Consider the following 59,132-nt stretch of genomic DNA (forward strand, 5'->3'; position numbering starts at 1 on the left):
CTACAGATCTCTGTGACGCTGATGACTGCTTCTGTGCTGTAAGGTTACAAATGATAAAAACTAAAAGTTACATTTGACTCCAGGTTAACACTAAAGCTGCGTCCCAGATGACACACTACACACTGTGCTCAAGCGTGTAGAGTATGAATTACATCACTCATAAGTGTAGTCTGATAGCTCCTCCCCTTCGTGACGTAGTCAAAGCTGCATGAAGTGTCCAGTTTTTCCAGTTATTTAGGTGCATCATCTGGGTATTTAAAGTGCGATTCTTTTCTCTCGCTTCTGTCTCTAGTTCGGAGGGAAGCTGGTGACGTTCGAGAACCCTAGTGTGGCCCGCAGCAGCAGCAGCCAATCAGGCGACAGGTGCAGGTGAGTCAGGTGACCACAGAGACGGAGTTCCTCCATCGTTCGTCCGAGCTGCAGGCCGCTCTACAGTCTGGATCCTTCACCAGCTACTGCCAGGACAAGATCAGGAGCGCCCCGTCTGACGCCGAGCAGGACATCTGGAGGTTCCTCATGGTACAGACATCCACATTCACACGCAACACAACTCCACATGTGTCCTGGATGCATGACTTCTCAGCCGTTGTAAATATCTCAGTGGTTGTTCTGTGGTGTTTTAACAGGTGAACTTTGAAGAGGAAGCGCGTGTGAAGTTTCTGCGGCTGCTGGGCTTCAGTAAAGACGAGCTGCAGAGGAAGGTATCATCACATCAGACCAACAGCACGGACGACATTCAGATGCAGTCACTAGTCGTTATATTAGGAGGAGCGGGGTAAACTGGGCCACCCATGCACTGAAGTTTGTCCTATAAAATGAGACATTTGTTTTAAATGCAAAACAAAATGACATTTCTAGATTAATATCTTATCCCAAACTTTATTAATTTTCAGATGTTTTGCCATGAAAATCATTGGAATAATGCATTTCTAAAAATATCCATACTATATTCCACCAACATCCACATTTTACTAAAGACAATAATAATAATAATATAACAAAAATAATTCAAATTAGACAACTAATAATAACGGTAATGAGATAAGATACTACTACTACTACTTGTAAATAATAATAATGATACAAACGACAACGGTAATAATAATGAAAATAACATAATGCTAATAAGAATAATACAAATAATGCTTATATATAACCTAATAATATAATTTTTTTAGTAATAATTCTAATTCGAATATTTGGTTAGTGTTAATTATTTGAATGTTTATTCTTTATTATGTTTATTATTTTTAATGTTAATAATGTTTATTATTTTTAATATCATTTTAATATAATTATTAAATATAAAATTTATTTAAAAAAATAATTCTTTTTTATATGAGTCTGTATTATCAGCAAATATTATTATTATTATTATTATTATTATTAATATCATTTATTATTAGTTGCAGTGTTCTTTAAATTATTATTGTTGTTATTATTATTATTATTACATTTAGACTTTGTCTCTTTTATTTCCTGATGATGCTTTGTGAGAGAAACAGCCCCATCATTTGTGAATGGATCTCTAATTTGTTACGCCTGTGTTTCTGCAGATCTCAGCGTGTTTTGGGGAGGAAGCTTCATCCGAACGGTTTAGACGTGAATGATCTGACGGAGAAGATGCAGACGCTCTCTGATCCAGGTGTGCATCAGCTGTGCTTTAAATCATGGCATGCGTGCTGGAGATCTCATGTTTTACTGTACCTTGATGTTGAATCGTCCAATCAGAGAGCAGAGGAGTCGGGGCGGAGCTGCAGACGGTTCGTCGGGGCGTGAGTCTCCGGCTGATTTCTTCAGTCAGCTACCAAAGAAAGAGACAAGACCGAGCTCCGTTCCCAGATCCCGGTGTCCTCAGGTGAGCGTCTCTGAGTGACACGCATGTTAATAACGTTCTGATGTTGATGTTTGGGTGTGAATGTGCTGCTGTGTGGAGGCAGATACGGACGGTCTGATCAGTCCAGGCTCTGCTGGTGGGGAACTTCGAGGCGCCCGTGGATCTGTGCTTGAACGACGGCCGTTTCGCCGAGGCCATCCTCCTGTCAATCAGCGGAGGGGAGGAGCTACTGAAGAAGACCCAGCAACACTACCTCCACCGACAGACCAACAGCGTCTCCATGGTAACCGCTTACTCTCATTAGCATCTGTACATGGTGTCACCTTCGTTACGAATTCATTCATCAGTATTCACTTTCAATCTCCACTTTAAGTGTTATTGAATTGTTTTCTATTGATTTATTTGTATTATTATTATTGGTTGTAGTTGTAGTTGTTGTCTTATTACAATATTATTAATCATAATATAAAAAATATAACTTTTTGTAACAATAATAATAAGTATTATAAAAGTGTCTTTGTTGTTAGTTTTATTGAATATATTAAAATGACTAATAATAATAACAATTAGAATACCACTACTGCTACAAATATTAATACTAACAAAAATTATTTTGTTGTATATTATAATACTTGTTATAAAATATTATAAAGTTACTGTTGTTGTTAGTGTGGTTATTTAGTCGTTATTCTTACTATATGATTATTATTGATTAATAAGATGACTGATAACACAAATAATTAAAATTAGAATGACTAATAACAACCTTATTGTTATTATTAGTCTTGGTTACTTCCTTATTATTAATGGTATTGGATATTATTTATGCCAATTTTCTTATTAGTCATTATTATTGTTGTTTTTATTAGTCACAATATTCTTTAAATTACTAGTATTGATTATTAGTCACAATGTTTTTTATTAGTATTATTATTAGTCACTGTATTTTATAGTATTATAATTAGCATTATTATTAGTAACAGTATTATTATTATTATTATTATTATTATTATTATTACTATTATTATAGGTCCACAGTATTAGTATTATTATTAGTCACAGTATTATTATTACTTATTATTATTAGTCACCGTATTAGTATTATTATTAGTCACAGTATTATTATTATTACTATTATTATTAGTAACAGTATTATTATTATTATTAGTCACAGTATTAGTGCTACTATTATTATTATTGCTACTATATTATTAGTCACAGTATTAGTATTATTATTAGTCACAGTATTATTATTACTATTATTATTAGTAACAGTATTAGTAGTATTATTAGTCACAGTATTATTATTATTACTATTATTATAAGTGACAGTATTATTAGTATTATTATGAGTCACAGTATTATAATTATGATGTATTAATGAGTTGTTCTTCCCGGTCAGCTGATCTCGTCCGTGGTCACTCAGAACTGGCGTGATATCGTCCAGAGCTGTGAGCTGGATAACTGGAAGGAGGCGCTAGCGGCCCTGCTGACCTACGCTAACCCCGAGGAGTTCGCTTCTCTCTGCAGTGAGAACATCAGGAGTCTAACATCAGTTTCTTAATTAGTCTGATTAGTCTTGATGAGCTCTGAATGCAGCTCGTCCAATCAGAGCTCAGAGTCTGGAGTGATTGACAGCTCTCTCTCTCTCTGTGTGTAGATACTCTGGGCTCTCGTCTGCAGGCTGAAGGCACAGAGAAGCGCTGTCTGCAGGCCTGTCTGTGCTTCATCTGCTCGGGGAACATCGAGCGTCTGGTGGAGTGCTGGACGTCGCAGAGAGACTGTTCTTCTCCGCTGGCGCTGGAGGTCACACACACACACACACACACTGATTCACACTTATATTGAGTGAAAGCTGTCCTGCGCTGACGTCTGTGTTCATGTGCGTCTGCAGGATCTGGTGGAGAAGGTGATGATCCTGCGCAAGTCAATCGAGCGTCTGCGTAACGGTGAGGTTTGTGTTCAGAGCTCAGCGCTGACTGAGAGACTCGTCCAGTACTCCAGCATCCTGGCATCACAGGGCAGCCTGACCTCAGCACTCCGCTACCTGCCCGACAGCCCAGACCAGGTGCACACACGAATACACAGTCATATCTGTGTCCCTGCAGCACAGAAGCAGTCATCAGCAGCACACAGATATTTGAAGCAATAGACAACAATACATTATATCAATTTTTCTTTTATTCCAAAAATCATTAGGATATTAAGTAAAGATCATGTTCCATGAAGATATTTAGTACATTTCCTACTGTAAATATATAAAAACTTCATTTTTTGATTCGTAATATGCATTGCTAAGAACTTCATTTGGACAACTTTAAAGATGATTTTCTCAATATTTAGATTTTTGTGCTCCCTCTGATTCCAGATTTTCAAATAGTTGTCTGTCAAATATCGTCCTGTCATAAGTTGGAGTTCATCTTAAAGGGGGGGTGAAATGCTCGTTTTCACTCAATATCCTGTTAATCTTGAGTACCTATAGAGTAGTACTGCATCCTTCATAACTCCAAAAAGTCTTTAGTTTTATTATATTCATAAGAGAAAGATAGTCTGTACCGATTTTTCCCGGAAAAACACGACCGGCTGGAGGCGTGACGTGTGGGCGGAGCTAAAGAATCACGAGCGCGAGTAGGCTTTAGCGTTGAGAGCGTTTGGAAGCTGTGACATTACCGTGAGGAAAAAACATCATCCAAAACAAACCATGGCTAACAGTCAGATTCAGCGTATATTTATGATCCAGAATCAGATCCAGAGGCTGAAATTTAACAAGAGCAGCATCAGCAACGACGTCTCTATGTGGTATGTACTGAAACTGTATATATTTGCTTACCGTTTTTGGAAAAGGACTAAGTTCCACTTTGTCGTCTTTTTTTTTTTTTAAGCTGTACATGTGGAAAGTGCAGTTTGATGACAACATCGCATGTTGTTTACTTGATGTGCTTACGCGCCGATAGCTAAGTTAACAACACAGAGATATTTGAAGCAGTTTTACTCACCGCCTGCGGTTCCAACACACGATCGTGACCCTTTTTCGTTGGGATTGCATCATCCTTAAGAAATAAATGATACGCAAATCCGTTGTCAAACTGGGCCTTGTTTGTAAAACAAGCATCTTCGAAATGCAGGGAACAAACACAAACACTTGCACAACTCCGCTGATGCTCTGTAAAAATAAACTCCATCCACTGGTCCCTTAATGCTGTTTCTCTTTTGGTAATCTGTGCAGGGTTGTCTTGCCCTGGCAACCAAAAACACACTCCTTTTGTGACATTTGGCGACGCTCTCGCTCTGATCAGTGAAGTCTGTTGTGCTCTCAGTGCTCTGCTATACGGGAGCGCGCTCTTCCGGCAGAAGTGTCTCAGGACACATATAAGGAAATTCCGCTCCATCTAACGTCACACAGAGCCATACTCGAAAAAAACTTTCCCAAACTTGTGACAAACCGGAAGGAGTATTTTTGGAACAGAAATACTCCTTCAAACGTACAACTTAATTTTTGAAACTTTGTCCATGTTTAGCATGGGAATCCAACTCTTTAACAGTGTAAAAAACTCAGTATGCATGAAATAGCATTTCACCCCCCCTTTAACGTGCATTTAGGAAAGCAACATGCATCATCCATCTTTAGAAACATGTAATGGAAGGAAGCAACTTAAAGCAAGTGTTGTTGTTTTTTTTCACCAGAATTGTTATTATTGTTTTTTTATTGTTCAATAAAATTATTATTCATTTAAATTAAAATTGTATTGTAATTAGAAGCAATTCAATATAAAAAATATTTACATTTTTTTTTACAGTGCAGTACTATTATTGCAATAGTAATATTTCTTTATTGATTAAATTGTTTTAATTTAATTAAACTATAATTTTATTATAATTATAAATATTTATTGATATTTTAAAATGTATAATTTAATAAAATGGCAATATTGAGAGTGTTGTGGGTGTTAAGTGTGTTCTGTGTGTTTTTGTGTGATGTAGCCTGGTGTTCAGATGTTAAGAGAGCGACTGTCCCATGCGAAGGGTGAGGTCCTTCAGAGACCACAGCCGTCTGCACCAGCAGGAGGCGCTAAAGCACCGGCAAACACACACACTCCTGCAGCACACACACAGGTGAGACGCAGCTCCTCACAGATACACACACACTGCTGCAGCGCACACACACACACAGGTGAAACACAGCTCACACACACACACACACTCCTGCAGCACACACACAGGTGAGACGCAGCTCCTCACACACACACACACACACACTCCTGCAGCACACACACAGGTGAGACACAGCTCTCACACACACACACTCCTGCAGCACACACACAGGTGAGAAGCAGCTCCTCGATACACACACACACTGCTGCAGCGCACACACAGGTGAGACACAGCTCACACACACACACACTCCTGCAGCACACACACAGGTGAGAAGCAGCTCCTCGATACACACACACACTGCTGCAGCGCACACACAGGTGAGACACAGCTCTCACACACACACACTCCTGCAGCACACACACAGGTGAGACACAGCTCACACACACACACACTCCTGCAGCACACACACAGGTGAGACACAGCTCACACACACTCCTGCAGTACACACACCGGTGAGACACAGCTCACACACACACACTCCTGCAGCACACACACAGGTGAGACGCAGCTCACACACACACACTCCTGCAGCACACACACAGGTGAGACACTGCTCACACACACATGCTCCTGCAGCACACACACAGGTGAGATGCAGCTCCTCACACACACACACTCCTGCAGCACACACACAGGTGAGACACAGCTCACACACACTCCTGCAGCACACACACAGGTGAGACACAGCTCACACACACACACTCCTGCAGCACACACACAGGTGAGACGCAGCTCCTCCCACACACACACACACACACTCCTGCAGCACACACACAGGTGAGACGCAGCTTCCTCACAGATACACACACACTGCTGCAGCGCACACACACACACACAGGTGAAACACACTGCTGCAGTACACACACCGGTGAGACACAGCTCACACACACACACTCCTGCAGCACACACACAGGTGAGATGCAGCTCCTCACACACTCCTGCAGCACACACACAGGTGAGACACAGCTCACACACACACACTCCTGCAGCACACACACAGGTGAGACGCAGCTCCTCCCACACACACACACACACTCCTGCAGCACACACACCGGTGAGACACAGCTCACACACACACACTCCTGCAGCACACACACAGGTGAGACGCAGCTCCTCAATGATACACACACACACTCCTGCAGCACACACACAGGTGAGACGCAGCTCCTCACACACACACACACACACACACACACTCCTGCAGCACACACACAGGTGAGACGCAGCTCCTCACACACACACACACACACACACTCCTGCAGCACACACACAGGTGAGACGCAGCTCCTCACAGATACACACACACTGCTGCAGCACACACACAGGTGAGACACAGCTCACACACACACACACTCCTGCAGCACACACACAGGTGAGATGCAGCTCCTCACACACACAGGTGAGATGCAGCGCACACACGCTCCTGCAGCACACACACAGGTGAGACGCAGCGCACACACACACGCTCCTGCAGCACACACACAGGTGAGACACAGCTCACACACACACACACACTCCTGCAGCGCACACACAGGTGAGACACAGCTCACACACACACACACTCCTGCAGCACACACACAGGTGAGACACAGCTCACACACACACACACTCCTGCAGCACACACACAGGTGAGACACAGCTCACACACACTCCTGCAGTACACACACCGGTGAGACACAGCTCACACACACACACTCCTGCAGCACACACACAGGTGAGACGCAGCTCACACACACTCCTGCAGCACACACACAGGTGAGACACAGCTCACACACACACACTCCTGCAGCACACACACAGGTGAGACGCAGCTCCTCACACACACACACACACACACACACTCCTGCAGCACACACACAGGTGAGACGCAGCTCCTCACACACACACACACACACACACTCCTGCAGCACACACACAGGTGAGACGCAGCTCCTCAATGATACACACACACACTGCTGCAGCACACACACAGGTGAGACACAGCTCACACACACACACACTCCTGCAGTACACACACAGGTGAGATGCAGCTCCTCACACACACAGGTGAGATGCAGCGCACACACGCTCCTGCAGCACACACACAGGTGAGACGCAGCGCACACACACACACGCTCCTGCAGCACACACACAGGTGAGACGCAGCGCACACACACACCCTCCTGCAGCACACACACAGGTGAGACGCAGCGCACACACACTCCTGCAGTACACACACCGGTGAGACGCAGCTCCTCACACACACAGGTGAGACGCAGCGCACACACACTCCTGCAGTACACACACAGGTGAGACGCAGCTCCTCACACACACACACTCCTGCAGTACACACACAGGTGAGACGCAGCTCCTCACACACACACGCTCCTGCAGCGCACACACAGGTGAGACGCAGCTCCTCACACACACACACTCCTGCAGCACACACACAGGTGAGACGCAGCTCACACACACACACACTCCTGCAGCACACACACAGGTGAGACGCAGCTCCTCACACACACAGGTGAGACGCAGCTCACACACACTCCTGCGTATATGTTTAATGATGCTTGAACTCCAGTGCCCTCTGTCATCATCCCTGTGTGTCTGTGATGAAGATGTGCACGCTGTCCGCTGATGATCAGCAGATATTATTTGCTTTCTGATGTCCTTGATGAAATTGCGCGTCTGCTGTTGGATGTTGTGTAAGTGGAGGCTGGCTTACAGTGTGTTTGCACAGGGCGTCTCGTCTGATGTACAGTGCGTTCTCATGCCACATCTGCATGTTTCCAAAAGTGTGTGTTGTCTAGGGAGTTTGTGTTGAAACAGAATAAGGTTATGATTTGATTGCGAATGATTAACCAGTGACATTACAAAAACAAGCATCTCTTTTTAGAATAATGTCTTAACCAGTGTTATTTTGGTTTATATATTATTATAGGATATTTTCAGTTTTCATTTGAACTTAATTAAACATTTATTTTTAGTTTGTGTGTGTGTGTGTGTGTGTGTGTATCATATCAGGACAGAACTTTGTATAATGACATGGGTATGACACATGTATTACAAGGAGAGGGTGACTTATGAGGACATAACCCATGTCCCAGTTTTTCAAAACACTTATAAATCATTCAGAATGAGTTTTTTTGAGAAAGTAAAAATGCACAAAGTTTCCTGTGAGGGTTAGGGTTAGGTGTAGGGTTGGTGTAGGGCCGTGTGTGTGTGTGAGTGAGTGTAATAGTGTGTGTGAGGGAGTGAGTGTAATAGTGTGAGGGAGTCCGAGTGTAATAGTGTGTGAGTGAGGGAGTGTGAGTGTAATAGTGTGTGTAAGGGAGTGTAATAGTGTGTGTGAGTGAGGGAGTCCAAGTGTAATAGTGTGTGTGAGTGAGGGAGTGTGAGTGTAATACAGTGAGTGTATTAGTGTGTGTGAGTGTAATAGTGTGAGTGAGGGAGTGTGAGTGTAATAGTGAGTGTGAGTTTAATAGAGTGAGTGTAATAGTGTGTGTGAGTGAGGGAGTGTGAGTGTAATAGTGTGAGTGAGGGAGTGTGAGTGTAATAGTGTGAGTGAGGGAGTGTAATAGTGAGTGTGAGTGTAATAGAGTGAGTGAGGGTGTCTGAGTGTAATGGTGTGAGTGTAATGGTGTGAGTGAGTGAGGGAATGTGAGTGTAATAGTGTGAGTGAGGGAGTGTAATAGTGAGTGTGAGTGTAATAGAGTGAGTGAGGGTGTCTGAGTGTAATGGTGTGAGTGTAATGGTGTGAGTGTAATGGTGTGAGTGAGTGAGGGAATGTGAGTGTAATAGTGTGAGTGTAATAGTGAGTGTGAGTGTAATAGAGTGAGTGTAATAGTGTGTGTGTGAGTGAGGGGGTGTGAGTGTAATAGTGAGTGTGAGTGAGGGAGTGTGAGTGTAATAGTGAGTGTGAGTGAGGGAGTGTGAGTATAATAGTGTGTGTGAGTGAGGGAGTGTGAGTGTAATAGTGTGAGTGAGGGAGTGTAATAGTGTGTGTGAGTGAGGGAATGTGAGTGTAATAGTGTGAGTGTAAAAGTGAGTGTGAGTGAGGGAGTCCGAGTGTAATAGTGTGAGTGAAGGAGTGTGAGTGTAATAGTGGGAGTGAGGGAGTGTGAGTGTAAAAGTGAGTGTGAGTGAGGGAGTCCGAGTGTAATAGTGTGAGTGAGGGAGTGTGAGTGTAATAGTGGGAGTGTAATAGTGTGAGTGAGGGAGTGTGAGTGTAATAGTGGGAGTGTAATAGTGTGAGTGAAGGAGTGTGAGTGTAATAGTGGGAGTGAGGGAGTGTGAGTGTAAAAGTGAGTGTGAGTGAGGGAGTCCGAGTGTAATAGTGTGAGTGAGGGAGTGTGAGTGTAAAAGTGAGTGTGAGTGAGGGAGTCCGAGTGTAATAGAGTGAGTGAGGGAGTGTGAGTGTAATAGTGTGAGTGAGGGAGTGTGAGTGTAAAAGTGTGAGTGAGGGAGTGTGAGTGTAATAGTGTGAGGGAGGGAGTCCGCGTGTAATAGTGTGAGTATAATAGTGTGAGTGAGGGAGTGTGAGTGTAATAGTGGGAGTGTAATAGTGTGAGTGAAGGAGTGTGAGTGTAATAGTGGGAGTGAGGGAGTGTGAGTGTAAAAGTGAGTGTGAGTGAGGGAGTCCGAGTGTAATAGTGTGAGTGAGGGAGTGTGAGTGTAATAGTGGGAGTGTAATAGTGTGAGTAAGGGAGTGTGAGTGTAATAGTGTGAGTGAGGGAGTGTGAGTGTAATAGTGTGAGTGAGGGAGTGTGAGTGTAAAAGTGAGTGTGAGTGAGGGAGTCCGAGTGTAATAGTGTGAGTGAGGGAGTGTGAGTGTAAAAGTGAGTGTGAGTGAGGGAGTCCGAGTGTAATAGAGTGAGTGAGGGAGTGTGAGTGTAATAGTGTGAGTGAGGGAGTGTGAGTGTAAAAGTGTGAGTGAGGGAGTGTGAGTGTAATAGTGTGAGGGAGGGAGTCCGCGTGTAATAGTGTGAGTATAATAGTGTGAGTGAGGGAGTGTGAGTGTAAAAGTGAGTGTGAGTGAGGGAGTCCGAGTGTAATAGAGTGAGTGAGGGAGTGTGAGTGTAATAGTGTGAGTGAGGGAGTGTGAGTGTAATAGTGTGAGTGAGGGAGTGTGAGTGTAATAGTGTGAGGGAGGGAGTCCGCGTGTAATAGTGTGAGTATAATAGTGTGAGTGAGGGAGTGTGAGTGTAATAGTGTGAGTGTAAAAGTGAGTGTGAGTGAGGGAGTCCGAGTGTAATAGTGTGAGTGTAATAGTGTGAGTGAGGGAGTGTGAGTGTAAAAGTGAGTGTGAGTGAGGGAGTGTGAGTGTAATAGTGTGTGTGAGTGAGGGAATGTGAGTGTAAAAGTGAGTGTGAGTGAGGGAGTGTGAGTGTAATAGTGTGTGTGAGTAAGGGAATGTGAGTGTAATAGTGTGAGTGTAATAGTGTGAGTGAGGGAGTGTGGGTGTAATAGTGTGAGTGTAATAGTGTGTGTGAGTGAGGGAATGTGAGTGTAATAGTGTGAGTGAGTGAGTGAGGGAGTGTGATAGTGTGTGTGTGAGGGAGTGTGAGTGTAATAGTGTGAGTGAGGGAGTGTGAGTGTAATAGTGTGAGTGAGTGAGTGAGGGAGTGTGATAGTGTGTGTGTGAGGGAGTTTAACCACTAATCCAGCAGATCTTTAGGTGCTGTGTGTGTTGTGTGTTCAGGGGCCTCCTCAAATGCAGCAGATGATGCCCCGTCTCTTCACTCCTCAGCCGCGACCCGATCCTTCTCCTGCTAGAGCTCCACATCCGAGCCTGAGACCCTCTGTCTACCCACAACACCCTGCCACAGCTCCGGGTACCTGTCAATCAAATATCATTCATGAAATACACCAATCATTCAAACACTGATGTGCACACTACTGTTCAAACTTATGCCAGCAGTGAGGCTCCTCGGCTCACCAAAGCTGCGTTTATTTGATCTGAAATACAGTACAAAATTGTGATTATATCTTTACAATTTAAAACCGCTGTTTTGTGTGCGTGTGTGTGTGTGATTGTCTGTTTAAATTTTATTTATTGCTGTGATCAAAGCTGATTTTTTTTTTTGGAGTCGCACATCCAATCAAAATATTCAAGAGTTATATGTCACCTTATATGGATAGAAAAGAAATATAATTGATGAATATAAGGTGTATAAGGTGTTGACTATAAGACTATAATGTGTAAGAACTGTCTAGACACATTGGTTTCAGTTCCTCAGCAGAAATAGCATCAGCCCTGTGTGCAAAAGGGAAAGTACATGAAGTGCATCTGTTTGAGAGAGAAAAGGACAGAGAGAAGCCTTGAAATAATATTAACACAGATGCAACTACAAAATGTAATCTAAATATTTAAAAAGTGTAACTGTAACCTGGAAAATTATTCTAAAAATCAATGTTTTAATGCCAAATTCATCTTGTTGAGCATAATGTCAAATGACTTGAAGAAATAAACACTTAATCAAACACATGTTCAGGTCAAAGTAATAATTTTATATTTAATTTTTTTATTATTAAATATAACAATTTTTGATCCCAAAATTTCCTGGTAGTTCACTGTTTGAAGAATTATTGGGTATAATATGTCACAGATCAATTTATTTTCCTATCCTCTCTTACATAAGTGAACTATAGTGTCCTGCAAAATGTGTAAAAAATATATCTGGTGTCTGATTAATGTTGGTTTAAAAGTATGTAACAAAAATGATTGTGCTTGTAATATTTTTAACACATCATATCACCCAGCTCTACTTCGTCTTTTGAACACAAGTGTATTATTTGCAAACACATGTATTTGATCAAAACTGTCTGTCTGTGATGCTTGGATCCTGCAGGTTTTGCTCCGTCTCAGCCGTTTGCTCAGTCTGGTTCCCTCGGAGCTCCGGGGGGTTTCATGTCTGGCCCCTCGATGTCTGGCCCCTCGATGTCAGGCCCCTCGATGTCAGGCCCCTCGATGTCAGGCCCCTCGATGTCTGGGCCCTCAGGGCCGCCCTCCTCTCCCCCGGGCCCCATGATGCCCGCTCCGCCCGGCCCAGGGTTCATCTCGCCCACGTCTCTGCCAGGTGGCCCGGTGCCCTTTCCAGCGGCTCCTCCCAGCGGGGCCTATCTTCCTCTCGGAGCCGGGTATCCTCCGGGTGGCCCCGGAGCCCCAGGGGCCAAGAGCTTCAGCAGCGCCGGTGTCCCGCCTCCACCGACAGGTACCTGCAGACGTCTGGAGGAACCGCTGAACACAGCCATGTCTCATCTGTGTATTTATATTCATCCTGCTGTTTGATTTCAGGATATTTCCCATGGCTGATGTGCCACACAGAAGAGGAAGGTGACAGGGAGAGAGATGTGTGTGTGTGTGTGTGTGTGTGTGTGTGTGTGTGTGTGTGTGTGTGTGTGTTTATTAGGGCTGCCCTCGACTTAAGATTTTTCTGATCAACTAGTAGTCGTTCATTTTAAGCATTAGTCAACTAATCGCATGTTCATTAATAAACCATATAAATCATAGCATATAGCCTAATAAGCGCTCAAGCGCATGTATAAAGCTTGCCACAGCGAATGATTATGAATGTGTCAGGGTAAAACAGGGAGGAGGCTGCATTAACATATTAATAATTTATTGATAAACAAGTGCATTCTTTGTTTTCAGCTTTAGAGATGACACTGACTCAACGACACTGACTGAATGCAGGTTTCATACGGATTACATAATCAGAGAATGTTTGGTTTGGTTTCGTCTGAAAGTAGACATTTCACTCTCTATAGATACGTTTTCACGTCTGTAAGGCAAGCAAACACAGGGTTCAGCGCTTGAGTTCATCGAGACCGAGACGGCAGAAAGCGCATCCTGTTTGCTTTCAATATTTTACAAAAGCACAACGTTTAGTTTCAGATTTATTAAAGATTTTGAATGATGCAGTATTTTAAGAGCATTTCTGCTATAGCGTTTATACTTTTCAATGCAGTGATATTGTGTGTGTGTGTGTGTGTGTGTGTAAGAGGGACAGCAACAGCCCAAATTCAGCTCTTCTAATATTTAATGCTGACTGATTACAAGTCATTTGCATATTCGCACACTCGTCATGTCGTGCTTCCTGTGTGTTTCTCTGAGCTTCATCTTTATTGTTTGTGTGATTGCTCAGTGCTGATTAGAACTATGCTGTGTAAGTTTTGCATTATAGCATATATATAACCGACTAAGAAATGTCTACACTAATGTTCAAAAGTTTGGGGTCGGTAAGATAAAAAAAAAAAATCGTCTTTTTTTTTTTTAATCAAGGCTGCATTTATTTGCTCAAAAATACAGCAAAATAAAAATTCTTGAAGATTTTTAAATGTATTTTTTATATATTTATTTATATTTAGAAAAATAAGTATTTAAAATCATAAATAATAAATATAAAAAAATATATAAATATTTTATTTAAAAATATGGAAATTCTTACATTTTCAAATAGCTTTTGGTTTGTGAATATATTGTAAGATGTAATTTATTTCTGTGATGCACCGCTGTATTTTCAGCATCATTCCTCCAGTCTTCAGTGTGACATGATCTTCAGAAATCATTCTGATATGTCTTTTGTATTACAAATCTTGCTGAATCTAACTGACCTAAACTTTTGAATGCTAGTGTAAGTCAGACAGAAAGAAACGCTACAGAGACACTTAAATCACCTTCACACACATCTGTAAAAATGCAGTGACATTCAGACATCTCTGACCCAGATATGTTTATCTGCTGCTGTATTGATGCATGCATTTATATTTAAATGTAGATATATGTTTTGGTGATTAATCTGCTGTGATTGTGTGAATATTGTCTCTTCAGTTCAGGACGGGTGGAATGACCCTCCAGCTGTACGCTCAGCACACCGCAAGAAAAAGGTAATTAGAACTTGCTTAACGATGTTACTTATAATAATGCATTCACCGGGAAACAATATGACCTGCTTTCCACTGACATGATGCTGGAGCTGCTTCTCAATCTGGCTTCGTTCTGCATGTTTCTACCAAATAAACATTCACATTTGTGCATTTGGTAGATGCTTTTAATCTAAAGCAACACGCTCTCCATTTAAGATTTACTCATGAGTTCATGCATTCCCTGGGAATTGAACCCATGACTTCAGTTTTGCAAGCACCATGATCTACTGTCTAAGCTTCAATAAGAAACATGATGCTACTTGATTTCTGCAATAAAAATAATTTTATGCAGTTGCATGCATCATGTTGAATGTCATATCAAATCCAATGATTGTATAAAAAAAAGTTCTTTAAAGGTTGAAATACGTTTTTTTTTAAGTATAAAACAATAAATAAGTGATTTACAAATGTTGCATGCATTTACATGAAATATTAATTTTCATTGACTGCGGTTCGTTATATCAAATTCAGTGATTGGATATAAACCTTAAATTAAAATGTTCTCAAAGATATAAAATAATAAATGATTCCAGTAATCTTTTTTATAAATATTGCATGCACTTGCATTTTTTTATTGTTTATGTGTTAAAATAACTGGTGTTTTTTTATTTAATTAAGGGTTTTCATTCATTATTAATTGGATTTCATTACTTTTTTTAATGCATTTGCGTGTGTGTGTGTGTGTGTGTGTGTGTGTGTGTGTGTGTGTGGTTCAGCTGCCAGAGAACTACACTCCCCCTGCTCCGATCACAGCACCGGTGATGGGTTTCCCGGTGGAGGCTCCTGTTCCTCAGGATCGGATCCAGGTGCCGCCCGGAGCCCCTCAGGAGCCCAGCAAGCAGGTCAGAGGTCATCATGCTAAAGCCCATCAGATGAGCTAGTGTGTTTTATCATATTAACTGTGTGTGTGTGTGTGTGTTGTAGTCCTTACAGCAGCTTCCTGCCGAGCGTGTGGGGCAGAAGGAAATCCCCGCCGAACATATGATCCTCAAGACCACCTTCAGCAGCCTTGTGCAGCGCTGTCAGCTGGCCGCCGCTGACCCGGTAACACACACACACACAGGCAAAACACATTGCATACACGGCTGCCAAGATCTTTCTCAATCTGGCAAGCTGTAATCTGATTGCCTTTCTTTATGTAACCATCTGGAATTGTTGCACAGCTTCAAATCTTTCCACAGAGACAGGGTCATGTTTACAAAGTACAGTCTAATGCTCTAAAATTTGCCAAAGTTTACCAAGTTAGTTGCATCATGTAGAGTACATATTGCCAAGTAGGCAGCATCACCCTTTTGCCGGTGTCAGTGTTGCCAGGTCACAGTAACATTTCAAAAGAGCAATGATCTGCAAGTGCTATAACAAGCCTCAGTTACCCTAACCAACGACACATAGCAAGGTTTATGTTTAAAATTTTTATTATATAATAAAAAGAAATTAGGATTTACTAGAAAAAGAATAGAGCAAGCTAGTGTTAGAGGCCTTTATTTGCTTTTTGTTAATTATATAATTAATAAAAAGAAAACAAATAGAATACACTATTAAAAGAATAAGCAGTTAAGAAAAATAAAAATAAACAGTTGGTAAGTAAATAAGAGTGTGAGTCTAAAAGAGTCTAAAAGCAAATTTCTATTTTTTTTTTTTTTTTTTAAGAATAGAATTAGAATAGTGCTAGAGTTAGAGCGTCTTCTTGATGTTGAATAAAGCAAATCTGCAGGATCGGACCGTTTTAGCAGTGTGGTCTGAGAAAGTCAGCTGATCATCAATCATAACTCCAAGATCTCTAGCTGTTTTTGAAGGAGTTATGGTTGATGTGCCTAAATTGATGGTGAAATTGTGATGAGACGATGGGTTTGCTGGAACCACAAGCAGTTCTGTCTTGGCAAGGTTGAGTTGAAAGTGATGGTCCATCATCCAGGAAGAAATGTGTGTTAGACAAGCTGAGATGTGAGTAGCTACCATTGGATCATCAGGATGGAATGAGAGCGATATGAAAAGCCATGTATCTGAATGACAGAACCTAATGATGCCATGTAGACAGAGAAGAGAAGCGGTCCAAGAACTGAGCCCTGAGGCACCCCAGTAGTTAGATGTTGTGACTTGGACACCTCACCTCTCCAAGATACTATGGAGGACCTATCTGATAGATAAGACTCAAACCACTGGAGTGTGGTTCCTGAGACGCTCTTTTCCAGTAGAATTGACCGGAGGATGTGGAGGTTAACCGTGTCAGAAGCATCAGACAGATCCAGTAGGATCAGTATAGAAGATTTGGAAGATGCTCTTTTCAGTCTTAGAGCTTCAACAACTGAGAGCAAGTCAGTCTCGCTCGAACATCCACTTCTGAAACTGTCCAGGAGGTTGTTCTTTGTGAGAAAGGCAGAGACTTGGTTGATCACAGCTCGTTCAAGTGTTTGTTTTCACTGAAAGGAATAAGGGAAAACCAGTCTATAGTTTTCTAAAAGAGAAAAATTTTAGAGGGGAAAAATTCTAAACTTAAAGTTTCTGCCTCAATAAAAGAAAGAAAAGTTATCTTCACATAATGTTGTTGTTTTATATATTTGTTTTATTCTTTTGATAACAATAAATAAAAAACTTTTTTTTTTAAATCAAATCATCATAGGTGATGTCCAGAACATGTATCTGATTTAAAACCACATTTGGAAAAGTTTCATAATGGTTGCAAAAAATCAGGACTTTGTTTTTACACATGTGCGAGCAATCTGCATCGGAAAAATCTGATGCCAATGTAAATAAAGCCGCAAACAGTCTCTTCTTATGTAAGTAGGGAGATTTCTGACCAGCATAAGCTGCGAAGTGAACTGGACTTATCAATTTCATATATGATTTCCCTTGCAGCAAACAAAGCGCAAACTGGACGATGCTTCCAAGCGTCTGGAGAGTCTGTACGACAAGCTGCGAGACCAAGCGGTGAGTTAAAGACTTTTATTCCCTTCTCTTCAGTCTCTAAGATGTCCTAATAAACCTCTCATGTGTCCTCAGCTGTCTCCCAGCATCCTCGGCGGCCTGCACGAGATCAGCCGCTGCGTCAGCGTCCGTAACTATCATCAGGGTCTGGAGGTTCACACGCAGGTGGTGAGCAGCAGCAACTTCAGCGAGATCTCTGCCTTCATGCCTGTCCTCAAGATGCTCATGACCATCGCCAACAAGCTGGCCGTGTGACTCCAGCGCTCCACAGCAGATCCGGGTTCCTCTTGTGTTTCGATCTGTCGCTGAACTGTGCTTTAAGAATGAATGTACCGTTAATATCCCACTGCTTTCTTCTTCACGTGTTTGGGATTCTCTTTCCATTGCAGCCGGCCTTATTCATCCCACAACAAGCAGAACGACTTTCTGTGCAGAATTGCTCATAAAACCATTATTGTATACATTGCTAAGAATTAAATTCAGTGGATTGTCTAAAACAGGCCTTAAGACAAGCAGAACTTTAATTCAGTGTGCTAATGCGGGAACTTTATCATGAAATGCTAGCAGAACAACTTTGCATAATTTTTCGTAACCATTGTTGCATAAATTGCGTTGAATTGAATGCAGTGGTTTACGTAATAATACGCTTTGAAACAAGCAGAACCAATTTTATAAATGATTGCATTCAGTTCAAAGTAAGATCAATGAATGCAACTGTTCGTCCAAGAATATGAGCGTGACAAATTTATGTAAATTATTTGTTAAACAATTTTTTCATAAATTGCTGCCTTTAATTAAGTGTGAGAATCTACACAAGCAAAATAACTTTGTGCGTAATTGTTCATAAAGGAATAATGCATAAATTGTTGCATTGAATGCAACAGTCTAAGCACAATTTCTGCATTCAGTTCAATGTAAGAATGCAATGCATAATTAGTTGAATGCAACGGATTGAACCAAAAGGCATTAAAACAAGAAACACCAATGAGCAAATCGTTTATAATATAATTCTTATGTAAATTGTTGACTTCAACTCAATGTGAGAATCTACATGAGCAGAACGACTTTCTTTGCATAATTTATTTAAAAAAAAAATGATTGCATTGAACTGAATGCCATATTTTGCCTAAAATGGCCATTAAAATGAGCAGAACCAATTCATGTAAATTAGCAGCTGATTGATCGCAATTGGTTCGTTCTACACAAGCAGAACGGTTTTCTGTGCATAGTTGCTCGTTGGGTTAATTGCTTTGAAATGAATGCATCAGTTTACCTGAAAACAAGCAGAAACAATTTGTGTAAATTGTTGCATTCAGATCAATGTAAGAATGTGATTTAGTCGTGAATTATTTCCCCACAGATTAGTTCTGAGTGCATTTCATCAATTTGGTCCAGTTTTTTTTTTTTTTGTTATATTACAAGAGCAGAGAGTTTTGACACTGTCTGTAGTTTATTGATCGTGATGATTGGTTGGTTGGGTTTGGTTTGTGTGAAGGCTTGTTTTCATAGAGAGGCACTGCTGTTTCTCCTCCAAACACTGCTGTAGAAAAACCAGAGCTTCATTAGATGTTCTTCAAACCATTGCAACAAAGATGAATGGCACGGTGTGTGTGTGTGGAGAAGTCAAGAAAGTGTCCAGGTGTTATTTCATTCCAAAGTCAATGAATAAAATCAACTATAAAATAAAATTACATTAACATTAATGGTCCTAAAAAAATCTTATTTATTTCAAATGTAATTTTGATTGATTTTTAAAGTGGAATATGACCTGGACATGTCTTGACCGAATTCTTCAGTACTTTAACAGAGCAAAGAAACTGAATACAACGTAACAGTTAACATGATAAAATAGTTTCATCTTTTAACATGTTTATGTTCTGGTAATAAACATGTCCTCATCGCAGTCGTGCTGTTTTGTGTCTGTGTGCATCGAAACCAGTTCATTCTGAAGGTTGTGAGTGAAACTCTTACATGCTTGAAAACACTTGAAGTAAAATATACAACTTTCATAAATGCTCAGTGTGTCAAAGCGATTTATTTCAACATGCAACTTTTTGACTTTCAGTATTCAAGTACATTGTTACTGATCTATATATATATGTGTGTGTGTGTACATATTGTATATGTATGAATGTAGCCTAAATTCTTAAGAATAATGCTTAGTTATTTTGTGTACCATTATTATTAATATTTATATATTTTACAAATCTAAAATTTAGCTAATGTGTTATTTATTAACGTAAATATTAATGCACGCCATCAAATTCAGTAGTAGCTAGTTTTTGCGTTAGCATGTGGCGCTTTGATTTAAAAAACAGGGATAAAATGTGCTTTCATTCATCCATGGTTAACTAGTAAAATAAAAGTCTTATTTTGCGGATTTCCCTGCTCGGTTTAGAACCACAGACAGTTTTTGTCATCGCTGCTTTTGAGAGGCGTTCGCTGATTGGTACAGAGGGATCATACGGCGCTGCTGATTGGCTCACGCTGACCTGTTGATGTTGTGAACTCATGTAACCGTTTTCCATTACGACGTCACACCACAATGTGAGTCACGCTAAACACGAGGTAGAAATGACACTGAAACGCAACATATTTAGTGTTGTGTTTATTGCTGGAGCTTTTAACACCATCATAACGTTTATTGTCCACACTTTCGTATTTGAAATACCTGTGAAATCTGAAATGATTTAACTGGCATTATTATAATTAGAGTTATTCGTTAAAATATCGTTTCTGCAATAACTAATGCTGATTCTGCACAGTATGAGTCAAATGAGTGTACTGCACAAATACCATTACAAACACAACCTTCCTGAGAGAATGAGAGACAAGTACAGACATGGAGTTTAATTATGAGCTGTCAAAATAATGCTCTGTCATTTAACAGCAGGAATTAAGGCTTCTCCTGAACCTCTTTAGGAGATCAGAAACGGTGTTTAAATCAAAAGGCCAATAAGCTCCTAGCATTGTGTGTTTATTAAATCAGCATAACACAAACAATCCGATCATTATGATTGACGAATGTTAATAAACCATGAAAGTTCGATCACCGTATTTTCATAAATTGACGCGGACTGAATCGATTCGAATCTTTCTAGAATCAACTGAAAGAATCATTTGTTCGACTCTTTCTTGCTGTCTTTATTTTGGAATTGAATGTTCGTCCAAATCAGGTCCATGATCGAAGAAAATAGCCCTTTCTCAAAACGAAGCTTGTAAATATGAAGATAGGCCTACGTTTGTAAAAGAACCGATTAAACCGATGAGTTAAACCGAACGATGTTCGCGATGATTCGCGAACAAAAGAGAATTAGAAATAATTAACCCTCAAGCATGCATGCATTAATTGATTCGATGAATTATGTTTTGTAGTGCAATGTTGTTTGGTTTGTCTAACTCGGTCCTGTATAAACAAATGGCATAAATCAGTAGACAAAAATACAAAACGGAACAAATTTTTTGCTGATTAGTAACTTTAGTGAATTTCCCTCTAGTTAACTTCGCTTTATTTGCACTTTTCCTTGAAATTTTGTAAATAATCAAAGTTTTAACCAGATGATATAACGAAAAGTCTGATTTCGAGGCTTCAAAAGATTCAAGAGCTTTTAAAATGATTAATAAAATGCCACAAAACTGAGAAAATTGGCAGAACCGTATAAATGAAATGCAGAATTCGTACAAGTGTCAGAAAGTGTAGAAGCTTGTTGCTTCAGACTTTATTTCCAGTGAATGATCATCAATCAAGAGTCAATTGATTATTACAGGCTGTTATCGCAAACAGGAACATCACGTTAGTTTTAAGAGCCGAAGGCATGAGAAATATCACAACCGTTTTTTGGCATCTCGAGTCAAAGTCAAGTGTCAAGAGTAAAAATAAGGCGATCTGTCCAGTGTGTACAGTATAAAGTCTTTAAAGAACTACAATCCAAATGGTTTTAAAGTTGCCAAACAAATTAATGACAAGTAACTAAGCAAAAATAGCACTGAAAAAAAAAATGCATTATGTTTGATTAAACATAAAGGTAAACTAGATTCAGATCGCATGCAACACCGATGGGTTTTGGCATCGTAACACACATTAATTATCAGAATTACTGCAAATCCACAGAGACATCCGTCTGTATTCTTTTGCGATAGAAAAGAGTTCTGTAGTAATACAGCATGCTTACACGAACAAGACGTATGAAAAAGCAGGACTCAGCATGGCATTGCACAATTAATTATACAAAACCAAGCTAAACATCGTACAGTACTAAACCATCAAGAATCAATGCAACCTCAAACAATCAATCCAGCGACAGATTCCTTCTGGATTCCTAAGTGACTTTTAATTATTAATTAGAAGTCAACGTTTCAAAGTGGGTTTACGGATTAGACATTAATCTCAATCCGCATTTGTGCTGTGTTCAGAAATGCACAAAAATATAATAAATCACAAACCATTAAAACGGATTGCAAGTGAATAATCTGTGCAAGCATGGCAACAAAACCAATTGGCAATATTAACCCATGAAACACTCTAGAATATTAAATCGATGTGCATCTTGGTTCATTTCTAGCGAGATGCACAGCTAAGTTTGGCAGGGTTTGGGCTCCGTGATTAGCTCCTGCATTGAGTCAGTGACAAGAGCTCAGAACAGATCTACAGCCGGAAAGAAAATCTGAATAAGCGCTACACAAACAGGCCGGATCCCCGTATTAAAGCTTCACAGGCTAGACTGAGGGGAAAAAAAAAACATTTGTCATCTGACACAGAGTTAGAGCGGAAGCTTCAACAGCGTCGCTGGAAGGACTGATTGTCCTCCTGTTTTCCGGTGTGCCGTTCGTTGGGATGAACGGACGGCGGTCGTTAGCCGCTCCAGTGGCTGCCGTCTCCGGTGCGCTGGGCTCGAGCGAGCACGGCCTCTCGGGACACACGCTTGGGCTCTCGGGCCAGACCCAGGAAACACATGAGGTCTATGAAGCAGGTGGTCAGGTTGAGCTTGCAGCCGAACTCACTGGTGGCATAGTCGAAGGGAAACGTGTGGTGATAGTTATGAAAGCCTTCACCTGAGAAATCAAAGCAGGAGATGATTCATCAATCCACAATCTAAGAGAAGCCTGAAGGGTTTTTAACGATTAGATTCTATTTTTAATAACATTTCTTGATGTCATTATACGTGACGCTGTGATACGTGTCACAGAGTTACTTGTAGCAATAGGCAATGATACATTGTATCCATTTCTCTTTTATACCAAAAATCTTTAGGATATTAAGTAAAGATCAGGTTCCATGAAGATATTTTGTAAACTTCCTACCGTAAACCTAATATGCATTGCTAAGAACATCAGACGTACCGATAGCGCTGAAGGTGACGAATCGGTTCTCCCGGGGGTTGATTTTGGCGTCGTAGGGCCGGTTCCCCCACATGTGCGCGGCGCTGTTGACCAGCCAGGTGGCGTTAAGCACAAGAGCGTATCTGAGGAGGGCAGGGACGAAATACGCCACCCACAGAGACTCGCCCCAGAAGAACCACGGCACGACCGTCGGCACGAAGAAGCACATCAGCAGAACAGACGGCTTGTAGAACCTGAGACAGTGCAATCAAACTCCGTTAAAACACCATTCTGACTGACACACGTCATCTGTAGAAATAGACAACATATTGCATACATTTTATTTATTTTTTTGATGCCAAAAATCATTAGGATATTAAGTAAAGATCATGTTCCATGAAGATATTTAGTAGATATATCAAACTTAATTTTGCATTGCTAAGAACTTAAGTTGATCAAGTTTAAAGATGATTTTCTCAATATTTAGATGTTTTTGCTCCCTCAGATTCCAGATTTTCAAATAGTTGCATCTCAGACAGATATTGTCCTCCGAACAAACCACACATCACTGGAGAGATCATTTATTCAGCTTCAGATGATGTATAGATCTCAATTTCATAAAATCGACTCTTATGACTGGTTTTGTGCTCCAGGTCTCATCTGCAGTGATTTGTGACTTGCCTTCTCTGGAACATGACGACTTTATCTGCCTTCAGGTCGCTGAGCTCCAGCTTGCGTCCCTTCTCGATGACGTCCGGATGCTTGCGCACCAGCAGCCAGCCGACGTGAGAGAAGAAGAAGCCTCGCACAGCGTTGTGAGGGTCGGCGTCCGTCTCGGAGTATTTGTGGTGAACGCGGTGATCTCGAGACCATTCGTAGATGTCATTCTACAGCAGGAGATCAAGAAGCGGCTCGTTTCTACACTACTAATGAAAAAGATTGCAACTCTGCTCTGTGCTACAAATCACACACTGCATCTTTAAAACAGAAATACATGGGAGACCATTTCTGCCACTAAATAAAACAATTCTGACTTCATTTTAGCAATGACTTTATAACGTGTAATTGTGAAGAAAGTCAGGATTGTGAGATGCAATTACTTTTTTTATTTTTTTTAAACAGGCTTCCATAAAAGTCTTTCAACCTGAGGTCAAACTACGTTTTTTTTTTTTTGGCGAGACTGAGATCAAATACACAAATAATAAACTTTATAGAAAGGGATTAACCACTTTCTTTTTTTTTTACAAGTTCACTAGCAGTCACATGTTTAAACCAGGGTTATTCTAGACAACTAAAACCATAAATGTATAGTTACTTGGTCAATAAAATAAATGTTAAAATAAATATAAAAAATAAAATACATTTTAATTTAAAGGTAGTGCGAGGGAAACATTTCTAATTTCTGTTAAGTTTAAATTATCAAATTGACTTCAAAACAATAAATAAAAATTAATAAATACTAAATATACATAAACTAATACAAATGGCAAAAAAATTGCAATAAAAAAAAATCTCATTCAAAATACAAGTATAATAGATTGATACTAATCTAAAATTTAGATGATTTTCTAGATAACGGTCTTAAATATAATAGAGATTTCACTTGCATTATGCTTTAACCAGTCCCAGACTTCCATGTGTGTGAGTTTGTGAGTTAGTGTGCATCACTCGACCTCTATTCTACTAAAGAGTGACGTCTGCAATCCTGACAAATGAAGTCTGTTACCTGGAAGGCCATGGAGTTTCCGACGGCGAGAAAGATCTGGAGAGGTAATGATGCTTTATATGATCGGTGACTCCAGAGTCTGTGAGCGCCGGCGGTGATGCCCAGAGCACTGAACAACAAACACCCAAAAACTGGAGGAAAGGACAGACGCCAAGTGACTTTAAAATCTACTACTTCAGACACAAAACTTTAGTTTTTAATGCACATACATGAAGTCTCAGTCACTCACAGTTCAACACACCTGGAGTTTAGCATCCTTTAATGCATTTTGAGCAAATATATGATAAAACACTTTTTTCAATGAGTGTTTTGTTTTAACTCACTCTAAAACTGTGAAATTATTATTTGTATTTTTTTTATGATTTAATTAATTATTAGCATTTAACTCTTAAAACAACCCATCTGGGAAACTTTGACACAGTGTAACGTTTAATGCACACATTACCTAAATGTGTAATGCACTGGATTACCTTACTACATTTGTTTGTCATGTAATTTGGAATCAGTAACCGATTACAACTAGCTGATCATCTACCCAGCTCTGCCAGCCATTGAGATTATAAAAATTTCATTTGCACATGATCTTTAACATATTATGAGCTTTTGCATGTCATCAGGACTAACTGAGTGTATTAGAACATTTCGAAAATTAGATTTAAGAAGATTACGTTTATATTTAAACCTATATGGAGTTTGACTGCCCGGTTTTATTGTTTGGAAAAGTGCAGTGGGAACATTCTTCTAAACATCTCCTTCTGTGTTCTACGTTAGTATGGAGTATATTATAATCAAATGATGACGGAATGTTCATGTATGCATGCTGTATAGAGGGTTTATGGTTGTATATATGCGTGAAACTTACACCAGATCCATGTGAGAGCGCGTGCAGAAGGAAGCAGGAGCAGTCCGTACATAGCTCCGATGTGCAGGAGACTCATCAGAATCACATTTCTCCACACTATGACGATGGGAGGCTTGGGCCCTTCTTTCTCTTTATACGTGTGATCAAACACGTCCTCCACTGCCCCCGGTTCTGGATGCCAAACTGGAGATGTGATGTCCCTGTCAGGCATGATGACCACTGCCTACACACACACACACACACGCACTTCTGTTGTTATAACACACACAACAGCAACACCGGATGCAGCCGAAGAAAAGCGAGAATAAAGAACAAAGTGGGTCAGATGAAACACTCACCGATCTGATGTTGCGAGCGAATGTAGCGCACGCGGAACGATGAAAGACGCCGCTCCGGTGAAACCGTGATGATCAAACGCGTGACGTTCAACGCAAACAGCTGCCGGTGATGCGCCGCTCCGTCGCGAGCTGAAGAAATACTGCGCGGTGATTGGTCAGGGAGTTTGAGGCCACCTTAGCGATCGCTCCGATTGGCTGAGGTTCATCTGATGTTCGCCTTCTCGATTTCACACCAGCATCATTCCAGAACAACCAAACCTTACCGGAGCCGGTGCATTTATACGGTAAACCCGCTCAGCCCACCGACGAGGAGTCCTCTCACGCAGCCAATCACCGGCGAGGAGTCGTCTGCCGCAGCCAATCACCGACGAGGAGTCGTCTCCCGCAGCCAATCACCGGCGAGCCCCTGCTGGCTCTGCTGTCACTGCAGGCATCGCTGTTTTCAAATATGATGTCTTCTTTGATTATCACTTTATATTGCACCTAAATTATGCTAAATATTGATATATATACTGATAACAGGACAGGAAATAGATTAATTATAGTGACCTGTCAGCTGAACTACAGTTACCTCATTGCTTCACAGTGTCAGAAATGTACTTTAAAGCCTATAGTGTACAGCATTATCTATATGGGCCCCTAAAAAAATAAGGGCATGTGAATCAGTTCATTAAAATAAGTTTTCTGGGCAATCATAGATGTTATCAAACAAAGTTCTAAGCAAAAACTACTTCGTATAAGTTCTTTAAAACTAACACGCTTGAAATTGATTCGCTCATTTATTTTGTACCAAGTTATTTAGATCAATATATACAGTTAGACGGCGGGCCGAGGGGAGATTTCGTGTTTTCAAACGATCTGTGGCGAGGGATAACCCAGTTTATTATATGTAACCGCTACGCTTTTCAACAAAGCAAATAAAAATTGTTGCCACTCAAACACTTTGCACATTACTATAATATCGGTAATTTTCTCCAGGTTATTTTACCGGCGAATAGAGCAAGCAGCTACATGCGGGGTCCGACCTGCATGACGTATTTGTTGCCTTCAGCCAATAGCGTGCGTGGAAAGTGTCGGTGATGCGTTTGTGAATGCACTGGCGCGCTTCGCGCCCAGGATTTAAGATTGTACTATTTTACCTAATTTTGCTACATATTCAGTTTGACACAAAATTATAATGTAGAGGTTACGTTATACGATATCCTGTCATTTCTTTGTAATCTTTAATAAATACACCCTTCTGATTTAACACATTTGACATAAATGGTATTGCTTGGAAACAGCGTCATGAAAAAATGAGACAGACAATACTTTTTTTCCTGCCCATGTTTACTTGGATGAAATGAAAAAACATGAAGTGCTGTATGCATATATTTGAGGGAAGTGGTGGACCCACCATTCCCTTCACAGACATAAGTTGGGAGAAATTTATTAAATCAGTATTTCTGTGGAAAGACCTTGAGGGCATAGAAGGTATCATTGCAGAAGAGGCAGTACGGGCATACAAGTTACAAAGCCAAGAACCTACAAACCAGTTAGTCAAACCAGCTAACACTGGCTACCACAGGGAGTGCTACAGTCATTTGACAAATATTACGAAGATAAAACGAGCACAAAGGAGAAGAGAGAAACTGCAAAGGAAGGTTGGCATTATATTGTAGACAGGCAGTGCATCATTGGACATACAGTACAGGTCAAAAAGTTTGGAAACAGTACTATTTTTAATGTTTTTTTTTTTTTTAATGAGTTTCTTCCGCTCATCAAGCCTGCATTTATTTTATCTAAAATACAGGGGGGGGGGGGGGGTGTAATATTGTGATTATATTATTACAATTAAAATAATTAAATAATTCATTAAATAATTGATTTTCAATTTATTATACTTTAAATTATCATTTATTTTTGTGATGCAAAGCTGAATTTTTAGGATCATTATCACACAATCCTTTAGAAATTATTCTAATATGATGATTCATTATCAAAGTTGGAAACAGTTCTGCTGCTTAATATTTTTTCAGAACATGTGTTACTTTTTTAGGATACTTTGATGAATAAAAAGTAAAACAGAACAAAAAAAGCAGCAGCAGCTATGTTTTTAAAATACAAATATTTTGTAACAACAATATACACTACTGGACAGTCTTTTTTTTTTTTTTTTTTTTAAATTAAATCAATACTTTTATTCAGCAAGGATATGTTAAATTGATAAAAAGTGTTAGTAAATAAGATTTATATTATTAGATTTTTTTTTCTTTTTAGTCTTTTATTCATCAAATATATTAGACAGCCTGAATAAATGTGTGTATATATATATATATATATATATATATATATATATATATATACTCATTTATTCAGGCTTGAGTAGAAGAGACTTATTTCAAAAACATAAAAAATTGTAATGTTTTCTAAACTTTTGACCTGTACAGTGCAGAATGGACAGTAATACAGTTAAGAAAGTAGTATTTACAGTAATATAAATTAAATATAAGAGCAGAATAGATATACAGTATGAACAACACATACAGATATGTGCAGTGTAGTTGCAGTAACAACATGAGATTAGTACAAAAAACTACATGAAATGTTTTGGCAAACTTTTAAGTTGGCTTAAAGCCTAGCCCGAAAGTTAAGGCAATAAAGTTCAATAGACAGGTAGAAAGAAAAAAATAAATAGATAAGAAAAAAAAAAAAAAAAAAGAAAAGGTTAGAAAGAAATCTAGAAAGAAGGATAGATAGAAAAAAGACATGACTTCAGGGAGTTTAGATTTGAGTTAAACTTAATATTGCTACACAATGAATTAACTAATATAATAAAAACATGCAAAAATTAACTCTTCCTATTACGGCCTCATTAACATCAAGGACGGAAACACTCCATGCCGGGAAATTGCTACTCGCCGCCAAAGGGAAAAGGGACGAGTCTCTCCTTCTCCATATCCAAGACAGGGACTTGGTGGCTAGAGAAGCACGGTATCACTTCACTTGCTATCGAGATTATACCTGGTATCTGACCACACACAAAATTGAGAGAACAGAAACAAACCTATATGAAAATGGATAGAAGCACTTCTGCAAAACAATCATTGAGGAGAGGCTGTTAAAACAACGCGAGGTACTTCGACTGTCAAAAAGCTGAATTTGCTTTTAAAAAAAATCTGTGGAAGAAACAGAGGGAGTGAACATTACAGCTTATATGGCACACTCACTCAAGTCAAGACTTCACAAGTCTTATCCCTTCTTGAAATTCCTGAAGGCATCCACAACCTACCTTGTATATGTGGACAACCTGTCATACTGGAACTTGTGCACTGCTCATGTAAAAAAAACGAATTGTGTTAAAGGTAGATGCACATGTAAACTGCAAGAGCTGCCTGCCATGTACAAACCTCTGTCAGTGTTTAATCTTTGACAATAAGTCACTTGGAGATGACTAGGGCACACGTGTGTATGTATGTACACATGTGGGGAGATGCGTGTTTGCTACTCTTGAAGAAGTAAATATGTATGACAGGTTTATGTACATTATAATTCTACTTTGTTTGATAGTCTATGTTTTTTGATAGTTATACTTATAATCTTGTTTGTTTTACATGCAGTTTATGTTCTTTGATAGTGATAATCTTATTTCTAATACATACAGTTCTAACTAACGTTAGAGTTCTTAGCTCTCCGGTATGAATATTGATTAGAATATTAGGATACGGACTCTATAACGTTATGTCAGATTTAACTGGTAATTAAATATATGTCTTAAACATCAACAGGTTCATGTTCGCCTTGAGTCTAAGGTAATTATCCACCAACATACAGTGGAGCTGTAGTCTATGCGAGTTGGACGAAGTGTCACCGTTAGAATGTAATGTTTACACCAAATCAAATATGTAATCGCATGATGCTATTTACTGCCAGAGCCGTTAAATACGATATTCTAAACGGCTCTGGCTACTGCTAGTTCGCCAGCTGAAACGTTACCCTACTTAAAACGACACTAACGAGACGCTTACACACGTTTGAACAACACAGTGTACAAAACAAACATTTTATATAAATATATTCTAATTAAATGAATACTTACAATCACACAAAGAATGTCATTGACGATCAATGCGCTGCTGGTGCTCGTGTCTGATAGCTAAATCATTCGTGTAACAGCTGTTCTAAATAAGCTACATCTGATTGGATAGTAATAATCCCATGTCAGTATCTTGCCGCGCTATTGGCTCAACTAATATAGTAGGCACCCTCTTTTGCCTGCATATTTACGGATCGTACATTATGATTTCGGGGAAAATGTGCAATAAATGGGAGTGGCAACACATTTCATATCATTGAGAATAAAACAACCGTCCCAACTTTACAAATCCAGGTTCTCCCTCCATAGGGATCATTCATCTCGAAAAGTAAAGCAGATACGGACCCTCGGCCCACCGTCTAAGTAGAGTCTACATAATTTCATTTCTGCATTATTTGTAATTGGCCCCATATATTTTTTTCCTATTCATTTGTAATAATATATATATATATATATATATATATATATATATATATATATATATATATATATATATATATATATATTTTTTTTTTTTTTATTGTAGTGAATCAATTTGCTCAGAGTTTTCTGTTATAATGACACTCTCCCTTTAAATGTAGTTTAGTTTGAGATACATTGTGTTCTCTTTTTGAAATCTTAATTTGTCATGTTTGAAGGTGTGTTGGAGTTAAAAGTTATCGTCAAAACTTTAGGTAAGTTTCCCCTCATGTGTCACGCTTGAGATAAACTGATATGAAGAAGATACTGATCCAGATATGATGTTGAGTGATATCATTCAAACCTTTGCTCTTATTTTGACATCACACACACCCTGGAAACACACTCATCCACACTGCTTCTTAAAAACTGCGTTTGCTGCTGAATGTTTTTTTTTTAAAACTGTACCATTCAAAAGTTTGAGGTAAATGCTATTAAACACGGAAATAAATGTATATTTTTACTAAGCAATTTTAATGCATTAAATTGATCAAATGTGACAGTAAAGACATTTGTAATGTTACACATTTTTTTTTAAATAAAGTAAAAAAAAAAAAAAAGCTGTTCTTTTGAACTTTCTGTGAATCTGTGAATCCTGACAAATAATATTTCCAACCAAATATTGTGCGGCACAACTGTGTTCAACATTGATAATAATCAGAAATGTTTCTTGAGCAGTAAATCATCATATTAGAATGATTTCTGAAGATCATGTGACTGAAGACATGATGCTGAAAATACAGCGGAGCATCACAGAAATAAATTACAGTTTAACAGAGATTCACTTAGAAAACAGTTGTTTTACATTAGAATAATGTTTCACAATTTTTTAAGTATTTTTGATCAAATGCATGCAGCTTTGATGAGCAGAAGAGACCTCTTTTAATAACAATATTGCAAACCTTAGGTCACCGGTTTATAACTAAATGTTTTAATATGTCAGTTTTGTTCTGGTCTAATAATGTGGGTGAAATAAAAGAGAAAGCAGTTATAAATTATATATTAATACATCAGAAAGGAAAAAGTATGCATGAAGGCTATCAAACACTCAGAAAGTGTCGACAGTTAAAGTGTTAAAGTCAAAACAGTGTTATAGAGATGAAGCTGTGCAATGTGCATCCAGTCTAGTTGGACCATAGCGCCATCTACTGTGCGATTATTGAATAACAAAGATATTTAATAGCCTGATTAACAAACATTTAAATGTGATTTTACATAATGTGCCATCAAACATATGATCAGTATCATGCGGGATGACAAATATTGTTATTATTGTTAGATTACCCAATGCATATTGATTCTAACTCATTAAATAAATCTAATTTTATATGGGCTAATCAGAAGAGGAAATTATATGTCATAAAGGCTACAGATTTATTACATCATTTCAGAAATGCATGCTATTCGTTTAATTTAAATTAAAAGTATATTTAGTGTTGAGTTTGCACACGTCATCATTACTCGCCTGGCTATCAATAGAAATAGAAAGATATATGGTGGAATGGATGTTTGCATTAAGGTAAGTATAAAATGGGATGAGTTAATGGCCCATACTCGGTCTCTGATTAGCCAGGGACAATAATTTCCATTATTCTTAACATTAACTAGAAAACTGAAACGTGTAAGGGAATTAAATGTAAAATAAATAAATAAATAAATGTCAATAATAATAATAAATTAATACATATATTTAATACAATACAATGGAAAACACTTTAGAAAAATAGTTTAAAAAAAAACCTAAATGAAGCATAAACAATTCATTTTCATATGTTATTGCTGTTAAGGTGTTTCAAGTGCTGAATTCTGACTAGCATACGAGACCTAATAGTTCTGCAATATCTTAACATGGCAGAAACAATAACTTCGGTTTGCTGTCATCATTATTTATGTATAAATAAATCCAGACCGCCGAGCAGACAGCAGAGTCACGTGGTTACATTTCTCAGCGGTGATCACGATGAACCAATCACAGCCGTGTGTGATTAACTAAATTCTTATAGAGATTGGTTGAGTAGATTTAAATTTGTATGTCAGGTATGGATTAGTTTAAATAATAATCTTAAATAATTATACTTTTTACTACATGAATATCATCAACGAAACAAAACGCTGCGAAATTTGAACTGGTTTCAATGGACCAGTGGAAGTCATCATTTTTCAATCCCATTAGCTCAAATAGCAAAAGAGAAACTCAACGATATTGTTTTTTATGACTTTCAATAAAATAAAAATTAAGAGAGATTGATCATGGCAGTCAGATGAGAGAACGATGTCACCAACAGACCATTGGAAACACCCTCTCATTTTATTTGATATAATTTTTTGTATTTTGTATTTTTATTTTGCTATTTGATTCAAAGTTGATATAATACAAATAATATTCTTATAAATGTACATACATTTAAAAAAAAATACAAATATGAAAAACTTTCCAGGATTTATGATGGTGACCGTTAAACGCGTCACGTGGGCCAACGAGCGCCATCTGCAGGTAAGCACCAGCACACGTCACAGGAAACCGTTATTATTATGATTATCGGCCCACAGCACTCGCAGCTCCATGGTGCGCTCTACGTGTGTTTATTAAATTATCTGACATTTGTAAGTAGCTCAGTGATGGAGGTGAACCGGGATGAAGCGGAGCGATGCGTCGAGATCGCGCTCGGAGCTCTGGAGGACGCGCAGCCGGAGAAAGCGCGCAGGTTCCTGGAGAAAGCGCAGCGGCTTTTCCCGACGCGCAGAGCCCGTGGTGAGCGCACTGATCCCGGGCTAAACCAGGCCTGCTCGCCGCGGTACTGGATCCGATCTGTCGCTCAGTGGATTATATATTCACATACTGAGGGGAAAACGCGCAGCTTTGTGTTGTTTTATTAGTGCGTGATGTACTCAGACCTGCTGAGAGATGTGATAAGTGTTTGTTGTAGTGTCTGTGATGATGATGATGATGATGATGATGATGATGATGATGTAACTATTGCATATAATGTTATACAGACAGCTCAGATTGAGAGTCACATTAATCCGGCTGTGTCTCAACTCGCAGTGAGCTGCCTCATTAGACAGCATAGCTGATATCTTAGAATCCAATAATGCTGGAGTAGTTCACCAGAATATGATAATGTGCTAACCCAAGATTAGGATGAGTTTGTTTCTTCATCAGGTTTGTAGAAATGTACAAGTGTGTCATCAATGGATGCTCTGCAGTGAATGGGTGCCGTCAGAATGAGAGTCTGATAAAAACATCACAATAATCCACAGCACTCCAGTCCATCAGTGAACATCTGGAGAAGACAAAACCTGAAACACATCCAGCATTAAAACTTTTTTAACTCAAACACATAGAGTCTATAATCCATAATAACACTTCCTCCAGTGAAAAAGTGCATCTGCTGTTGTCTCTCACAGATTAGTTTAGATCTGTTTAAACGCTGCTTGATCTGTGCAGATTTCTCTCCTGATTCAGACCAGAACACTGTTTCACTGGAGGAAGTGTTATTCTGGATTATAGACTCTATGTGTTTGAGTTAAAATCATCTTAATGCTGGATGTGTTTCATCTTTTGTCTTCTCCAGATGTTCACTGATGGACTGGAGTGCTGTGGATTACTGTGATGTTTTTATCAGACTCTCATTCTGACGGCACCCATTCACTGCAGAGCATCCATTGATGAGACACTGATGCAATGCTACATTTCTACAAACCTGATGAAGAAACAAACTCATCCTGATCTCAGATGAACTGAGGGTGAAGACATTTTCAGCATTATCATTTTTTGGGTGAACTGTTCCTTTAAGTCTCATGTGCTGCTCATGTGTCTGAAAGGCTGTCTGTCTGAAGTAATGGGAGCTGTGTTGATGTCTGTTGAGCTCTTGTCTCTGGTTGTTTCTCAGAGCTGCTGGCGTCTCTGGAGCAGAACGGCGAGGCTTGGTCTCAGAGAGCCGCTGATGGCACAGAAGCAGGTCAGCGCAGGTCAGAGGTCAGCAGTAATGACTCCAGTAAACCCTACACAGCGGAGCAGGCCGAGGCCGTCAGCAGGTGCCCACCGGGTTTGCTTTTACAGCCAGACAGGAATCAGAACCTTCTTTTGTAGTGTTATCTTCCCAATATTTTGTAGTCCACTATAAAGCTACTCAAGGATTCTGCAACCAAAAGCAGGAATATTTAATGATAATAAAAAAAAATTATATATATATATATATTTATTTATTTATTCATTTTATTATATATATATATATATATATATATATATATATATATATATATATAATTTTTTTTTTTTTTTTTTGTTAAGTGTGTAAATCTTTTTTTATATATATTTCTGTTTGGTGCCAATTTTATTTTATTTTTTTCAGAATAAGTTTTTGTAAATGTGTTTTTACGTATTTTTTTTTCAAATATAGTGATTTTAGTACTCCATATTAAATATATTAATCCTTCAATTATTTTACTATTATCATTTATGTGCTTTTATTGTGTTTATTAGATTTTATTTTTATATTTTCAGATTAAATTTTAGTTTTAAATAATTTTGTAATGTGATTTTTATAATTTAGCACTTCCTAATAAACATAAATCTTATTTTATAAGACCCAAATCAGTGTTATTTTAGTATTTCTATAGTATTATAATATTTATAGCATCGTATTTGATTTAACATTTTAATAATTTTACACTGTCGTTTTTAATATTTAACTCTTATTTATTCTGCAGTTATTGTCTGAGTTGAGCTCTTGTGTGGTGTTTGTTAGCTCCAGATCCAGACTGTGCTGTTTTGTCTTCGGCAGAATAAAGCAGTGTAAGAACTACTACGAGACTCTGGGCGTGCAGAAAGATGCTTCTGAAGACGATCTTAAGAAAGCTTACAGGAAGCTGGCGTTAAAGTTTCACCCTGATAAGAATCACGCTCCGGGAGCCACGGAGGCGTTTAAAGGTACAGCGTCAGTAACAGCGTTCGCTCTTTATTAGAGAATGTGATGATGTTGTTGTGTGCTGCAGCGATAGGAAACGCGTACGCAGTTCTGTCCAATGTGGAGAAGAGACGACAGTACGATCAGTTCGGCTCGGGCCGCTCCAGCCAGACCAGCGACACACACTTCCAGGCCGATATTTCTCCTGAAGATCTCTTCAACATGTTCTTCGGAGGAGGCTTTCCTTCCAGTGAGTCTGAGACGGTCAACGCTGAGATCACTTACTGGCCAGAAAACTGGTTTTGCATTCAAAGGTTCTCCCTAAAACCTAAAGATAGATAAAGAAATGTACAAAATTGTTGTAGCATTGTGACATTTTCATAAAAAGAAAGATTTTATTTCTAGGGAAGCTTGTTTCCGCCCAGGAATACAAAAATAAAATGGTAATTGTTAATTTTTTTTTCATGCAATTCTGTGTTTATATTTCATCATACTAAGAATTGCATCTTGTGATTTTGAGGAAGAAAGTCTGAAAAGTTACTTTTTTTTGTGCTGTCAAACAATTCTGCATATATAAATACACACAGAAATGTTATGTTTATAGAATAAATATATATTTATTAATATAATTTATTTATATTATTTATATAAATATATACATGTTAATCTTATATATGCTGTATGTGTGTGTATTTATTTTGTATATACATCTTAAATATACACAGTACACACATATGTTATGAAAACCAACCCCCTTTTTTTATTGATTATTATTAATATTATTTTATTTTTAGGATTTTTTAAAATTATTATTATTATTATTTTTATATTTTTTGATTAATCGTTTGACAGCACTGCTTTCTTTTATTATTATTATTATTATTATTATTATTCTGTGGTGGTCACAAGCTTCCATACATTACTGTTTTTTTAACACATTTTTTTTTATTCTTTCATCATTTTCTCTTAGCAAATATATATCATTACATATTTCTATCTTTAATTTTGGGGTGAAATATGACCTGGACACATACTTTTAGTTCATCTGTGTCTCAGACGTCACACACACAGTCCCATGAATCCCTGAGGCTCTGAATAAAGACGTGACTGTGTTTCTTTCAGGTAATGTTCACATGTACAGTAATGGACGGATGCGCTTTAATCAGAATCAGGGCGAGAGAGGAGAACAGCGAGGGGTGAGGACACGAGCTCTGTTCATTCAGGAGAATTGTGTGTGTGTGTGTGTGTGTGTGTGTGTCAGTGGATGGGAAATGCTTTCTTCTCATGTTTGTGTCGTTTTCAGTAACCTCTTAGCTTTTGCTGCAGGTCACTTCTTAAGTCCTGTGGAAGGACATATTATATGTCTCATACTCATCATAAGCATTAAGAAATACTTTGTACTGCATACTCATTACACACAGTTTATATTATTATTATTATTATTATTATTTTGTGCAAATAGAAATATAATACTTGCAATATTAAAATTACTATTTTTGTCTAATATTAAAATTGTTAGCTATAAAAATGTGTGTGTATATATATATATATATATATGTATATATGTAAGCAAAATATAAACAATTGTAATTAACGAAATTAACTATTAATTAAAAATAAATATAATACTTGTTTTGCAATATTAAAATTACTTTGTTTTTGTAAATGGTTTTTAATTAAAAAAATATGAAATTATATAAATATATAAAAAAGTAAAATTATAAAATATGTATAAAAATAATTTTAATTTATGAAACTAGGAAATATAGCATTTATACAATTTTATTAATTAAAAATAAATATAATACTTGTCTTTCAATATTAAAAATGACTATGTTTTTGAAACTATATAAAATATAGCATTTATACAGTTCAGACTGATTTTCATTTACAAAATTCACTTGAAGTACCTGAACTGTGGGTTCTGAAGCGGCAACAGTTGATCTCGCTGAGCTGTATTCTCTGAATCAAACAGCAGAGGGCGCCAAAAACACGTTTATGAGTCGATCAGACTGTGATGGAGAGTAGGAGGGCCGATTAATATGATTGTGTGTGTGTGTGTGTGTGTGTGTGTGTGTTTAGGGCGGTCTTGCTCTTCTCATGCAGTTGATGCCCATCCTCATCCTTGTCTTCGTATCAGCGCTCAGTCAGATGATGGTGACCAACCCTCCCTACAGCCTCAGCTTCAGACCGTGAGTCTCTCTCTCTCTCTCTCTCTCGGTTTATCTCTCTCTCTCTTTATCTACTTTCACACTTTAAACAGCACAGTTGTTCTTCCAGTAGTCACATTTGCTCCTTCAGATATCTTCAGCACACAAACGCTCTCGTTATCAGAATCAGTCGATTAGATGAAGTTCTACAGCAGGAACAAGGCTTCATTTTATTTCTATAGCACATCACAAACACAATGGTTATACAAAGTGCTTTACTTCAAAATCTTATATATATTTAAAGTTTCAGGTTGTGGACTGAGTGACACATGACTCTTGATTTTGATTGACATGTTCCTAAGGAAACCTGAGCTTGTGTCACATGATCAGTGTCACTCACATTACATGACCTTACATCTGACCTAGAAATCATTTAATGTCAGAGTTTATATTAATCACAGCTGTGAGCACAGATAACAAGCACCAGTGCACTGCCTCAGTGTTTGCACGTCTCTATCATTATTAGTTTCATGGTCATAGGTTTTGGGCCAGTTTTGCAACAGTTTTTTTTTAATGATTTTTTTCATCTGAAAATAAAGTTTATTTCATAATCCGTTAATCAAATTTATTTAATAATTAACACTTAAAATAACAAAAAGTTGTGTCTATACACAGTCATATATATATTTATATAAGATTTTAAATTATACATTCATATGTTTTTGAAATATAAACATTTCAGCTTTCATGACAGATTTATTCTTTATTATTGTGATGTATATTTATTAAAAAAGCTCAGTTTTTAAATAATTGTTGTAATGTTTAACAGTTGAACTGATTGATTGTTCGTATCATCTGAATGTGAATGTAACACTGTAGAAGACAGATGTGTTCTGTCAATCACCTGAGATCTCGTCTGATTGGTCGAGAGAGATCCGAGAGATTCAAACTCTGAATGAACTCTTAACCTTTGACCCTGACGGATCTTCACGAAGAGGAATCATCTAGAAGTCTGAACCTGTGACCTCTGACCCTCAGTGCTCTCTTTATACACTTGCACAACAACAATACTAGAACATAAAATCAGATTTATCCGCTATATTAACACACACTTATCTCAGTGGTACTAATACAGAGAGTAATAACTGTTTTCTCTCTGTGTGTTGAACTCTTATCATGTCTTTCACGTGTGTGTGTCACAGGTCAGCGGGTCACACACACAAGCGCGTGACGGAGCATCTGGGCGTGACGTATTACGTGAACGAGCGATTCTCGCAGGACTACAGCGGCGCGAGTCTGACACGAGTCGAGAGCAGCGTGGAGGAAGACTACATCTCCAACCTCAGGAACAACTGCTGGAGAGAGAGACAACAGAGTACGACACACACACACACACACACACAGAGACAAACAGAGAGACACACACACACACACACACACACACACGTTTGTTTTTGTGTAAAGTGTGTTCATCCCATAGGTGTAATGGTTGTTATTCTGTACAAACTGTATATTCTATGTCCCTACACCAACCCTACACCTAACCCTAACCCTCACAGGAAACTTTCTGCAATTTTACTTTCTCAAAAAAACTCATTCTGTATGATTTATAAGTGTTTTGAAAAATGGGGACATGGGTTATGTCCTCATAAGTCACCCTCTCCTTGTAATACCTGTGTTATACCCATGTCATTATACAGAGTTGTGTCCTGATATGATATACACACACACACACAGAGACACACACACACACACTGAAACACACACACACACACACACACACACACACACTGACATTCACACACACACACACACACACACACACACACACACACTGACATTCACACACACACACACACAGAGACACACTGACATTCACACACACACACACACACACACACACACACAAACAGAGCGACACACTGACACACACACACACACACACTCTCAGACACAAACACACTACTGTATCTACTGTAGCATTACACATGTCTTTACTGACACACTTGAGCAGTATAATCCACGCTTGATGGACAAAATTCCATTTCTTTATATATATCTATATATATCTATATCTTGACCAAATCGTATCAATAGAGAAACCAACATTCTCTACATCACAAGTGAATCACACACAGTGTGAGGAAGTGATGACAGAGCTGTTGTTTCTGTGTGGACTGGCCCTTTAAGAGCTCGTAGTAATAGTGTGATCATAACTGAGCCAGTTCAGCCGGATGAGACCAGACCAATCAGGTGAGTGTGTGACGCTTCATGACACACACGTCCGAACCAGACTCTTTTTGGGAACTGAAGCAGATTGGTTTGCTGAGAGCCTGTCAGAACTGGCTGCGCTTTCTCACTTCCTTTACCATCATTCGTCTCGCGATCCATGAATCAGCTCGAGTTCTAGAGATATTCAAGAGAAGTTCAAACACATTTCACTGATGAGTCACTGCCTGAACCAGCAGCGTTTCATCATCTGACGGGACTTTTGAGTTCTGCCGTGATTGGCTAATTAATGCACACGTGTCCTGCAGCACAGAAGCAGTCATCAGTGTCACAGAGATATCTGTAGCTATAGACGATACATTGTATACATTTCTCTTTGATGCCTAAAATCATCAGGATATTAAGATCATGTTCCATGAAGATATTTAGTACATTTCCAACCGTAATTATATATCAAAACTTCATTTCTGATTAGTAATATGCATTGCTAAGAGCTTCATTTGAACAACTTTAAAGATGATTTTCTCAATATTTAGATTTTTTTGCTCCCTCAGATTCCAGATTTTCAAATAGTTGTATCTCAGACAAATATTGTCCTCCGAACAAACCACACATCACTGGAGAGATCATTTATTCAGCTTCAGATGATGTAGAAATCTCAATTTCATAAGATTGACTCTTCTGACTCACAAATGTGCATGTGTGTGCGTGTGTGTGTCTGTGTGTGTGTCTGTGTGTCTCTGTGTGTGTGTGTGTCTCTGTGTGTGTGTGTGTGTGTGTGTCTGTGTGTGTGTGTGTATTCCAGAGGAGGGTCTGCTGTACCGCGCGCGGTATTTCGGGGACAGTGGTCTGTACCAGCGGGCTCAGCGGATGGGAACCCCGAGCTGCTCTCGTCTGTCTGAGGTTCAGGCGTCTCTACACTGAGAGATGAAGCTTCACTGCACTACCTGGTGAGCACCGTCTCCGTCCATCCACACCGTGACCTCTGACCTCTGAGTCCTGCTTCCCTCACACTCACACATCCACAGCCGCTTTGCTTTCAGTTCATGCATTCCCCGAGAATCAAACCTAGAACACGAACATCCAGAAGAGAATCAGGGAAGAGTTCAGTTCCTGGACGCTCAGAGTCACGTTTGACCCTGTGTGTGTGAACACTGTTAATATTTGCAGCAGAGCGGGAAAAAAACAGGAACTATAAGAAAGATAATCCTGTTTGATTGATTTGTGACTTCCATCAACAATAGACATATTAAATAAGAGTAAATTTAAAAACAATAAATGTTTATTAAGGTTTAGTAAGAAACTGAAAAACAAAGTCACCTGGAAAAAAATAAATAAAACATGGAAAATATTTTAAAAAGACGTATGTATACACACACACACACACACACACACACATTTATATATACAGTGGTGTGAAAAAGTGTTGGCCCCCGATTTCTTTATTTCCTTCTTTTTTTTTTTTTGTGTCATGTTTGTCACACTTTAATGTTTTGGATCCTCTAACAAATTTAAATAATAGTAAAACTGTATTTTAGGTATTCACTGTTTTCTTTTAATAATAAACACCTTCATTTAAAAACTGCATGTTGTGTTTACTTGTGTTATCTTTGACTAATATTTAAACTTGTTTGATGATCTGAAACATTAAAGTGTGACAAACATTAAAAAAAGAAATCAGGAAGGGGCCAACACTTCTGAATGAATGTGAAAAATTCTTCCCAGATCAGTGTTGGAGAACTCAGAGAGTGTGTGTGCTTCAGCTTTGAGCAGAATATTGTGTTCTGCTCGGCGTTGAATGTGCTATTTTCATCTCAAATAATGAACTAAACGGTAAGATTCTCATATTTCTTCAAATAAATAGTAACATATCAATGTTTATTTTCTGAACAGGTTCCAAAAACAATCTCTCCAGTCTGGAATATGGAGGAACGCCATACGGATTGTAAATACATCTGTTCGAAAAACAGAGCTGAGTTCTGAACTGGACTAGAAAGACTTACTGAGGGCTGGAGCTGTGTGTGTGTGTGTGTGTGTGTGCGTGTGTGCGTGTACATGAATGCATGCTAAGGACCATGTACATGTGTGTGTGTGTGTGTGTGTGAAACCGGAGCTGGTGTTTTGGACTCCTGTGGATGAAGGACGTTCCTCTCAGTCTGAATGTTCTGGCCCTGGATTAAAGTTCATGGTATCGTTTCTCTAAATTCAGCATCATCTTCAGCTCTGGCAGGAATCAGCGATCTGGTTTTGCATTATTGGACAGACTGGAGATCTGACGACAATATCTGCATATTTATTTGAGTTTGTTTAGATGGAGATCATGTCTTTTTAATGGTTTATATTTGTATGTTTGAGATTTATCTATGCAGGGATCATCTGTGCTGTGTGTTAGGAGTAACTACAGCTGCTGTACACCGCTCTTATTTATTGAAGGATTGAATAGGAATATTTATTTCATATGAAGTTTTATTTTCTACATGACTTTAGTGAAACTATTTCATCGCTGAGAGACTGCACTGCAATTATTTCACGGAGTACAAATAAAGATTGTACGTGCCACTGTACACGGAGTGTGTGTGTGTGTGTGTGTGTGTGCAGGAGTGTTTTAGACGTCAGATCATGTGTTTCAGCACGTCCAGTCACCCGTCTGAAGAAGGAAAACTACTGCGTGGAAGGGTAACAAAAACATGCACTTCACTTAAAACATTAGTTGACCTAAAGACTATGACTATAATAATAGAAATGTAGCCTTGCATCAGTGTCTCAGTGATTGCTCTGCAGTGAATGGGTGCCGTCAGACTGAAAGTCCAAACAGCTGATATGTAGATTCATTGGTTTATGGTCACGTTTTAATGCATTATACTGTCTAAAGGCATAACCATGAATAGATCAAATATAATAACTGGTTAGTTTTTCATGAGAATATACTATGCATCATAAGCTGCATTACAAAGAATATTAAATGCATTGACTTTATAATGCATTTTACAGTAAAACAGCATATTCTTTAAAATATATGGATATCACAAATATATTGATCAAACTAATTAAAGTACTTTGTAAATAAAATATTGCACTAATTAAGCCATTGATCATTGAAACAGGTTTATATGGACTTTGAGTTCTGTTCGTTTTTTTACAAGATTGTGGCATCTCTGGATGGAGCTGCAATTACAATATGAAGTGCAGTAATAATTTCTCCACTTCCTGATTTCCAGAGAATACAGATAATGATAATGCACGTTTTAGTATTAATGCAAATCATACGGCTTTAGAAAAAAAAAAAAAAAAAAAAGTCTAAAGTGTAAATATACAAATACGGTCATTGGCCTAATACATTAAAATAAAAGACACAGTTTCTTTAAAAAGATAATTTATTTTCTGCACTTTCAAATACAAAAAAAATTTGAATATCAAATAAATAAGATGCATGGAATATGCATATGGTTTAATAATTAAAAAAAAAAAAAAAAAAAAAACCCTCTTCCATTTGATCTAAGGGAACAATATCAATCGTGCACTTGAATAACAGAAAAACATCAAGTGTGTTACATGGAAAATAGCTGCCACATTGGTTTCCATGAACCTGAGGTAAACATTTCAACAGCAGCCAGAAAACTCTTGCTTCACTAAAACGTCAGCAAAAGTGCAACATAAACGGACCAAACCGTGTCAAAGTCTTTATATATACACCCTACATCTGCATTACAAATGCCCTGCGAGCTGAAGAAGTCTCTCGTGAGACCAAACAGCTTCATTTAAAAACCTAGTAAAAGTTCATGACACATCAGTCTCAGCATTCTTCAATCAAAAGCTCTTCAGAGCTGTACAGTTTTCTTTTAATAACTCGAAATCCGGTGCTCAGTTTAAGTGCACGTCTAACAACCGGAGACGAAGGCGATCTGCCGGTGAAGAGCCCCTGGATTTTCGGCCAGAAGCCCCTGGAGTCGAGCCTCAGCACGAGTGTGAGCTGGAAGGTGGGCACTAGGTAGGGGTCGACTGCGATTTGTCCCACGGCTTCGCAGCTGGCATCCTGCTCCACACAGAGGTCAACGAGGGCACCACGAAGGCCACAGGGCTCGCTGACCGACAGATGCACGAGCTCCTGACCGATGTGCTCCAGGAGCGTCTCAGGGATGAGGAGCTTGGAGCAGTGCAGGACGCCGTCTTTGGCATCGGTCAGGTTAAGTGCGATGAGCTGCACCACTTCCTTGCACAAGGCCTCTTCGGTCGGGTCAAAAAACAAGTCTGATTCGGAAAGATCAGCTTGGGATATGGAACCTGCGGGAGACAGATGCATGCATGAATTAGACTCGAGAACTTGAGGCAACAGTTGGAAAATGCATGCATGGAAACTTATGCGAGAAGTGCGTGTTTACCTGCATCTGATGCGTCGTCTGTGCTGCTGTGATTGTCTGAATCAGAGTCCAGGCTTTGGCTGCTGTGCAGTTTCTGCATCAGTCTGCTCCAGGACAAGCGTTTGGAGGATTCATCAGATGTTGGTGTGGATGAGAGACTCGAGTCTTCAGATGAAAGGCTGGAAATCAGCTGCTCTGGCATTGTGTGTCCTAGAATGACTGGAAGAGAGGAGATTTGGTTTTATTATTCATGCACCAGACACAAAAGCAGCTGGTGCATTGCACACACAAAAAGAAAAAGAAAAAAAAAGTGGCTTTTCCCAGAACAAATGTAAATATTCTTGAATCAAGATGCATTTACAAGCAAAATGACTAGAGAAATTCAGTTTCTTTCTGTCCCCGTTAACAGGTTTCTGTTATTTTAAGAAGCATAAACTCACTAAACATTGAGATTTAGTCTTTAAACAAATGTAAAGTCACTTGCTTCTCATCTAAAAATAAATAAATACTTGGATGATTGTTACTGGAAAACAAGACAACACAAAGCAAGAAAATCATCTCTGCAGAGCAAACAAGGCAGTCAACAAAGAAAAGTAGTCATTTTAACTAAAAAAAAAAAATACATGCATTAGCCAGTTATTTGACTTTTTCAGTCCTGATGTTATGAATATCGTTATTATCAGAAAAGCAGCATACTTTTGTCTTGCATTGTACTCCAAGGTTTGAACGAACAACAATGGAGACAATAAAAACAGCGCTGTTTAAACGCTGAAAATCCTCAAAAAAGACACTTACTGATATTCAGTACTGTAGATCTTCAGGTGTGATGGATTGTCGGTAGTTTCCCGGCAGATGAAATAGTTCGCAACAAAGACCAGTGACCAACAAAGCCGAGTGCGAAGCGGAATAAGTGCAGCAGCTGGAAGTATCCGCAGTGAGCTCTCTGCAAACACTGACGCAATGCTTTCTGCGCCTGCTTATATAGTGCTGGCGCTGGCCACGCCCCCTGTGAGTTTCCAGCCTATCGGCGTCTCTGTCACGTCTTTCGCGTCCCGAGTTCGCCTGGTAACACGCAGCAGCGCTGATCAGCGAGAGCCTGCTTTTGTCCGCGGTGGAGGAGGTGCTCTTCTCACATCACCTTTTGTCTCCACTCAGGACATGCAGTGGCCAATCTCACGTCTGCGCATTTGTTTGTGGTTTGACGATTAAGTCATTTGCATCACGAATCGAAACAGAATTGTGAAATACTGACTCTAAAGATGCGTTTTCATTGAGTACGTGCAAGAAGCGCCACACAATTACCAATGATTTCAATACTGCAGTCAAATGCTTCCTTATCCAATAATTCATGCCTGTTTTATTTAATGTAGTTTGTTGGCATGAGATACTTTTGGAAAGCCATTTTTTTTGTAGTTTAAAATACCTCAAAGGTAGAATTATCCTTCTAAAGTTTTGTTTTAAAAAGTCTTAATGGCATGCTTGAACACTCATTAAAACTAAAGCAAAGTCAAAACACCAAAAGTTAACTTTAAAATGGTCTGATTTTTCACGTTTGTGTTTCTGATGGTCAAAAACTTGTGAGTAGCTACAATAAAAAATTTAATTGCAAACTAGAACCTCTGGTTAAAACAGAAAAAATGGTTTTATTCAAAGACCTTAATAGATTTGCATACCAAAGAAACTATGTTTAATGTAAATAAAGTATTAATAGTTAAAAAAAAAATACAGTAAAACACTTTTTTTAGCCAATAAAACCAAAACTAAAAGTGCCAAAAGTTACATTCAGGAGTCTGAATTTTTAGGGGGTTTCTCATAAATGTACACTTTCTTTAGTCTTTTTTTTAACCCAAAATAATATTTTAAAAAGTCTAAGGATACATTAACCCTGTTTTCACATTTTAACCATTTAAAAGTAATGCTCTGAATTTGTTGGGAGTTTTGACATGAAATCCCTTAAACTAACACACTTTGGTACATTAAAACTCCAACAAAGGTAAAAACTAGTGTTCACTGGAAGGAGTTCATAATAAAGCAAGATGTAATTTGATTAAGAGTTAAAGTGGCTGTATTTGGCCAGTAAAGTGTGAAGTGCTGCTGTCGGGGGAGGTTCATGAAGGGTTAAATGTTTCCTAGTTTAGATTGAAGGCCTGTTGCTGGTCAGCAGAGACCGTCACACACAGACAAGCACATTCCTGTCTTCTGTTTGCTAGCCAAGGGTGTGTTTCCTCTCAAATCCTGCTGAAGCTTTTGCATATAATGCATCTGAATCGGTTCAGCTGTATGAACACACAAACATTAATGGGCCTCAGAAAATGACTTTCTGAAGAGTTTTTCTGTGTAAAATCAGTGGTAGACTATAGCACGTGTTTTATGTGGTGCTTTTAGAAAGGCCTGCTGATTCCTCACACCTCAGCAGAACTGGGCTTGAGGACAACTGAAGATCTGACCTTTGCCAAATGTGCTTTAAAGACGCTTAGTGCATGAAAAAAACTCCTCAGTCCTGAGGACGGATGCAATCTTAGCATGTATTATCACAGCAGATATTCTGAGGATTAAATTACAGTCATCCAGTAAATACATGATTTATACATTATTTATTTACCATTTCTTATTTACATCTCACTATTCTGACTTTACGTCTCACAATTCTGACTTTACATATGTTTCCATGTAGCAGACACACAAATAGTGTCGTAAGTAGTGTTTGTTCTATCATTATTGCTAATACATGTATTATAGAGATGTGATTACTTTGGGAAACTTTCTCCTCAGTATTTATCTATAACTAGGTTGTGAGTTTAATACTAAAACATGGTGTACTGGAGGGTGACTATAAATGTAACAACAGATTGCTTTGGATCAAACACATGTTGTGTAAAACTCATTTACAGTTGTATAATGATCCTTATGACTTCTATGAAATGCTGTAATTAGCTGAGGGTTTCCTGGTTAAAACTTAAAGCTGTTTGTCCATTTGAAAGAAAGACTTTGACCACTTCAACTGTGAATAATAAACCGTTTCTTTAGGACAAAGAATTAAGCAAGCAAAGCAAATAAGGTTTAGAATCTCAAGAAATCTATTACTTGAAGCTCTCTCAGACTGACTGAAGTTACACTAGATGGACTTTTATTCAAGTAAATGCACACATTCCTATATATATCATGTAATGGAGGTTTGTTGGACGGAAGCCAAACTTCACAGATGTACTTCAGCGGGACAAACAGTTCCCTACAGACGAAAACAAAGACACGTGTTCCCCGTCCAGGAACAAAACATACCGTCCCACTTTATTTACATCTCACAGAGCCGCCTTTATTTTATGGGCATTAAGTGAATGACCCAAATGATGCCATGAAATCAACGACAGTCTGTTATTTTACAGAGAAAAGAGCAATGTTTGTGCAAAATGCAGATCTTAATATGTGCTAAGAAACGACCATTTGAAAGACCATACGGATTTTCTTCTAAAACCCATTACACATGTATTATTTAAAATGTGTTTATATTATATTAATACTAATTACTTAATTCATACTAAATACAAAATTTTATATATATATATATATATATATATATATATATATATATAATTTTGTATTTAGTATGAATATATATATATATATTTACGCATCATTACATTGGTTGTACTGCATTTAATTGATCATTAACAACAATGTATTCAAATGAAAATATAAAAAGGATCACTAATTGAGAATGATAACAATGTCAAAAATCTACAAATTCTGGAGAGATTGTATTATTGGAAAACTGCATTAAATGTCAAAAGGAATTAAACAATTTAAAATCAATTTTGATGAAAAATGTTTATTTCTGATATATTTTAGTAGTCTTATATCTTTCCAAATTTGTTCCATTCCCATTTAATGCCAAATATAATTTCTTTTTGCTGTGACAAACATCTTCCATGAGCTCCACCCTGTGTTTCCTAGTGGTGAGTTAGAAAAGCCCTTTTGTTGAATGCAGAAGTGGACAATCATCATCTCAGCTAGAACAGAACAGAACGTTCAGTACTATCATTCAGAAACATCTCTGTAGCCTGCTTCAGTAAAGTCTGATAAACATCTAGCGACGTTCAGTGGATCATCAAGCATCTGCAGGAACTCAAAGAGATGTTTACACAAGGCTCACATTGCATTGCTATCCCTTTCCCACTCAAGTTTTAACATGAACTTTAACTTTTATTCCTATTATTTCCACAGAAAAGCAGCAAGTAGGTGATGAACAGAAGAGTGATGTGTTTGTTATCTGTAGGAGCTTCAGCTCAAGGACAAAGACTGAGGCTCGTATTTTTTATCTCCACACAGCTGTCTTTCGTTCGTTCCCTTCTCTGTGTTCCTGCAGGATTGTGTCCCACACGATTCCCTCGTCTGTCTCCAAAATAAACCTTCAGCCACTGTTCAAGCCAAACAGAGTTTCTCACACACATGCTCAGTTGAGTTAATAATAACTAGAGAAAACACACACTGACTAGAGTCACCGAAAAACATTTTTGTACAGGAAGGAATGTAAATGTGACACACTTTTGCTCTTTGCAAACGACTTACACTTTGAATAACAAAATGCATTGACAGGTGCATGGCTTGAACTTTCTGAGAGATTTGAACATGACAGATTAATAATCGACAATTTCTGGAAAGAAAAGGTGGTTCAAAAGCAGAGCAAGTTGTTTAGTTTTTGTTTACAAAAACATTATAATTCAAAAATACAATATGATAAAATAAAAAAACCCTAATAAATATAATAATTAAATGAAATACTAATAAGAAAACGAATAAAACATAATAAACATATCCCATTAAAAAACAAGCATATTAAAATAGAATTTTCTCTTCGAATTGCATATAATATTTCAAGTTTTAACATTAATTTTTAAACATAATGTGATGTGTCTTTGTCAAAACTTTGTAAAACTGTTTTTTAAACACAAAATAACCAGGTATATTTATATTATAAATATAAAAATATTTTATTATAAATGTTTCAATCAATGCATTTTAACTAACTGAATATTGCTAGTCAGACAGCTATACATATTTAAATCATGTTCATACTTTTAATAAAGGTCCCCTTCTTCGTGATCCCATGTTTTAAACTTTAGTTAGTGTGTAATGTTGTTGTTAGAGTATAAATAATATCTGTAAAATTCCAAAGCTCAAAGTTCAATGCCAAGCGAGATATTTTATTTTACAGAATTCGCCTACAAATGCACGACCAGTTTGGACTACATCCCTCTAGTTCCTTCAGCAATGACGTCACTAAAACAGTTTTTTGACTAACCACCGCCCACATGAATACACAAACAGGGGGCGTGGCCTTGGTGCGCTCCTACGGAGAAGAAGGAAGAGCTTTGTTTGTGTTTGTCGCCATGTCGTTATTTTCATCTGGGAGTCCAATCACCTTTGTTTGGGCTTCCCAGGGACGCTGTACTTGGAGATTAATGCTTACAATTTGTGTTTAACTCGGTTCCGAAAATTATAATCCACATGTAAAACTATGTGCAGCACACTGAGGACAGCTTCCTCAATCTCAATCAGTTTAATGCCGGATTCGCACAAAGATTATTCTTGAAAGATGGAGCAGTTCCCTCTTTGTATGGAGAAGGCATTGTTTATGGACCACAACTGTAAGTGTATTTTATTATTTAAGTTGGTGCGTTTAACAGTTTCTGTAACTTATTACACAAAGGGCAATGCTGTTTAGCTTCGTTAACTAGATGTTAGGGCTGTGCAAAAAATCAAATGCGATTTTCATGTGCATCTCGTTAGTAAAGATGCTCCTGTGATTATAAGTTCATCTCCAGCACATGCTCCTGCACACTTGCTTCTCAAAACTAGTTTTTATTTTTTATTTTTTTATTTTTTTTATTTGACATTTAGGAATTACAACTGCAGTCAGGGGGTACAAAAAGTAAAGCAAATAAACAGACATACAAATACATATACAAATTCAGAAAAAAATTTAAAGGCTAAAGATGTGAAAATGCTTACAGATTGAAACGCATTTTGCAGCTTTCTTATTTTTCAGCCCCACTATTGTATTTAGGTATTGCAAAATTTCTAAAATAAAGGCTTATTTCCTCCAAATTTACATTCATGAATACTAAATTTAGCTAACAGAAGAAGCAGATTAATTAAATAATATTCCTTATGGTAAGATTTGTCATAAGAGAAAAAACCAAATAATACATTTTTAAAGCACAGTTGAAAGCTGGACATGATATGAGCCTTAATAAAGGAACAGAAATCTGACCAAAAACAAACTGAATGAGGACAAGTCCAAAATTCTCAAAACTAGTCCAATCGCGTTACCAGAGGGCAACTCAGCTGCTGTCGAATCACAGCACAGGAACCGCTGGCCCAATCAGAACTCGATACGTATTTCTGAAGGAGGGACTTTATAGAACAAGGAAGTCATCAGCCCGTTTTTATGACAGTGAAAACAGCGGTATACAGATAGGTGAATTGTGTGAAAAATAGCTACTGTTTTTACACGCGAAACATGAACACATGTTATATTGCACACTGTAAACACAATCAAAGCTTCAAAAAAGCGCGAAAAACGGGACCTTTAACAGAATAAATGCAATTGTTTTTGCACACAATATATTTATGCTGAATCTAAGCAATTTTGAAATTTATTTAGTTTTGCATCACACTACATGAACTAGTTTATTAATTTTAAAACTGTATAATCCAATGTGCAATTCAAATACATGCATTTTATTTATTGAGCACATTAAAGTAAATAAACTCAGTACAGATTGTATGTTAATGTTTAAGTAGATTTTAACGCATTATTTAAATGAATTCATGCAACCTTATGAATTGTGCTTAAAAAGGCTTTTATTGTCATACATATACAAATCCACACTGAAAACAAGGGGCTATTATTTTAAAGTATTCCTAATGCTGTATCTATAAACACAATGCATATTTACACACGTGATCACAAACACTGATGATTATAAAGCAGTGCAAAACAAAACAACACAACATACACCTACAGTACATTCGTATGAACTTCAGCTGATTCAAGACGGGTAAAAACCAATGAATATGTGTACGAGCAGAAAAACTGATCCGTCAGTTCTGAACGCAGTCATGAGGTCGTGAACCCCAGGAGCTGCTCGATGGGTTTATATTTCCACTCATCCGCCTCCAGCTGCTCCACCAGTCCGGCCAGACGCTCCATGCGTGACACCTGCTGATCTGAGATCAGAGACAATCAGGATCAACCTTCGGTGATGCTCAAACTCTAACACGCACATAACTTTAAAGGAATATGTCATACAAAAATGAGAATATGCTGAAAATGTGTTCATCCTCAGGTCATTCAAGATTAGGTTTCTTTATCAGGAGAAATGAACTGCATCAGTGTCTCATCAATGGATGCTCTGCAGTGAATGGGTGCCGTCAGAATGAGAGTCTGATAAAAACATCCCAATAATCCACAGCACTCCAGTCCATCAGTGAACATCTGGAGAAGACAAAACCTGAAACACATCCAGCATTAAGATGATTTTAACTCAAACACATAGAGTCTATAATCCAGAATAACACTTCCTCCAGTGAAAAAGTGTTCTGGTCTGAATCAGGAGAGAAATCTGCACAGATCAAGCAGCGTTTAAACAGATCTAAACTAATCTGTGAGAGACAACAGGAGATGCACTTTTTCACTGGAGGAAGTGTTATTATGGATTATTTTAGTTAAAAACATCTTAATGCTGGATTTGTTTAATCTTTTGTCTTCTCCAGATGTTCACTGATGGACTGGAGTGCTGTGGATTATTGTGATGTTTTTATCAGACTCTTATTCTGACGGCACCCATTCACTGCAGAGCATCCATTGATGACACACTGATGCAATGCTACATTTCTACAAACCTGATGAAGACACACACTCATCCACATCTCAGATGACCTGAGGGTGAACTACATAGGTGTGTTTTGTTCATTTTTTTTATTTGCGCTCACCATGTTTCACCTGCTTCAGTGTGGTTGCAACTTGATAGCTGAACACAGACTCGCATAAAAATCGATCAGATCCATCTGTGGGGAAAAAAGCAAAGGTATGCATGCAGTAGATCAGCATTGTGACAAACACACTGTAGATCACAGAGTCTGGGAAACACTGGGAAAATGACCCAGAAACCACGATCAGATTCAAAAAGGATTTCACAAACAAAACGGCACCAGGGAACTGGGAAAAAATGTTCCATAACAGTTTATATAACAGGCTTATGTGGCAACCCGATTAGGCATTTCTGAGCTTTAGAGGGATGGAAATGTTATTCAGCGATGCTAAAGAAAGAACACACCCTCCATCATCTCTCCGGCTCCTTTGGGATACGTGTACAGCACTTTCCTGGGCGGGATGAGCTCGGAAGCACTGAAGCCGGATCCGGTGACCGAGCTGCCGCTGACTCCTCCAGCCGAGGACGAGGACGAAGACGCTGCCATTCACTACCTACAGATCACAACACAGTAAAACACACCAAAAACATATAAAAACAAACCAAACACACATCAAAACACACCAAAAACACATTAAAACAGCAAAAGAGGACAGGAAAGACGGTTCTCAATGAACTAAACACATCTACTTCAGTTTCTACAACACTATAGATTACAGATTCATTCAATCTCTAGCACTGTTTGGGTAAAACCTGGTTTTCTAATACACACTGTAGACTACATTACTAATAAACAGAGAATACTGTAATACATATTTACTACAACATTAGCAGTGGGACAAATGTAAACACGACACAAAACTTCACGCTTTGAATAAAAAGCATTATATAGCAGCCTAGAGAAAACACTATACACACAGAGAGCAATCAGAGAGACACAAATACAACATTTCATTGTATTAGTTCTTTTAACTTTGAGATTTTAGTTTTAAATACAGGAAATTAAACGGTATCTATAATTTGAACACTCGTAGAGCGTAAATTATGCGCTACTATTATTATTCCTCACTTAATTACCATTTTAAGAGCAATACACTAAAAAAAAGGATAACAAGAAAGTTAAATATGTGTTAAAATCGTGTAGTTTTTGTTGATAACCTGCGTCAGTCGCTGCGAAGCCGCCGTTGACGTTTCTTCAGTGCGTTACGTTGTTTACGTCAGTTTGACGCTGATATGACGTCAGAGCGCCCCCTAGCGTCGCGGCGGAAAAAGGCCAACGTGACGTGAGGCCCATTTATTTATTTTTCTTCATTTTTTTAAATTATATATTTTTTGGACTTTGTGCATTATTATTTTATATAGTTATATTTTACAATAATAATGTTAGCCATTTTAACTCTTCATCTTAAATGTAAGAGAAAACTCACAAGGGTTGCCTTGACGAATGACTAACTGAAATAAAACATTTAAGAGGAAAAAAAAACAAAAATGTAAATAAAAAAACCTAAAATTTAAGCTGAAAAGAAATATAAAAAACCCTAATAAATATGACAAAAGCACACACACACTAATACTTACATTAAAACTATTAAAAGTTGCCTTTGGCAGCTAACTAAAATAAAATACATTTAAGCTTTCATAAAAAATATTGACATTTTATTTTAATTAACTAAAATAAATTTAAGTTCAAGTTCAATGTGTGTGTGTGTTTTGAAAGCAGTATAAGATAAAGTACAAAAATGACTTAAACGGAAATAAAATTTAAAGCTAAAGATAAAAAAACCCTTTAATAAAAATGACAATTCACAAAATAAAACCTACTAAAAGTGTTTTTAATTGAATCTTAAATATAAATATTGCCTGAAAAAAAATTAAATATAAATTATAAATATCCGATGACAAATAAATTAATTTCAGTTAATTTACAGTTATTTCACTTTAGTTTTCCATTTATTTTAATTAACGAAACATATCTTTAATAGTTGTGATTTTAGTTTTAATGTTTTACTGTGCATTTATTTTCATTTTATAATGCGACTATTTGGCTTCAATTTTATATTACTTTTAGTTGTAGTAATTTTTGTACTTGTTTAACTTGTTTAAACTTATCATTATATCAGAATGATTTCTGAAGATCATGTGACACTGAAGACTGGAGGAATGATGCTGAAAATACAGCGGAGCATCACAGAAATACATTACACTTTAACACAGATTCACACAGAAAACAGTGTTTTTTAATCATAATAATATTTAATGATTTTACAGTATTTTTTTATGAAATTCATGCTGCCTTAGTAAGCAGAAGAGACTCAAAACCATAAATCTCACCGAACAAAAACTTTTGAACGGTGGTCAATGCATAGTTCACATAGTTTTAAATCTCAATCCAGACATCATACATGATTACAACATTAGAGAAGATTAAATATAACTGACATAAGTGAAGTAACTCACACTGATGAGCAACAATTTCTACTCTTCATTGTTTGTTATTGTGTAAAAATGTAACAGTAATTGTAGAAAACAAATCTGCTTTTACAAAAACTATAGTGTTACCATGCAAAGACACACACACACACACACACACTTCTTGTTGTTTTTTTAGGGCAGGAGCAGCTTGTCCCGTCCAGAAGAGACTACGCCTGCTTTCTCAGAACTTCTGTTCCCTTAGTTCAAATCATTCTGAGAATCAAATCCAGTAAACAACATCGTTCACTCTCTGTTTTAACATCTACTCTCTGGAGCACATGCGAGTTTGCTGTTTGTGTCACTAAATCTCTCTGAAGGGTCACGTCCGAGTCCCCCATCAGCTGCTTTCCATAGTAACCGCTGATTCTGTCATGCAAAATATTTATGAATTTCACCCTGAATAATAATAACGGACTTGTAAATGAAGCCTGAAGCTGTGAGCCTAAACCGAGACACTACAACACTGCTCTGGGATTTGCTGATGAATGCATCACAGTTCTCTGTTTTGCAATTGATTTATGCATTAATAATCAGTTATTTATATTATTCATTATAAATATTAATATAAATAGTATAAAGAGCATTTTGATGGAACAGTTTGCATGTGCAATTTTTATTTTATTTATTTATTTAATTTTAGTCTATTAATTTCTGCTCTTTTTAATCAAAGCATTTGCCAGTTGTTCATGATTTACTGCATTAGGATTACAAATATTTTAATGTAATTTTAAAACAATTAAATATTTATGAATACAATATGTTATTAATAGTGTATAATATACATAAAACAATTTTTTATATCCAATGGAATATTTTAAACATGAAAATAGTAAATTCTTTATACAGTGTTTTATTGGGTACGGATATATTTATATATAAGGATATATACATTTCAGAGCTTGGCATAAAATGGTATATTCATGAATGTTTTATTTTTTAAAGATTTTATTAGTTTGGTTTTCCAGATCTAAAAGTGTTTTAAAAGAGACTCCCAGGTTTTTAATGATTGTGGGAATCTTGGTTATTTTTGAGAGAGTGAAATAAAATAGGAAATCTTTGATGTTAAGTTATCTTAGCTGATTTTAAAGCTTGTTTTGTCATTATCGATGCACTGTTTGAAAGTGTTTTGTTGTGTTGCTGTCAGTCAGTGTCCAGCAGGTGGCGCTATACTGTTAAAATGAGGCTCTGTTGTGGACCTCAGACACAGAAAGCTCTTCAGGTTTTTCTACACCCTTGCATATGCGTCTTTTACATTACAAAATTCTACATTACATTAAAGTGTCCTCATTTGCAAGTCGCTTTGGATAAAAGCATCTTCTAAATTGCTAAATGTAAATAAACAAACCCACACACACTAAACATGCAGACAAAGCTATATGTATGTGTACTGTGTATAATTATTATCAATAATTAATAATAAATGTTTCTTATATATATATATATATATATATATATATATATATTATATATATATATATATATATATATATATTCATGCATGTGTTTGTATTTATAAATTACATAATAAATATACAGATTAGATACACAACGTATATTTTTTATGCAATTAATCGTTTGACAGAATTATTATAGATATATTATATGCAGTTATATATGTATACATTATATTACATTTTAAAATACTTTAAAACAATTATAAAGTTATCAGACATTTATAATTTAAAAATATTATATTTTAATATATCAAAAAGTATTTCAACTCAATTTCTATCCAATAAAATATTAAAACATTTTAGAAATTAGAATATAATTTTTTATTCATTATACAGATGCATAGCCTTTTGATTTTATTAATTAAATGTTGTTTTTGTTTTTGTTGTTTTTTCTCCCAAAACTAAAAGTATTTTTAACCAATGGCATGACTTCTCCAGTTATTTACTGCATAGAGGTTAAAAATATTGTATGAAAAAAATATTTTTAATATTTTAATTTTAATATTTTTTAAAGCATGATATCATCAATATTATTCTATCCAATAAAATATTTTAGAACTTAGCATAGAAAGTATAATAATTACACGGGTGCATATAGTTTTATGATTTTATTAATTTGAATGGTTTTATTTCAGATTTAGAATTTTTTATTTTTTAACCAGTGACTTTTCCAGTTTATTATTTACTGGATAAGGATACATATTGTAATATTTTATTTTTTTGTATCTTTAATTTATATTATTACAATAATAATAATAATAATAATAAAAATACTCCTTTATTGTAGAGCTTAACTGTCATGAAAGTTTATATTCATTATATAAATGCCCATATAGCGTTTTAAGATATCACAGATCTAAACATTAATTGTGAGGATCCTGGTTCTTTTGAAGGGATGAACTAAAATAAGATGAAATCATCATGTGATATTAAGAAAACACTAACAGCTCTGATCATGTCATGTTGTTTCTCTGCTGGTTAATTAGTGTTGAACTCTCTTTCTTCGGTGGTTTCAGGAAACTAATGAGGTTCAGATTGACTAATATGCACAGTATAATGAATGTTTTGAAGGAGAGTGGGCTGGTTTTGTGTGTGTGCTGGAGTCATGACTCAGATCTGCTGAGTTTCTCCTCGTGGGACGCAGAAATCACTTGAGAGGCGTCAGCGTTTCCCTCGACTTGTGCCTGAACAACATAAAACGCCTCGCTTTTAGAAACACAGTTTATATGCAGATCTGTCCGATTGACTGCATGTGAATGCATCTCGCTCGTTTTTACTTGATAAAAAATACAGGAGAAAATGTAATGTTTGTAAATGTAATGTAAAATCTTTTTCTATTTTAATACACATTCAAATCTTCTTTATTTATATGATGTGCAATTATATTTCCAGCATCATTCCTCCAGTCTTCAGTGTCACATGATCTTCAGAAATCAGAATAATATGATGATTTATTATCGGTGTTGAAACTTTTTTACTGTTTCATATTCTTTTTTGAATCTGTGATACTTTTTTTCAGGATTCTTTGATGTATAAAAAGTAAAAAAAAAAGAGAATTTATTAAAAATATAAAACTTTTTTTAATAATATAAACTACAGTTTTTGAAAGAAATTATAAAAAAATTTCAGCAAAGATGTGGCTCAGTTGTTAAGAAGCGATAGCAAAGATTTATATTGTTAGAAATATTTATATTTTAAATAAATACTGTTCTTTTACATTTTTTATTCGTCAAAGAATCCTGAAAAAAGTATCTGAAAAAATAAAAGGAAACGAAAACTGTTGCCAACATTGATAATTCTATATAAATACATATTAATAATAATCTGTGTATAGATAGATACATAATAATATGCATACTTTTACTTAAAATAAATACATGATTAAAAATATATAATATTGCAGATACTCAAAAATACACTTATGATATTTCTTTCTCTCGCTTTCTGTGTATACACTTACACACACACACACACAGACACACACACACAGACACACACACACACTATATTAATTAGTGAGTTAATTGATAGTAATGAAGTAAATGATGTTTCTCTTTCAGCTGAATAATGCAGCTAATAGATGCCTTTATTTCAAACAGAGAGGCAGTGAACTCCGACCTGTTTCCACATCTTCCCACTCAATAAATGAGTGTTGAGTGAAGGCCGTGGGCTTCTTCTGTCCCCCTCCAGCTCTCTCTCATTCACAGCGCTTCTGCAAGCCTCAGTACACCAGTGTCTCTCATCTATTATCTTCAGACGTCTTTGATCTAGTGCAAGCGCTTTATAGTCGCACATCATGTCACTGAAAATCCATTCACATCTGTTTCATGCTCAAGGAGCTGTTGAAGTCTGCTGGGTTGAAATATAATATTGTGGATTTATTGTCAATTAGTAAAAGATTAAATTAATAGCTCCACATACATTAACCCATACTGCTTGCTTTTGTTGAACATTAGTTATTCTTTTAATAACATCTCATTTTCCCACGACAGTCAGGTTTATACCTCATCTGAAATAACTGTATCGATCGATATATGCCAGCTGCAGAACGTGTTCTTTATGTCTGTTTTCATTTAAATTCAATATTGATCATAAATATGTTTCTAAATAGACTTTTCCAAACTCTACGTTTGCACCTGGAAAGAGTTTGATACTAAATGGCCTATTTATTTTTGCAGTGGATTGCACTGCTGCACAGATACATAAAAACAGAATTATATCTTGCAATTATTACAAAATGTATATATTTTGTAACGCTGCTTTGTGAGATATTAGTTCAAATTTACCTTTTTTATAATTAAATTCTGAGAATATATCTCACAATTCTTAAGTGTATTCTCTCGAAATTCAAGTTTATATCTCGCAATTCTGAGTTTATCTCTTGCAATTCTTCAGTCTATACTCTTCAGAATCTTCTTTACATCTCGCAATCCTGAGTTTATTACACATCTCGCAGTTCTGAGTTTAACAGGTATCGCAATCCTGAGTTTATACATCTCGCAGTTCTGAGTTTATACAT

General features: G+C 37.4%; 4 protein-coding genes and 1 pseudogene across 6 annotated transcripts; 2 read left to right on the plus strand and 3 right to left on the minus strand.

The window, feature by feature from the left end:
- Window positions 1–292: 292 nt before the first annotated feature.
- LOC113075905 (protein transport protein Sec31A-like) lies at window positions 293–19,843 on the plus strand (annotated as a pseudogene).
- Window positions 19,844–21,512: 1,669 nt separating this feature from the next.
- Window positions 21,513–26,337, minus strand: LOC113075906 (acyl-CoA desaturase). Its single transcript, XM_026248560.1, has 6 exons — window positions 26,073–26,337; window positions 25,735–25,957; window positions 24,873–25,003; window positions 23,828–24,033; window positions 23,168–23,400; window positions 21,513–22,879 (listed from the first exon to the last, which is right to left on the minus strand). The coding sequence occupies exons 2-6, from the start codon at window positions 25,943–25,945 to the stop codon at window positions 22,680–22,682; spliced, it is 981 nt and encodes a 326-aa protein (XP_026104345.1). The 5' UTR covers window positions 25,946–25,957; window positions 26,073–26,337; the 3' UTR covers window positions 21,513–22,679.
- A 6,636-nt stretch (window positions 26,338–32,973) lies between these two features.
- Window positions 32,974–42,459, plus strand: LOC113075907 (dnaJ homolog subfamily B member 12-like). Of its 2 annotated transcripts, XM_026248562.1 has the most exons (10): window positions 32,974–33,100; window positions 33,219–33,358; window positions 34,500–34,644; window positions 35,394–35,539; window positions 35,605–35,766; window positions 36,639–36,712; window positions 37,599–37,708; window positions 38,869–39,041; window positions 40,701–40,845; window positions 41,789–42,459. In XM_026248562.1, exons 2-9 carry the CDS (start codon window positions 33,226–33,228, stop codon window positions 40,817–40,819), a joined length of 1,062 nt encoding a protein of 353 aa, XP_026104347.1. In that variant the 5' UTR covers window positions 32,974–33,100; window positions 33,219–33,225; the 3' UTR covers window positions 40,820–40,845; window positions 41,789–42,459. The 2 variants fall into 2 exon arrangements, with proteins under 2 accessions (XP_026104347.1, XP_026104346.1); XM_026248561.1 differs by lacking the exon at window positions 32,974–33,100 and having other exon boundaries at window positions 33,110–33,358.
- Window positions 42,460–43,255: 796 nt separating this feature from the next.
- On the minus strand, window positions 43,256–45,206 carry LOC113075908 (DNA damage-inducible transcript 4 protein). Its single transcript, XM_026248563.1, has 3 exons — window positions 45,049–45,206; window positions 44,275–44,472; window positions 43,256–44,176 (listed from the first exon to the last, which is right to left on the minus strand). The coding sequence occupies exons 2-3, from the start codon at window positions 44,453–44,455 to the stop codon at window positions 43,689–43,691; spliced, it is 669 nt and encodes a 222-aa protein (XP_026104348.1). The 5' UTR covers window positions 44,456–44,472; window positions 45,049–45,206; the 3' UTR covers window positions 43,256–43,688.
- Window positions 45,207–51,099: 5,893 nt separating this feature from the next.
- LOC113075909 (anaphase-promoting complex subunit 16) lies at window positions 51,100–53,420 on the minus strand. Of its 2 annotated transcripts, none has more exons than XM_026248564.1 (4): window positions 53,346–53,420; window positions 52,593–52,741; window positions 52,249–52,323; window positions 51,100–51,483 (listed from the first exon to the last, which is right to left on the minus strand). In XM_026248564.1, exons 2-4 carry the CDS (start codon window positions 52,732–52,734, stop codon window positions 51,374–51,376), a joined length of 327 nt encoding a protein of 108 aa, XP_026104349.1. In that variant the 5' UTR covers window positions 52,735–52,741; window positions 53,346–53,420; the 3' UTR covers window positions 51,100–51,373. The 2 variants fall into 2 exon arrangements, with proteins under 2 accessions (XP_026104349.1, XP_026104350.1); XM_026248565.1 differs by having other exon boundaries at window positions 53,350–53,388.
- Between the last annotated feature and the right edge of the window lie 5,712 nt (window positions 53,421–59,132).

This window comes from Carassius auratus, unplaced genomic scaffold (assembly GCF_003368295.1).
Source record: "Carassius auratus strain Wakin unplaced genomic scaffold, ASM336829v1 scaf_tig00017980, whole genome shotgun sequence".
In the NCBI taxonomy this organism is placed as follows: Eukaryota; Metazoa; Chordata; class Actinopteri; order Cypriniformes; family Cyprinidae; genus Carassius; species Carassius auratus.

Excerpts from the sequence above, each read along its gene's own strand:
- LOC113075907 (XM_026248561.1), top strand. The coding sequence starts at position 33,139 with ATGATTATCGGCCCACAGCACTCGCAGCTCCATGGTGCGCTCTACGTG. Across the intron at positions 33,359-34,499 it reads CCCGACGCGCAGAGCCCGTG|AGCTGCTGGCGTCTCTGGAG; the intron begins GTGAGCGCACTG and ends GTTGTTTCTCAG. Across the intron at positions 35,767-36,638 it reads CGGAGGAGGCTTTCCTTCCA|GTAATGTTCACATGTACAGT; the intron begins GTGAGTCTGAGA and ends TGTTTCTTTCAG.
- LOC113075906 (XM_026248560.1), bottom strand. The coding sequence starts at position 25,945 with ATGCCTGACAGGGACATCACATCTCCAGTTTGGCATCCAGAACCGGGG. Across the intron at positions 24,034-24,872 it reads GAAACTCCATGGCCTTCCAG|AATGACATCTACGAATGGTC; the intron begins GTAACAGACTTC and ends CTCCTGCTGTAG. Across the intron at positions 23,401-23,827 it reads GTCGTCATGTTCCAGAGAAG|GTTCTACAAGCCGTCTGTTC; the intron begins GCAAGTCACAAA and ends GCACTGTCTCAG.
- LOC113075909 (XM_026248564.1), bottom strand. The coding sequence starts at position 52,734 with ATGGCAGCGTCTTCGTCCTCGTCCTCGGCTGGAGGAGTCAGCGGCAGC. Across the intron at positions 52,324-52,592 it reads AGCCGGAGAGATGATGGAGG|ATGGATCTGATCGATTTTTA; the intron begins GTGTGTTCTTTC and ends TTTTCCCCACAG. Across the intron at positions 51,484-52,248 it reads ACTGAAGCAGGTGAAACATG|ATCAGCAGGTGTCACGCATG; the intron begins GTGAGCGCAAAT and ends CTCTGATCTCAG.
- LOC113075908 (XM_026248563.1), bottom strand. The coding sequence starts at position 44,455 with ATGCCAGAGCAGCTGATTTCCAGCCTTTCATCTGAAGACTCGAGTCTC. Across the intron at positions 44,177-44,274 it reads AGACGACGCATCAGATGCAG|GTTCCATATCCCAAGCTGAT; the intron begins GTAAACACGCAC and ends TGTCTCCCGCAG.